This window comes from Lissotriton helveticus, chromosome 9 (genome assembly GCF_964261635.1).
Source record: "Lissotriton helveticus chromosome 9, aLisHel1.1, whole genome shotgun sequence".
Taxonomy (NCBI): Eukaryota; Metazoa; Chordata; class Amphibia; order Caudata; family Salamandridae; genus Lissotriton; species Lissotriton helveticus.
In genome coordinates, this window is record NC_136070.1 from 130,747,373 (window position 1) to 130,819,461 (window position 72,089).

The window sequence follows — 72,089 nt, forward strand, 5'->3', positions numbered from 1 at the left end:
AAAACTCATCTCTTCCGTCTAGCACTGCTGTAAACTCATGTCTTTCTCATTTGTCTACTCTCAGCGCGGGGACACGCCGGTGCGCGTAACCATGCGCTTTATAAATCTCCTAAATAAATAAATAAACTGTCGATATTAGACTTAAAGTTTAATGTTTGCCAGCTAGCTCAGAGTTCACTAGAAACTTTCTCGAATAGACAAGGAGGAGTTTAACCTCCCTGGATAGACAAGAAGGGATTTAGTTTCTGACAGCCATAGAACATGACAACTTTGCTCTCCCCTAATCAAGAGTGTATCTCTAGAGTCGTGTGAAAACAAAAGACAACTTATTTTACTCAGTCAGTTCAGTGCATTCTTAGTTTCACCAGATTGTAGAGAAAAGGAAGAGACGGGCGTGTTCAATAAAAAGATGTTATTTATTGATCAGTCTCTTTTCTCATACAAGAGAAATGAATCGCTATTATTGCAATACTTATAGTTAAGTAAAGTGCATACAGTAATAACAGAATTATAAAATAATACTGTAAAAGCATTGATATGGTTTCTTAGCCATATGATACTTAAAATGGATAAAATAGATACATACACATATACATTGACTAATCGTATTCAACTGGTGCTTCTAACTACGCCTACCCCAATGTACCTGACCTATGCCTAATACGTGGGCGGGAGTAGATAAGTAGCAGTTTAAGTTAAGTTTGTTTTGCCAAGAGTCTGCTTCAAGAATTCTCTACAAAGGGTTATTCAGTTCAGTACCTGGGATTTAGAAGGCTGGAGGGTTGGTATCTCTATCTCAGGGCTTGATATTCCAGCTGCCTGCAAGGGCGGCTTGGAAGCGCCGGAGCTGGATTTCTCGGCAGGAGAAAAGGCAGCGTCTCTCTCTCAGCGCGTCAGAAAGGAGGGGCAGCGTCTGTGGGCTTCGCTGTCAGCTGGGCTCCTCGGCAAGTCTCGCTGCTCCAATCTTGTCACCACCTCGTGTGTTTGCTTAAGGCAATGTCGGTATTATTTATACCTGAAAGGTGCCGAGATTGACGTAAGGATGGACATAAATACGTCAATAAGGATGTCATACGAACTGATCGTTCGCACATTCTTTACTGAAGTTCTCGGTTAAATCAAAACAATGGCTGTGGGGATTTCCCAGGTCGTGGTAGGTTTGATTTGTTTTAAGAACACCGTATGCCTATTAGGGGGCTGGAGAAATAGTGCTTGCCTAATGAGATGGCATGCGCTATGACCTAATCAGATAACGGGCTTCTGTGCCGTTGTTTGGCTAATCAGATAACGGGGTTTTGTGCAGTTGAATGGCTGCTAGTTAATTATTAACCAGACAAGGGTCAGAAATAGGGGGATCGATACAGTACCCATAGTAAATACATCACAAGGTAATTATCGTCTCCTCCTACCGGCTAAGGCTTTGGAAAACACATGAATTCTCACCTTTCTCTCCATCTCGAGAAAAATCGTAAACTAGATCCCTCTCAATTTGGATTTAGAACATCTCATAGTACTGAGTTAGCTCTCATTACTGCTATTGAGGATGTTAGGAAGGCGGTCGACTCAGGAGGTACTGCTGTATTGATTCTCCTTGATTTGTCGGCCGCCTTCGACACGGTGGATCATGATCTTCTTATCCATCGTCTTCAAGCAGTAGGCGTTGGAGGCACTGCTCTTGCTCTGCTGATTTCCGTCTTGACCCACAGGCGTCAGTATGTTGAAGTAGGAGGGTTTAAGTCTGAAGAGTTTAGACTTCCTTGTGGGGTTCCCCAGGGCTCTTCTCTAAGCCCTACTCTTTTTAATGTCTATGTAGCCCCCCTTGCTAATTTAATAACAAGTCATGGTTTTAATTTAGTTTCTTACGCTGACGATACACAGATCATTGTCTCAGTCTCCAGTAATATCTCTGAGTCAGCTTTTAATTTTCAAAAATGTATGAGTGATGTCAGCAGTTGGATGGATACTAATTGTTTAAAGCTTAACTCTAATAAGACCGAGGTACTAATTTTCGGAAAGGACGCTTCAATCTGGTCTGCCCACTGGTGGCCTGCCGAGCTTGGTCCCACTCCACTTCCGGTAGTAAAGGCTAAAGACCTTGGTGTCATCATTGATTCCTCTCTTGGTTTCTCTCAACCCATAAACAAATTGACATCCTCTACTTATTGCACCCTTCGTATTCTTTGAAAAGTGTTTCCTTATATTCCAGTTGATCAACAAAGAACTGTGATGGCAGTGCTGGTCATGTCCAAGTTGGATTACTGCAACGGGCTGTTGGTGGGCGCTTGCAAATCTGTGTCTGCTAAGTTACAGGTTCTCCAAAATGCAGCGGCCCGCCTTTTGTTTGGACTTTCCCGTTTTTCTTCTGCAAAACATGCCTTAAATGAATTACATTGGCTGCCTATTCTAAAGCGGATTCGCTTTAAAGCCCTGTGCATCGCCTTTAAGGCTTTACATGGTATTGGCCCAGAGTCTTTGCAGAAACTTTTTCAATGGTATCTACCCTCTAGGACGCTTCGTTCCTCATCGGCCAATGATTTTAAGATTCCCAACTATCGCCTACAGAGATGGGGAGGGAAACGCTTTCATCACTTTACGGCCAGGTGGTGGAATGCACTTCCCACTCATCTGAAATCAGCTCAAGATATTTTGCCTTTTAGAAAAGATTTAAAAACTTGGCTCTTTACCATCCAATCTTCTGTGCTCTTTCTTATGTGGCAGCTGTGATTTGTTTCCGCCAGGCTAGCGCCTAGACGCCTTCGGGTCGTAGTGCGCTATATAAATAAATAAATAAAAAATAATAAAATAAATAAAGAATAACAAAAACAGCTTTCCATTCACCCGAATAGACGTACTCGACACACGTAGAGTTGCTGGTGCACAAAATTTATTTGGCAGGAAACAACGTGTCAGCCGTGAAAACCCAAAAGGTGTCCTTTTACTCTGTTGTACAACATAGAAATAGGACTAATCACCCATATGTGTGTAAAACGATACCAGTTTGGCGGCCATGTGTAAAAGAGCACGAATGCATAATTAAATACAATTTTTGTTTCATCTCATTTCTATGTACAAAATATGTTGTTATCTCATGTTTGGACCAGCAAATCCATACACATTGCTAAAATATCTATGCGTATTTTTAAGATCACAATGCATTTAGAAAGTGAGTATCTTTGTCATAACATTTCCATTGCATTTCATAAATACATTACTGTAATATACGCATGATTGGCATTAGTCCAGTATCTGTGTAATCAAATTGCATCATATTTTGTGAACTCGATATTATTGTCGCATATCAATAAAGTTTGCGAGTTCAAAGAACAGTCAAGACTTTTTTACACAAAAGATCGTAATTGGTGCGGATTATCACGCCCCAGTGGGCAAGAGCACTTTAACATCTTCCGCGCCCCAGTAGGCATTCATGATCGTCTTTGATGACGTTTCTGAATTCATAGTTTTTCCAACGTCCTGTTACTAAAACAGACATAGCACACTTTATAAAGATTAGAAGTGAAATCTACCCAAGTGGGCCAATGCTCATCCAAAATCCAAGCCCCAGTGGGCAATTTCAAAAGTGCCAATTTCGAAACAGGAGCTCTTGAGACTGACTTGGGTCATTTGAATATTCACACAGGTCTTTCCAGACTAGCTGATTTCCATATTAGCATATCTAATGTGCAATAAAATGTCTCTTCAACATTTAAATGAGATCTGCTCCGTTAACATGGTCCCATCATTTCATCATGGTACCTGTGAAAAGGTTAAAAAATACATATATCACATCATATATACAATCAGACACCTGGAAGACAATTAACAGACCACTTCCAAAATTTCATAATTTCATAATTTCAAGATTTCAAAGTCTTCATTCTGCAAGGTGCACAGCTAATTCTTCATTTGAATTTAATCCATTTGGAGCCATACATTCAAAATCGATTATATACCTCGACTCTAAATTACGTGAAGCCAGTTTTCTGTTGCCTCCACGAATTCCCAAATGCACCATGTCTATGACCACTATCCGCAACAGATTTTCATTTTGAAAATGGCATTCATAGAAATGGCGTGCCACCGGGTATTGCGGGTTATTGCTCCTGATTGCCCTCAAATGTTGCATCACCCTCACTTTTGCTCTATGTATTGTGCTACCTACGTACCATCTGTCACAAGGACAGATTAGTACATAAACGCAGTACATGGTGTTGCATGATAGCGCTTTCAGAATGGTGAACACTCTACCTGATGTTGGAATAGTGAGAGTTTTGCAATCTACACTTTTCCGACAGGCCTTACATGATCTACAACATCTAAAGCCAGGATTTCCTTTTGCTGGAATTGTGCTAGTGACCGAGTTGTGGTTTAGGTCATCTTTTAAGTATTTACACTTTCTGAAAGTAATCTGGGGATTTGGATTCAAATAGGATTTGAGGTGATGATCAGTAAGGAGGACATGCCAATGTTTATTGAAGATCTTTTTGATTATAATTATATATATTAATTATAAATAAATAATATATAGTTAAATTACTTCCCACCCTATTCCCCTATAAACCTACAACCTGTTACGGTACTAAAACGCATAATTTACTTAAAAAAATATTACTAACTTCTAAAAAGTAATACATTCTAAAACTAGTAAAATAATATAAGCACAAACACAAAAAATACATATTAAAATACATAACACTAATAATAATATCGATATTAGTAACATCGATATTTTTGCTATCGATATTACTAACTTCGATATTAACAAAAACAATATTTCTTACCTTCAGGTCGATATTCTGGTTGTCGATATTCTTGATTTCGATATTGTGCCCCTACAATATTTCCAACTCGATATTCTTGTAGGTCGAAATTAAAAACTCGATATTTAGAATGTTTACCCAAGGCTCGACCTAACAAGAACTGAAAAAGCAAAGTGGCTCTTGCGCAGTGAAAAACTGTTCATTTTGTGAATGAAAAGAAATTGGGATCCTAAAGCAAACCAGCACAATTATTTAATAGTTTAAATATTTCAGTTCAGAGGAAAAAGATAACTGAAGTTTGTAGTGAACACGTTGGTATTTTCACGCAGCATCTAATGATAGATCAATATTTTGAAATTACTTTTCAGACACAGGGAGTTCTCTCCTGTTAAAAACTGCTGCAGGTACCTTTAGGACTAAGGCAAGGGGTTCTGTTTTTTGCCATTTCTGGATCACTAAGAGTCGCTATATTTAGAGTCCCGGGTGCTGTTTTCTCAGAAAACCCATTTCTGCACACCATTTGAACAGTCCTTTCGGGAGTTAGACAATCTTTCAACATACCTGCAGCAGAGAAGGAGAAGGACTCTTCCTCTGGAGAGGATAACACATCTAGAATTACACTAACTTCTTTGGATGCAAGGACAAGCCTCTGGCATGCTTCCATTTAACCTCTGCCAAAGAAGACACATGGAGGATTCCCTGGACAGGAACTTCAATAGTCACAACAATGTTGGGCAGTGGTGTGGTTACGGAAATGCCGACTTCACCAGCCAGAGGCCACTAAAAGAGATCCTATATCCAAAACCCTACAAAAGGAACAATTTTTACCCTTTTAACTGCATTGCCTATTAACTCAAAACTACTCTTGCTCTGAAGTTACATCCTGTGTCAGTGCTTGTGTGGTTGTCATAATGAGACAAAAAGAACAGGGTCACTAGATTCTAATCCCAAAAAGATAAATTTTCGAGCGATTTTGGAAAGGAACAGAACACAGAGGGAATACAGGACCCTTAGCAAAAATGACCGGCAACAGGGTACTCATAAATCTCCGCCAGGACCACAAGATTCTTGTTCTCTGCAGAAGAAATGCTGCATGCAAATACTAAATCTGGAAAGCATTTAGAAAGTGGCTAACAAAATGAAAAAAAATGAACGGGTGTTCATCAAAACAATGTAATTTAAGGAAACAAGTGCACTCCTACATCTTGGAAGGTTTGACTACAAATCAGAGTTCCTTCCTTCCTTCCTGAAGGGCGACAAATACAACTTCCTTTCAATACGTGTATTTTTTGAGATACATAGTATCAAAAACACCAAACCAGCATATAGTTTGAGGAAAGTTTGCCATATTTAAAAGGTATGCCTTTGTAGTACTTCCTAATGGACTCTGGAAAAGACCTTCAGTGGCTTTAGTCTCAGAGACAAAGCATGCCCGACACTATTGCTAGTTCCAAGAAAAAAGGGTCCCATCTGACGTCAGCTCCCGAACTGCACGCCCAGTTGTTCATAGGAGACATGTACTCTTGGGTATACCAATGCTTTCTTGCTGAATCATAGAGACTGCCTCTCATGAAACGGATGGCGTGGTACTCCTCGAACGTGGCAGCAAGTCCTCACCATCATATTTCACAGTTTGTTTCCATTGGGAATCCGGTGAGAATTGGGCCTGCAATCTTCCAGATGTACAACGTCTTGCTATAGTGCGCGGTCTATGCAGGCCACACTCACTTCAGTGAGGTCTGTCTCTCCTTCGTGCCTCCTGACACCGATGCACTTCACACTCATCCCAGTCACACTTGTCATAGATGAAACAGTGACAGAGATCCAGCACCACAGACATCATGTTTGACTTGATTACTGCATTTTTAAAGCACAAACTATTATTCCAAAATGACTGGCTGTTTCGAAATCATGCCTGCGGCAGAGCAGTAAGGTTTTTCCTATAGCTTCAAGCTCCCTACTCTTACTCATCAGTAACAATAGAGACTAATGCAAGATGCCCCAGACTCCACATTTCATCGATCAAGAGAAAGGAAACCTTGAACCACCACTAGTTCTAGATAGATGACGTTTTTGCAAAATGACTCATCAGGGAGGAGAGACATTGATAATAAGAGCCATTTGCAGGCACACCATGCCCGCTGTATCACAGTCACCAACTCACACTTGGAATAAAAGGATCGCAATTTGCAGAGCTGCATTTAGTTAAAAAAATGAAATGTGGATGATTCCAGGCACTATAGGTAAATATTGTGTTTTGTGTGTTTTCCATGCAGATGTTGCCCATGATGGGTTTTGAAAAACACACCCTCAGGTGGTGGCAGAACTGACAAATGGAGGCCTGCTCAGGGGAAACATTGCCTTACCGGGTTTTGGGAAAAGAAAGGCAGGTTCATGACAACAGCAGAGTAACTAAGAGTAAACACAGCCCTCAAATGAAAGCACAGCTGCAATTACCAGGTGAAAGCGCTGGGCTCAATCGAGATGAACTCACAGGTGTCTGGCCTGGGGGTACAGATTACAAAAAGACCAGCCCTGTTCCCTCAGCCAAGGCAAACAACTAGACCGCAAAACGCACAAGGCAGCCTGGGTACAGGTTCCAAACCACTCGTCGTGCTCAGCCTTCGCTTGGAATTTATTTTGTCGGGCCCTGGGGGAAGTAGGGTCCCAGACCAGTGTTCCCCCGGGGATCTTCACACAGGGCCAGGAGGACATGGGGAAAGGTCAATGGGTTGGGTAAAGGGAGGGACTAGGGTGGGATATACAGGTGCAGGAGAAGAGGTCTCAGCCTCTTCCTGATACCTGGCACCACTGGGGAAGGATTGCTCAAGTTGGTCCACCCACCGTCCAAGTTATAGGGGAATTGGTTTGGTGATGTTAAGCGTGCCAGTTTAGGACAGGTTGCGGGTGATTGGGGCAGCAGTACTTTGGAAGGGTGGTGAGTCACATACAGGTGGATCTTCCCCTTAGTGGGGGAGGGAACAGGTGACGGATGGTGAGGTGCCCGATGCAACGAGCAAAGGAGAAAATTCAAAAGAGGATGTCGGAGGGAGAGTGAAGCGGAGAATGGGGAGTTGCAGGAGGTCACAGAGTGAAAGGGGAGGAGTGAAACAGGTGTAATGGTTTGAGAATGTATGTGGATAATGAGGGGTATGATAATGGTACAGTGTTATACTTGCATTGATGTTGTTGGTTAATAATGTTAACTTTTTTTTTTTACAGAGTTTTATATAGCGCAAACTTGACGTGAATTGGGTGTCAGAGTGCTTTACATAGCACAGGTGCATTACATGAGGACACATTAATTTTTGTTAGGCACTGGGAGATTAAGTGATTTGCCCAGAATCACAGCATGATCAGCTGTCATTGCCGAGACTCGAACTCAGTTCTCCAGATTCGAGGACGATAGCCCTAGCCATTAGGCCAACTCCTCTCCCTTAACTGTTAGAACATAGCCCTAATAAAAGGGGCTTTTACGCTTCAAGTAACAACGTGGAGTGTAGTTATTGCGCAATGAATCCCCCATCGGACAAAAATGAATCTCAAAAGCTCTGCTTTGTTCTCATTGAGCACCATAGCGTTTTTGAAGCTTCTTTCTATGACATTTTAAAGCCACGGTTGCTAATAATCAGACTGTCATTTACACACAAAAATTAGCGGTGTCTCCGGGCAGATTTCACATACTTATTTAAATTAACATCAGGGGTCCTCACGCTGCCTGAGGCTGGGCAGGAAAAACAAGCACTCGGCAGCACTCCTTGGAAACATGTCAGAGCAGAGGCTGCAAATAAAATTAAAATAAAAAAAGCCTGACCTGCAATAGCCAGATGGGAGGAGGGAAGAGAGGCCATCACATGCTGTAGTGTGTGATGGCCGACCAAAATGCTCTCTGAGTGAAATCGCTGGCAAGAGAGCTGAACACACAAAGTAGGGACTTTTACAGAAATGCACCAACAAGAAGCCAGCATTTCTGAATGCTGCAGGTAACAGCCAATAGCAATGGGTGTATTTGCCAAAGCCCCATAGAGAGATACAACAGGTCATCGCTGATGCTCACCCTAACAAATCAAGTTATTTCTCCTCATTACACCACCCGGGGGAGGCGCACGGTTTTGACACATTCCCAGATTTAAACTTTGGTGTAAATCTTGGAACGGGTCAAAATACATGGGCGTTGAGTAGGAACACCCACTGCGACACCTTTTTCATGCTTCCCTGCTGCAGTGTTGCCTTACACCACAACTACGAGGGTAGAAAAAGCCATGCAAGGTGGCGTTTGTGGCCTCTTATACATGGCTAGGCAATCGGCCCCGCAGGAACGTCAATAAAAGTGATGGTCTGGCAGCGCACAGGGCTTGTAAATAAGCCCCTAAGTTTATGTGTTGAAATTGTTTATTAAGAAAATTTCAAATAAGTCACAAATGCAGACACATATGCATAGGAAGTAATGAATCACAGTATAAATGAGGAAATCATTCATAAAATATAACAAAGGAGGTATAAAACAACACATCCTCTAGTATTCATAAGGCGAAATTCAGGGTAAAAAAGAAAAGAAAAGAAAGAGAAGAGAAAGAAAGGAAAAAAGGAAAAAGAAAGAAAAAGAAAAAGAAAGAGAAAGGAAGCCCCAGAGTAACAAACTAGTTGTGAAAAGAGATGGAAACAAGAAAAACGATGGGAAGCGGAAAAGAGAGAAGGAAGAGAAAGTAAGCATGTTACAAGGAAGGTGAATTTAAGAAGGAAGAGTAGTCGTAGAAGAAGAAGAAGTAGAGACAGAGTTATCATCCACTGTGGTCTCCAGGAATGGGGACCACACTTGCAGAAAAATGGAAGCTTGGTCCTGTAGACTGTAAATTATACGTTCATAAGAGGCAGTTTGTATCATTGCCACCAACCATTCCTCCTGAGAAGGAGGTAAGGGAGATTTCCAGTGACGCAATATACAAATTTTTGCCGTGGCTAAAGCAGTATGGAGGAGACGGGTCTGTGGTTTAGTAAACTTGGAAAGGCCACGAAAGTCATGTAGAATTATGTTTGCAGAGGTAAAGGGTAAGGGCAATGACATAGAATGAGCCAAAGTGTTGCGTACAAAAAGCCAAAATGATCTGGTACGAGGGCACTCACATATAATGTGCGTTATGTCACAGCCGGAAGCAGAACACCTCCAACACAAAGAATGCGAAAGTAACTTAGCATGATGTAATTTGACCGGAGACCAGTGCCACTCATGAAGAATTTTAAAAATACAAAATTTAAGGCGAGCTTCACGAACACCCTTATGTAATCCTTCCAAAATGAGATCCCATTGAGTATCTGAGCATGTCACCGAGAGGCGTGTTTGCCATTTCAATTGAAGAGCTTTCGAAAGGGGATGCGAAAACAAAGGGTGCAAAAAAGTCTTATAGAGACCAGAAGTAACACCCTTAAAAGTTCCCCATGAATTCAAGTAAGATAAAATAGGAGAAGCGGACAATAGTTCAGGTGGGCAACTTAGATGTTTTGTGATAGCTTGCTGAAGATGAGAATATTTACAGGATTGAGTGGGCGGTAAATGAAATTCCTCATTTAGTTGGGAAAAGGATTTAAAATCGTCACCATGGAACAGTTGTTCCAGGGAATGAATACCAGCGTCCTGCCATAAAGGCCAGGATACAGTTCGACCTCGAACTCGAATAGCCGAATTAGACCATATAGGAGCATGAAAGTGAAGCCGCGAATTAGATTTAAGGAGACGGTGACTTCTTTGCCAAGACTTAAACATGGCGGATAGGATAGGATTTTTGGGGTCAAGAGAACTGGAACCCTTGCCATATAAAAGGGATAAACCAGGGCCAGAAGCCAATAAATGGCGTTCAAGTGGCACCCATTGAGGGATGTCCTTAGACTTAGGTAAAAAGAAAGAAAGATGAGAAAGATGAAGGGCAAGGGAATAGTGCTCGATAGAGGGAAGACCCAAACCTCCCTGCAATTGGTGGGATTTTAATTTTGCTAAGGTGAGACGCGGTTTAACTGTACCCCATATAAAAAATTTAATTTTGGAATCAATGGACCGAAGAGTAGCCAAAGGAATAGTCAAAGGAAGCATACCCAGAACATAAAGAAAACGCGGTAAGGTGACCATCTTAATCGCCTGGACCCGTCCCCAAAGGGATAAACCCAGGGCTTTCCATTTCTCGAAGTCCCTTTGCATTTGCGCAATCAAGGGAGTTAAATTGTCCGTGACAACGTTATCCAATCCCCTATTGAGGAGTATTCCTAAATACTTAAGCCGAGAAGGTTGCCAGTGAAATGGAAAACCAGAGATTGCATCTTTGGTAGTACCAAGGGACATAGGTAAGGCTTCGCTTTTGTCCCAGTTTATCTTATAGCCAGAAAAAGAAGAAAAATCATCAATGACACGGAGGAGAGCAGGGAGAGATCGCGGAAGATTAGTAAGTGTAAGAAGAATATCGTCCGCATATAAATACATTTTCGAATAACCAATTGGAAGAGGAACACCCACCACATCAGCCGATTGACGAATTGCAGCAGCCAGAGGTTCCATAGCCAAAAGGAAAAGAAGAGGGGAGAGTGGACAACCTTGACGGGTACCCCGCCGAATAGGAAATGGAGTAGAGAGAAAACCTCCACAGTTAACTTGGGCAGATGGGCTATCGTAAAGTAGTCGTACTTTGGCTATGAACTGATCACCTAATCCAAATTTTTGCATTATGGTAAAGAGATATTCCCACTCAATACGATCAAATGCTTTTTCAGCATCTAAAGAAAGAAGGAGGGCATCATCTGCAAAATTTTTAGCGGACCATAGGGCATGGGAGAGAGTACGTAAATGATTGCGGGAGGAACGACCGGGAACAAAACCTACTTGGGAATTATGAATTAAGGAAGGCAAAACCCTGCGGAGTCGTGATGCTAGGATGCTGGCAAGAATCTTAACATCAGAATTTAAAAGGGATATAGGGCGATAACTACTACATAATAGAGGATCCTTGCCAGGTTTTGGTAAGACTGCTATGATGGCTTTATTAGAGATAGAACCAAGAGAAGACTCCTCCACGGCTTCCTCAAAGGCAGCATGAAGGGTATTAAGCATACTCTGACCAGTCCATTTAAAAAATTCAGGAGGGAAACCATCATCTCCCGGAGCTTTATGGTACGGTAAGGAAGATATGGCTGAAGAAATTTCCTCCTTCGTGATAGTTCCCTCAAGTAGAGCCCTGCCATCATCGGAGAGCCGTGGAAGATGAACGTCATCCAGAAATTTAGACATCACTATCCTATCTACCTGAGTGCCTGGGGAGTATAGAGACCTATAAAATGAGGCGAATTCCTCAACTATCTCTTGTGGTCGAGTAAGAATATCCCCACCACTTGATCTTATTGCTGGAATCGCCATAGCGGCCTCTCTCTGGCGCAACTGCGCAGCCAATAACCGACCAGCTTTTTCTCCTTGTTCATAATGACGGCCCTTCATTTTTTGTAAGGCGTATTCCGCCTTAGAGGTAAAAAGAGTATTGAGAGACATACGCGCTTGTTCTAATAACTTTCGGTTTTGTAGAGATGGTTGCGAAATATATAATTGAGAGAGTCGGCGAATATCGTTTTCTAGTTCAGTCTGCTTGGCAGCGTTCTTTTTATTATTAAGAGCAGCGTCTCGCATAATTTGGCCTCTAATGGTTGCCTTAGCAGCTGCCCAAACCGTTCGTTTAGAGGAAACCGAGTCTGCATTATTGAGAAGGTAATCACGTAAGTGGGATTGCAAAAGAAGTTTACCCGCTGGTGTTTTATATTTGTTGATATTCAAACGCCACGATTTGCGCCCCGGATTCATAAGACCCAAATCTAGAGACAAAAGGACAGGAGAATGATCAGAAATAGCTGCTTCTAAAATCTTAGAATCAGTAACCAGTCGGACTGAATCTTGCGAAAGAAGAAAGTAATCAAGACGCGAAAACGTACCGTGGGTAGAAGAAAAAAACGTATATTCTTTATCCTGTGGATGACTTAGTCTCCAGTGGTCAACAAGACCAGTGTCAGCAAGGATGTCCCCTAAAATGGCTCTGTCAGAAGCGTTGATAGTGTCAATGCAACCTGTTCTGTCAAGAGCAGGATCCAGTGCTAAATTCCAATCACCACCAATGAGAAATTGAGAAGCATTGATTTCCGTAAGAAGACGATTTAGTCGAAGGAAAAATGGTTTTTTGGAACCAAGCGGAGCGTATACAGAACCAAGACAGAGGAAGGAATTACCAAGTTTCAACTTAACAAAAACATACCGACCTTCCGGATCCGACCATGTCTTTAAAATTGTGAAAGGAAGTGACTTCCGAAAAAGAATGGCGACTCCGCATTTACGAATAGGGTTAGGATTGGTGGGATCAGGTTTAGAGACTGAACTATGGATGACTTTACCCACCCAATCTCTGCTGAGCTTACTAGACTCAATATCATCCAAATGAGTCTCCTGCAATAGAGCCACATCCACATGCTTAGAATGTAAATAGGAAAGAACTTTCTTACGTTTTATGTAGTGGGTGAGGCCGTGAACATTCCAAGAAACCACAGACAACGGATGGATAGAAGGCATAATAATAGGATTAAGTTAACAATAAATGAGGAAAAGTAGAGAGAAAAAGGAGAAATGGTACTCTGGGAGGGAAAAAGAAGAAGAAAAGAAGGAAAAAGAAAAGGAAAATTAAGTAAGAACAGTAGGAGAGAAGAGCAACCTGGACTGTTAACTACGGGTCTGGGTACACTTAGAGCAACGCCGGGGGGAACCAGACCCCCTCCAAGGAAAGAAGAATGGGGACCTATAGGATAAATTGTAACATGAAATACATAAAGCAGAAGAGAATAAAATATCATCATAAAAGTCTGGACCAACTCCTGAACGTCTCCACAGGAGTCTGTCACGGAATGTAATAAGAAGGATAACCAACACTTCAAAACCCCCAGGGTCCTAAAAATGACATGGGAAGGACATGAAAAGAGTGAAAAGAAGCAAGAAGGACAAAGCAAAGGGGAGATAAGATACAAACAGGAATGAGGGACATACCAACATTGTCATTAAAAAAGAGGGAAAGAGATAGAAAGTAGAGGAAAAGGAGGGAAAAACCCCCCGGAAAGTCATACAACAGAGAAGAAACAAAGAAAAATGATCAAACACAATTTTAAACCAAGAAAACAGTAAAACAAAGAACATCAACCGAAATAATGAATACATGAAACAAATGATGAGAGGCGTAGGAAGAATAACAACACCATAGCTAGGGGAGTGAACAGGAGGAGAAAGATCTCTTGTGGGATGGGGAACAGTCTTATAGTATATAATAAGCAAAACCTGAAATAATTAAATCACATATTCTTAGTAAATATAGAAGAACAATAAGGTACAGAATACCATATAGGACACTAAGGAGAGTGAATCTAATATACCATGCAGAAAGATCTGTAGCGAGTAGAAAATAACAATAGAGCATGAAGCAACATATAAGAACAACAACACCATGCAGTAAAATCTCAGTGAGCTAAGCGAGCAACAAAAGCATTATGAACAATAAACACTGCTATAAACTTTTAAAAGAAGAAAAAGTAATAAAGCATTCCAACATTAAAAGAATTCAGTCAGCATCAAATGGCGTCTTAAGAGGCGATCTAGACCCATCATGCAGTGTTAGGGAGTGTCAGTGGACAAAGCATGAAGCAGAACAATATCAACAACATGGGCGGCCATCAACTCACGAAAAAAGAAAATCAGTAGAACACAAAAAGGAATTCAGTCGGCCTCAGAGGGATTTTTAAGAGTAAACCACATAGTAGTAGTAAATATAGAAGAACAATAGAGCACATAGTACTATAAAGAATACTAAAGAGAATAAATCTTATTATACCATGCGTTAAAAGCTGGTTGAGCTAAATGAACAGTGAAAGCATTATGAATAATAAACAATGCTATAGACTTATAGGGTAAGAAAAAGCAATTAAACATTAAAGCATTGAAAAGAGTTCAGTCAGCATCAGAGGGTGTCTTAAGAGGCGATCTGGACTTGTCCCTTTGCTGTGTATTGGTGTGAGAAGAGACAGAACGTAGAGCTGAATCCTTGCCATCCTGAGAGCGAGACAGACGAGTGAAATCTCTGCCACGTTGTCTAGATTCAGAAGAGGTGTGTGATTGAGACGATAAAGGATTCAGAGATGAGGAGTTGGACTGAGAGGGTTGAGCATAAGAAGAAGACTGCGTTTCCATATCTTCGGACCTGATGTCATTCAGAAACTGTTGTAGAAGTGCAGGATCATAAAAGTCTTTGGATTCTCCATTCCTAGTAATACGAAAACGCGCAGGCTCAAATAAACCATATTTGATGTCCATTTGACGCAATTGGGGTCGCATGGAAAGAAATGCCTTTCTTCGTTCATTCGTTTCTTTAGAGAAATCAGCAGCCATATGGATGGTATGACCCTGAAACAGGAAGGAACCATGAGTACGAGCCAATGATAGAATCTGTCTGGTTTGTTCATGTCTAAGGAAGCAAGCAATGATAGGTCTAGGTCTTGCAGAAGAGCCAGAACGTGGCGGACCCAATCTGTGAGCACGTTGGAGCTCAAGAGGAGGAGTAAAAGAGAGTCCAGTCAGAGTGGGAAGGGCATCACAAAGAAAGGACTTCATGTCTTGCTTCTCAACATTTTCAGGAAAACCAAAAAAACGGATATTGTCCCTACGACTGCGATCTTCCAAATCGATGATCTTGCTGTGTAGGAAAAGTAAGTCTTGTTCTGAACCCTGAACAGAATCCAGACTACCCTCTATGTCCATTATTTTAGAGTCAATGACATCAATCCTGGAATGAAAAGTAGAAAGTTCTGCCCTGATAGACTTAGTTTCTGCTGTCAATGAAGTCATGGCAATATCCAGACCCTCTAATCGCCGATTGACCCCAGAAAGTTCTTGCAAAATACGTTGCATAGTGTCAGATAAGGATTTGTCACTCTGAGGCAATGCAGCTTGCGATGAAGGAGATGACGCAGAACCATGACCTTTAACTGCCACAGGAGAGGGTTGTTTTATCACATCAGTGAAAAGTGGTTGTTTAGGTCCACGACTACCATTTCTACTGTTAGACATGACCGTTGACCTTTTCAATGGGGGTCTGCAGTAGCGAATGGAGGAGATATTGGAATATGAGGCAATGATGAAGCCGGGAATATAGCAAATAACGATGAGGTAATAAGGTGTACGTAGCAATAAAATAACCAAAACTAACAGCAGACAGGTAACTCCTGAAATCGGAAAATTATGACAACATTGCCATAGAAAGGCGAATAATATGTCACAAAATCAATGAAATATCAGAGTAACCAATTTTTGCGTACGTAAACTACCTCATAAGCAGAGCATGTAAAGACAGTAGATGGTTGCAAAGAAAAACAAAGCGCACAATAGAAAATAGTAACTGTAAATGTGAGTTCAGTCGTTAATATTTTCCTCCATCTGCTTCTCTTTGGACTAGTGTAATTGGTAAGGTACCATTTTAGGAGAATAAGGCAGAGAATAAAAGTAGTCAAACGGAGAAGGTCAAGTCAATCTGACCCAAAGGACACTTGTGGTCTAGAGAGCAGTTAAACAAAAGGTGGAAAACCAACTGGTGAGGGGACGAAATGGATCAGTACTGCTGCATGTAAATCTGACAGTAGTATTATGTCTGCCCCTTCAAATAATAGTAATTGCTGGTTTCCATATGTAATGACAAATATTAAAAGTAATTAAATAGACATGTTGTCATGAAAGAACCAGCGTGCCAGACTTTTAGGTTCTTGTCATTTCTGTCGAGGTGTCTTTTCCCCATGGAAAAAGCATTAATTGCAGCTGCTGAGGAATGGTAATATAAAAGGAACCTGAGGAGGGAGCTGTTGACTGCTCACATTGGCAATAGAGTGGTGAAGAAGCAGCTTGCAGCGTTTCTGAAGCGTCTGAGGAGGCGCGGCCCTGATATGAAGGAGGCGCGGCCCTGTGGTAGTTCAGGCGCCGCCTCGGCTGAAGAGAGGCGCGGCCACAAAAGCGCGCGAATGCCGAGGCGTACGCTGTGGGAGCCGGCCGCCTCACCGTCACTTCGCTATCATGGGAATAGGAGCCGCTCCCCAGAGAAGAAGAACACCGCTGGAATCCTCACGAGTCCCGGAACACTGCCATGAGGGAAAGGATGTCCCGCTCCAGCAGGCAAGTCATAGAAGCTCGTCGGGGGTCCGTCCCTCGGCGGAGCTCACTTAGCAGGCGGCCATCTTCCTACGTGGCCAGACCACGCCCCCAGCCCCTAAGTTTAAAAAATGAAATAACATTCAAGTCTTCACAGCCCATGGGCAGGTGTAGACATGTTCATGAAGAGAGATGGTGAAATACGGAAGTTAAAAGAAGATTTGATCATCAGTATAGGAATAAAAGTTAAGACCATGAAGTGAAATAATAGAATAACAAGGGAATATTATAAAGGGAAAAGGAAGAGGATATAGAATAGGACCTCGAGGAACACCAAAGTGAGCTCTCTGGGAAGCACCTTATATTGTTTCGGTGATGTAGAAAGAAAGAAACGTCTACACTGGAAGGTCCCTTGCCACTAATGTTTAATTGCTCAAAGGAATAAAAATAGGTGGTAATAGGTGGTAATGAAGGCACGTGAGCTTTTATATAGACCACCATTTGTTTGTATAAAAAACAAGCACTAGCACAAGGGTTTCTCTTTCCCGCAGGTCTATTCATGTTGCTGTGGGACCAGGAGTGCAGGCAGAGTATGGAGGGAGGGAATAAGTGAATCTTTGACCTGAGCTGTAATGCAGGGTTATCTGTTATACTGAAAATGGACCCTCGTTAGTTAAACAAGATATAGGTTTATTAGATTTAGTGTAGGTTACAGGTAGGCCCCACCAGGAGCAGCATCCTTGCTGCTTAGCCTACTCCAACTGATGCTCCTTCCACTCTAAACACTACTAATATTTTGATGACCTACAAACTAGCCGAGCAGCGGGGAACATAGGGACAATAGGAAGCATGCAAAACCGCAACATATTCCCCAAACCATTTACGTCCCTATGCCTATTTTTCTGACCTTCTTTTTGTTGGCTCGGGCACTTTACCACAGCTAATCAGTGTTAAAGTGCATGATGCTCTCATCTCTAAACATGGTGTGATTAGTTTACACCTGTTTGGCATTTTTAATTACTTGTAAGTCCCTTGTAAAGTGGCATACCATATACCCAGGACCTGTACATTAAATACTAGTGGGCCTGCGGCATTGCTTGTGCCACCCATAGATGCAGCCTCTCAAACCTGTCTCAGGCCTGCCACTGCAGGGCATGCATGCACAGTTTAGTGACACTTTAACTTGGCATTTAAAACTACTTACCAAGCCTTAAACCCCCTTTTTATTATACAAAGGTTACCTCTAAGGTAGTCCCTTGGTAGCCCTATGGGCAGGGTTCGGTGTAAGTAAAAAGTAGGACATGTGCCTTTATGTGTGGCATGTCTTGGTAGTGACAATCAGTCTCTTTTGTTTCTCACTGCTGTGAGGCCTACCCCTGGCTAGCATTGGAAATTGCCTTTCATATATTTTAAGTGGTAACTCCTAATCAGAAAGGACTGGGGTTGCTACTTTTGGTATGTTTAGAATGGTGGTGATAAATCTTGCATACTGGTGTAGTTGGATTCTACATTACTATTTTAGAAATGCCACTTTTGCTTTCTCGCCCTAAGTGCGCCAGGTATGCCCAGACGTGGGTCCCGGGCTCACTGTGTTACTGGATTCAAGCTAGCTTGTCTGATGAGGTTAGAAGCCCCGAAACCGGTCCCAGGATGCTTGTTTCAGGTCCAAGGAGGACCTGGCATGGCAGTTCGAGCTGGACTTTTCCCATGAGGAGCAGGGTCAAGACTGATTTGCATATGACTAGGTCTAAACTAGGGTGGCATGGTGAGCAAAAGAACTATGGATTTGGCCCGGGTCTCTTGACTGGGGGTAAATGTTTGATTTGATTTGTTCTGCATTACGTCCATCATCTGTGTGTCTAATGCTTTTAGAAAGTAAGCATTTCTCTATGCTTATGACTCTTTCTGATTTGCAGTCTGACTCCAACACACAGTGACAGATACACTTGGTGCATTCTTTCCAGACAGTCACAATACAAGAGGGGCTGGGTTTGATAGGGGTTATATCTGCATTCATCTACATATTAATGTTCCTCTAGGCTGACAGCATTCCTCAGTTTACATTTGTAAGGGTTGTGTCCTGCCCTCACACAAAGAGTTGATTTACCCCCAATGACATATGGAGCCAGGACTGGGTTGAAAGAGATTGCTGTCCACTTGAAAGAGTTCCTTTGAAGTCACTCCTTGAACAAAGACAATTTTGAGTATAAGTACAGGGGCTCTTGTAACCAGATGCTGCTGACTATACATGCTGCACATTGCCAGAGGACTGACTGCTGTGCTGCCAGGACGAATCACCATTTGGACTATTTGCTGTGTTGTGCTGTCCTGCTGCCTGTTGGGTGCTGGAGAGGCTGTCACCCTGCCTCTGGACTCTTGTGCTGACCTGCCAGCTCCTTGCTTTGTGCCCCAGTTCTCTCCCTGGGCTTGTAGCTTGCCATGTGCCCTACAAACCAGCATATGCTGAGCGCTTCTGTTCATGCTACATCTGAAGGGCGCGCTCTTTGGTTAAATCAGCACATGGTGGGAGCTTCGCTTTCTGTAAGACCACGTGGAGTGCTCTTCACCTTTAATTCACGCACGTTTAGCACTTTTGGTAGAGAAGTGTGTGTGGAACACTGTGTACTGCAGGGAGCCACAAGTGATTTCTCCCTCATTCCTTGTCCCTCAGTGCCACCTCCCCAGCCAGAGAGAGATGCTGCAGCTGCAAAGGAAGCTCAGCATTGTAGCCCCAGGGAGTTGGCTCATGGTAGTGGAGCAACTCTGCTTGCTTCATGCTGTGGAGGGGGCCCGGTGAGGAAAGTCACGCCCGCCCTTACCGTTTTTTTTGTGTCCTCATTTATAAACAATATGCTTTAAATTAAAGAAAGGGTTATATCAACCAAACCAAGTTAGCAAGGTGTTATTTATCCCCGGTCACTTCGCAAGGGAGAGAGAGATAGCTTTTATCTCCAGGACAACAAATTTAGCTTCTTGGTAGGGAAATAACACCTGATATTGTTATTTCTTTTAGACAGGTGCTTTTCCTTTTTGAAATCCTGGTGGCCCTGCCACCCAGCAGCCTCTTTAGCATATTCTTAATCATTGGACCACAAAAACAAAAAAACAAATAAAAACGAAAAAATATATAGGAGATGGAAAAAGGGAAAACCATGTATGGGTAACAAAAGTTAAAGAAAACTAAATATAATTTTTTTTATATAATACTCAGTGCAGTGCAACTTGAGCAGACATCTCAACCCATTCATCCCAGATTCCCCCAAAATCCGTTTTTCTTGGCCTGTTTACTAGCTTGATCTAATGCGGATACCCTCTGAATGGAATAAATCCATTATTCTTTCCATAGGGGAGCAGGGCAAAATCCATTTAATGCAGAGTTCTCTCCGAGCTAGCAAGATAAGTGTGAAAAAAAGAGCTTTGTGATTTTTTGTTAGAATTCACCCATTTATGTCCCCTGGTTTTAGCCCATAAATTATTGACAGTATAGTTCGTTTTATCTCTTGGCCCATAATACCTGATATGGTCTTACCCACTTTCTGCCAAAAGGAATATATTGTCGGGCAGCACCAGAACATATGCACCTCTTTCGCCTTTTATCTAAAATTTCGGACATTTCTCCCCATTCTTGATAACTTCTGTGGTTTCCAATATGCTTTATGTACTGTGAAAAGATGGTTCTTTTTTAGAGGTGCAAAATTAACGCAAGACCATGAAAGTGACAAAGATACTCATTTTTTAAGATCCTCATCCAGTACGTTCTTCTTCCATATCGTTGTAAATGAGGATTGTGTGTCTTCTTCACCTTGAACCAGCAACCAATACCACTCTGCAACTTCTTTCGGTCTTTTTTTACGTGTACAGATTTTTAACGCCAAATCCGTATTTCCTTCTACCTTTTTACCCAAATTAACAATTGATAGTACTTGATTTTGAGACTGAATGCTCGCAGATCACAGAGAAGTGTGACCATGAGATTAATTCTGCATCCACAATGAGTTGCCCCCATGTACCGATACCACACGATCGTAAGGGAACAGCAAGGGTGTCCTCCAAGCAGGCCGGAGTTCCAGCAGAGTCCCAGATCGGTGCTGCGCCATTGTAATATGGAATCTTTAAGAGTCGTCTCATCTGGGACCAACGCTTAATTGCTGCCACCAAATTCTTCAGTCTCACCTTCTTAAAGTATTTTGGGGGGCCAGATTTCAGGAGGAAATACCCTGCTTGGTGAGAAAAACTAGCCGGCGAGAAAACTGAGCTTTCCATCAAAAATTGTCAAAAATTCTTTAGATGAAAAGCGTAATAATCGAAATATAGGTCAGGGGTAGTAATACCTCCGTGGGATTTCTTTCTTCTAAATTTTTTTAGAGCTATTCTTGGACTTTTATTTCCCCAAATGAAACCCGGAAAAGATCCCTTGCACCTTACTGAAACAGGCATTTGGGAATTCTAATAGAATAGTATTAAACAAAAAAGTGTATTTTGGAAGGATTGACATCTTTATAAGGTACGATTTACCCCAAAAAGAAAGTGAGAGAGCACCCCAAGATTATTGTTGTAATTTAACCGTTTTTGTAACTTTTTCAAAATTTAACTGAGCTATCTTGTTGATGTTATGGACTATTTGAATGCAGAGATATCTGATTTCTTTCTTTGTAAGATCACTCCTAAAGTTGGTGTTCCATTTCATCAACTCTGTTTTTTGTTGATTAATCAGATATCCTGACGCCCTCCCAAAACATTCCAATTCCTCCCATATCACAGGAAGTGATTGCTCTAGGTCACCCATGAGGATTATAAGGTCGTCGGCATAGAGTCCGATTTTCTTTTCCCATCCATTACATTTGAAAGGAGTAATGTTCTGGTAGGCAAGGGGTTCAATATATATATTGGAAAGAAGAGGGGAAAGGGGACATCCCTGTCTGGCTTCCCTACCTATTTTTATTGGTCTTGTAAGATTACGATTGATGAGAATTTTGGCTTATGGATTTTTATATATAGATTTATTGCTGTTAAGAAGGTTTCTCCTCAATTGAGGCATTGAATCATTTTGAACAGGAATGACCAACTGACTCGGTCGAATGCTTTAGCAGCATCAATGGTCATTATAGCTAGTGTAGTCTTATATGTTTGCACCATATCTATTGCCCCGATTAATTTGTGCGTTAGTTCACAGAGCTGCCTTCCTTTCATAAATCCTTTCTGGTCTGGAGGTATTAGTGACCCTATTACCTTATCCAGGCGTTTAGTTATGATCTGAGTGTCTCATTTGTGATCACTATTTAAAAGTGAAATATGCCTGTAGGATTCACAGGATCTCAGATTTTTATTTGGTTTTAGTAAAATAGTTATGGTAGCTTCTTCCCATGATGCTGGGAGGTCTTGGCCCTCTATGAAAGCTGTATTAAAAAGCTGAAGAAGAAAAGGGGAAAGCTCTTCCCTTAAAAGAGCATAAATCTCATTTGGAATAGAATCAGGGCCAGCAGCTCTCCCATTTTTAAATGCGCTAATAGTTTGAACAACCTCTTTAAAAGTTATGGGGCGATTTAAATACATTTGTTCATCACTTTGAAGAATGGGAAGATCTATCTTGAAGAGAAAGCTATCTATATGGTCTTCTTTTAATACTAATTCTTCTGTGTATACATTTTCATAAAATTGAACAAATCCCAGAATCATCACTAATAATATTACCAGTGTTTAAACAACAAAGTTCCTTTATCCAATTTCTAGATTGATCAGCTTTCGTTTTCCACGCGAAAAGTTTGCCACACCCCTCCCCGTATTTGTGGTGAGATAGTCTGCTAACTTCCCATTTTCTTTTAATTATTACTTCTAGGTAATCTGTAAGCTTATGTTTCACCGCCGTTAAATTTCTTATAATATTCTGATTCCCAGGAGCTTTGCCTAATTCTTCCTGGTATATGTGTATGTCTGCTTCTAATTTTCTAATTTCCTCCCTCACTCTCTTAGATTGGGTAATGGAGAGAGTTGTTAAAATCCCTCTAAAAAATGCCTTGTACGAGTTCCATACCACATGAAGGCAAGCTGAGTTAAGACTGAATTAAAAACATTCTTTGGTTGCTATTTTTAATTTATCAATTACTGTGTTTTCTAAAAGTAATGTACGATTTAGAGTCCATCTACGAGGGGACGGGCTTTTAACCATAGCAATCTCTATGGGAACCGCAGAGCGGTCAGACATGTGTTCCGGGATGTGGCTAACCTTAATGGTCTTTTTACATGTAGCAACATCGACTAGAAAAAAATTAATTCTAGAACGATGAGCACACGTCTTGTTATGAAAGGTAAAACTACCTCCATATGTCCTTGTCTTATAACTCATCTCTCTCCAAATATCTACTAACCCTATATCTAATATTATTTATTTTATTTATTTATTTAACATATTTTATATAGAGCTAGCTGGACCCGGGGGTATCAGATCGCTTTACATGAGTGTACATTGTAATATAGCAACATTTACATTGAGGTAGTATTCAGAAATTAATACAGACGATAGAAAGCAATTTAAATATTACACAATCGAATTAAACAAAACAAGTTGGCAAGGATTACAGCAAATCATGAGGGATTAGGCTAAAGAGAGAGGGAAAGGATGTAAAATAGGGAGGCAGGGTAAGGAAGGGGAGAGGTAAAGGAGGGGGATAGTTAAGGCAATTTCAAACAGCTATAAATAGATACAATTATTTGCATATAATAGGTTTACAATGAGGTGGTATTCAAAACCCCACAAGAAGGTAACAACTCTAGTTTTATACCATCACATTACATGAGTTGCAAAGGGTTACAGCAAGTCTTGAGAGATTAGCCTAGTGTGGGGGGGAGAGGATGGAGAAGAGGGGGGAAGTGTAAGGGAAAGGGGGAGGCAGGGGGGGGAGGTTTCGGTAATACTCGGTGTGATGAGGCAGGTCATGTAGGAAAGACTGGAGCAAGTGGTTAGTGGGCGAAGGAAGATGAGAGATGGGCGGGGCGTGCCCTGGCGGCCGCTAGCCGACTCGGCTCCCGGTCCACGCATGGTCTTGGTGCTGAAAGGAGCGGCTGCGAACATCTAGAAGCGCCGCAAACTGAGCCCACCAGCGTGCAAAGATGTTAGGCACCAGCGGAGGTCATTTCTACACTTTGACCGCCGTGGGAATATCCCGTTTGGAATTGCTATTGCGGAGGGGGTAGACACTGCAGAACAAAATGGCGGCGTAAATCCTGCGGCGATGGGAACCTTCCCCGACAACGCGGATGCAGACCCCCCATGTGAAGAGAGGAACAACGTTCAAGGTAGCGCTTGGATTGGGGGCAATAGCGGCGACAAGCGTAGCTTTCTAACTCGGCTTAATGCTTCATACCCAGCCTATGCCTGACCTCAACATGGCGGCCGCTCTTCTCCAAATGGCGGCAATCTCCAACATTCCCGACTTGAGCTCCGGAGCCGCCCGCTGTTTCCGCGTCGGAGGACCCATCAAACACAGCAATTAGCGCTTCCTCACCTACAAACCCCATGACGCTGGCACATGTTTGCAAACGGCCTGATTGCTTGAGGCTCTGCCCTCCGGTGGCACTAGGGGCACCGGCCGGCGGGGGCCCGAGCTCAGAGCAGCAGCCATGGAGCCTCGGTTGGGGACCTGCCCACCTTCCGACCCCGGAGACGCCGCCTGCGTCTGGAGCAGGCGAGGGTGAGGAGACACTGCAACACGAAGCTCCATGGAAGATGCACAGCCTTCCACCCGGGGCAACTTTCTTCCCACATGAAACTCTGTTGATCGCTCTAGTGAGAGGCCCCCTCCTCCTTCCCTTTAAACTTAGTTTTTTACTTTGCTACCTCCCGTTCTGCAAACAGCTGCCTTGGCGCTTGTGGTCTTTCTTCCCTGACCCCTGGTCTCCGGTTCGAACTCCTCTGCCCCAGCTCCACATAGACGATGAGGTTGTGATTTTGCTGCGGACTGCCTTTTCCCCCCCCGGTCTTGCTGGCTATTGCAGCCCTCTTCCTGGACTTTCGGACTTGGACCTTTGTGCTCCCCGCCATTTTCTTTTTATGACTCGCTTCTTCTACCTTTCTCCTCCGCCACTTTAGCGATCTCTGACCTCCCCCTCTGTCCTAGCGACCTTTCTATTGACTCTCCTGTTGCCTCTGACACACTCCTCGCTTTTACTTTTCCTTCTGTCCTGCCCGCCATTTTGCTGCTGTTCTCAGGCGTTTTTCTCTGGTCCCCGGCCTGTCGTCTTGTCCATTCCTTCGTCTTTTACCCTTTTCACTAGTTTCCCCCTTGATGTTCCTCAAATGTTTCTTCCCTTTTCTGCTTTGCCCTCTCTCCTTACCCTTGATTCCCTCCCACCCTTCCTTGGTGTTGTGACCACGTCCCCCCTACGACCCCACTTAACGGAACTCTGAGGAATCTACAATGTGTGTATATATATGTATATTGGGATAACTCTAATCACTCGTATATGCAGTAGACCTTTGTACCATCTACCGTTCCTATGTGACTCTTAGAGTATAGCCAGTCATATCCCTTCCCTATGTATATAGAGATAACTCTAATCACTAGTAGATGCAGTAGACCGTTGTGCTCTCTTCCATTTCTATGTGATTCTTAGAGTATATCCATTCGTATCCCTTCCCTTTGTATATAGAGAACTCTAATAACTAGTATATGCAGTAGACCTTTGTACTATCTTCCATTCCTATGTGACTCTTAGAGTTTCTCCTTAAGTATCCCTTCTCTATGTATATAGAGATAACTCTAATCACTATTATATGCAGTAGACCTTTGTACTATCTACCATTCCTATGTGACTCTTAGAGTATATCCATTCGTATCCCTTCCCTATGTACATAGAGATAACTCTAATCACTAGTATATGCAGTAGACCTTTATACTATCTACCATTCCTATGTGACTCCTAGTGTATATTCACTTCTATCTCCTCCTTGTGTGACTTTACATCTTGTACATTTGCAATTTTTTCCGTGTGTATCCTTTTTGTAACGCATGTAATCTTAAGTCCTTATGTTTTTCAACTGGTGCTTATGTAAAGCGCTCTGACACCTTCGGGTAAAGTTTGCGCTATAGAAAATCGCATAAATAAATGGGGAAGAGAGCAATAGGAGGTAGGGGAGGGAAGAGAGCTCAGGGCAGGATTTAAGGACCCCAGTAAGCAGGAGAAGTTTAAGGTCTTTTTTTAAGCTGGCGTAAGAAGGGTTGCAACGAAGATCTTTGGGGAGGGAGTTCCAGAAGTATGGTGCGTTCCCAGAAAAGGATCGAGATTGTGTGGTATTCTTGTTTAATAGAGGAGGGACAAGAGCGAGGGTGTTGGAGCTTCTCAGTGGTCTAGAGCAGCCAACTAAGTGAAGTTTATCTGTGAGGTATTGCGGGGTGCATTGATGCAGGGCTTTGTGCGTACTGAAAGCTGTCTTGTAGGAAGCTCTTCCTTCAATGGGCAGCCACTTAAGGGCTTTAAGGGCAGGGGAGATATGATCAAACCGTTTGAGGTCGCTAATGAGCCTAGCTGCAAGGTTCAGAACCGATTTGGTTGGGGGGCGGTGGGCTTTAGGAGTACCAGTGAGGATGGCGTTACCATAGATGATTTTTTGACAGGACCAGCGATTGGACAACTAATTTAAAGTCGTCAGCTGGAATGAAGGGTTTTATTTTCTTTAAGTGATGGAGTGTGAAGAGAGCGCTTTTGGCCGAGCTTTTTATGTGGGGGGTAAGAGTGAGGTTCTGGTCAATGTTAAAACTGAGGGATTTAACTGAGTTAGAAATAGTGAGAGAGCAGTTGAGTGCTGTTAGGTCAGAGATCCAGGATAGAAATGGGAGAGAGTTGTTCGTAGGGGAGAAAAGAATGATTTCAGTCTTTTTTCGGTTGAGTTTGAGGTGGTTGTGGTGGAACCAGGCATGAATCTTACTCAAGGCATCATTGAGGTGAAGGACGTCTGAGCGGGATTGAATCTTATAGTAAAGTTGTGTGTCATCGTCGTATAGGTGGTAATTGATTCCTGCTTGTTTAAGGATGAGGGTGAGGGGTTCCATGATGATATTAAATAGAGAGGGGGAGAGGATAGAGCCCTGTGGGACCCCTAGGGAGACGGGCAGAGGTTTAGAAAGGCAGTCGTGGATTTTAATTTGCTGGGTTCTATGTTGGAAAAAGGAGGTTAACCATTTGAGCACTGAACCGTTGATTCCAAAACGATCTTTAAGTGTGTTAAGAAGCGTAATGTGATTAACAGTGTCGAAAGCAGCAGAGAGATCAAGGAGAATGAGTAGGGAGGATTCGCCTTTTTCGAGGGCGTGATGGATGTCATCAATTATGTTTAGCATAGCTGTTTCTGTACTACAGCCTTTTCTGAAGCCTGATTGGAGCGGGTCTAGAAGATTGAAAGAATCAATGTGTCTATCTAGTTGGAGCAGGGCGCATTTTTCAAGGGCTTTTGAGAGAAGAGGGAGGTTAGAGATAGGACGAAGGTTATTTAGGTCATTAGGGTCACCAGTGGGATTTTTGATGATGGGAGTGATTTGTCCCAGTTGGTTGAGAGGGAGAGGATCTTTAGTGTGAGATGATGGTTTCAGTCTGGAAATGACGTTAAGGACATCAAGTTCAGTGATTGGATGGAAGTTGTGCCAAGAAGCATTATTTTTTAGTTGAAGTACGATGGGGCCTGGTTCAAGAATAGGGAATATAAGTGGGAGTGATAAGGAGTCTCAAGGCTAATCTCATGTTTTGTGTTTTTACCCCTGCTCTATTTGAGGTTGAATCTCGACTGGGATCCAAACACAAATTAAAATCTCCCCCAAATATAATAGGGTCATTTATACTGATTAATTGGAGGAGTATGGTATATAGTGAAGCCAGGTCATTCAGGTTTGGTCCGTAATACCCCACGTAAGTCAGCCAGGAACTGTTGATTTTGGCCCTGGCAACTGCCCACCTACCTAAAGGGTTGACCGTGCAATCCCCAAGCATAGCTTGGACAGTTTTTTTAAACAAAAGAGCAACCCCTTTTACTGTGCATGTCTGCGTTGTACAGATACAATGTTCTATCCATTTTTTACTTTTTAAAATCAATATCCATTCCTCTTGGAGCAAATGCGTTTCTTGTATAAAAAAATCATTGCTATCTGCGAGTCTTAAGTATTCTAGAATTTTCTTTCTTCTAGAAGGAACCCTGAGGCCATTTACGTTCCATGACATTATTTTCATGCTTTTTTCTTTTCCTGTCCTATCTACGTCTATCATAGGAGACATATATATTCCGGGAATATGTTCTATATTTTCTGCTTACATTTAAAAAGTTGTAGCTTATCTGTGCCAATTTGGAAAATTCGACTGTTTATAAATGAGGATTTTTTTTCTTTTTTCTCACTTGCTCTCCCACCCTGTGTAGAAAATTTTCAAAATGTTCATTTTATTTGTGGCCCATTCCCTCCTTCCCTTTCTGACCACCCACCCTGTGGAACCCTCCCTTGATACTAGAGGTATACCTCAAATATCTCTAACTTCTGACTCTGTCTCTATCCGGGCACAATGTTAACGTTTCTCATTTGGACGTACTTTTAATCTGGGCGATCAGGGCATTAGCTTCTGCGGGATCCTTAAAGTTGGACATTTTGTTGTTCCACCTTACTTTTAGAGTAGCGGGAAATCGTAAGTTAGCTGTTGCACTCAAACTTCTTAATTCTTGCAAAGATGTCCCTAACTCCCACTGTTTGTCCTGTGTAGTGCATGAAATATCTGATCTAATGCAGAATGTCCAGTCCCCTTTGTTATACACACCGGCTTTTGGGCCCACAGCCAGGATCTTTTCCTTCAGTGCATAAGGTTTAAAGTTAACCAGTATCCTTATCTGGGTTTTTTCCCCAGGTCTTTTGGAGAATGGAACCCAATGAACTCTTTTTATGTCATCCTCTAAGGTCTGTCTATCTATATCAGAATGCAGTTCAGTGAGAAGACTGATAATAAAAGTCTTTATATCTCCTCCCTCCCCCTCTTCGGGGATATTTAGGAGCCAAATGTTATTTCATCTTGCGTTGTTTTCTAAGGTTTCTAGTTAGTCCCTCACATCTTTCTCGCTACCCTGCAGTCTCGAGATTTCCAGTCTATTTTTTTCTGCTTGCTTTGTGAAATCTCCCACGGCTGTTTCCATAGCCCCTACTATTTCTGTTCTATCATCCATTTTTGTTTCTAGCGTTTCACAAACTGTTTGAATTTTCGTTTGGTTACTTTCTGAGATTGCAAATTTTTCTCTGATTTCTGTGAGTAGGGTAACTAGTAGTCCTTCTGTAGATGACTGAGCCTCTGGGTTGTAATCTGTAATTAAAGTCCTTGACTCCTCTCTTAGCTCACTTCTCTGTTGACTAAGTTGATTCCCTTGGGTCTCGGTGCTAGAAGTTGGGCTAACGCTTACATCATTGTCTATCTCAGTCGAGGATGCCATGGGAGCAATTCTGTTTTCTAAAGATATAGAATTCACATTGTTTCCTATTCTGCTGATATTTGTTTTTTTTGGTAGTTCTACAGAAATTGGTTGTACCCAATCACGACAGTTACTTGTTGTCTCCAAAGGAGTGTATTCAGGACCTTGCTGCTTATCCTGAGGGAGTTGAGCAGATTGTGTAGATTGAGAGAATCGGGGTTGGACTTTAAAGTAAGAGCGCAATGATGGAGTCACACGAATGTTTGCAGATTTTGATTTTGTTTTAGTTTGTTTTTTATTCTACTTGGTTGCCAAGGTCTTCCTTGTCAGGACCTTCTTGTTTTGTGGGACTCTAACGGACTTTTGGGGGTTATTCTGCACCGTATGCGGAATGAATTCTTTATCATTTGCCTCAGAGGGGGACCAATCTTTGCCCCAGATATCCCTACTTCTGAGGGTATATCTGTTTAACTTTTTTGCCCTTGTGTGTGTCTCAGCAGGATCCCCCCCTTGCTTGCTGTTCCTCGCCTATGACCCCCGTTCTACTTTTAATTTAGGCCCCCTTTTCCTCCTTACTGGGGTCATTGGCAAATGCCATGAGCAAAAATCAGCGTTTTCCAAATGAATCAACTCCCCGTTTTGACACCAGCCGCACCACCACCTGGCCGTGCCACAACTTAGTCTTCAAAAAGATCCTTGGAAAAACCCCAGAAACTGCTGGTGCTTTCAAACCAGGAACCACAAAATTGGCCGCTCGATTCCTGCTGCTCTGGAAGACGATCCTGGCTGCGGTGAGCCTGACACGCCCAATCTGAGCTGCTGCTTCCGACCAGTGGCTCCTCTGTGGCGTCTCTCCCCCTCCGACCGTCGCCGTCTCCCACGGATCTCTGCAAACAGTGAGGATTTCTTTAGAAAATCCAACTGGCAGGTTGTTTAAAACCTAGGGATACCTGCCCTGGCGCCACAGCTTCTTTTTTTTCTTAATTTCACATCTAGTATTGATTCGTTTGTGCCGACGTAGAGCACAGCCTGCGACTGCTTCTATCTGCCGGCTGCCATTCCCTCCCCCCCCCCTCGCCCACCCTTCCCTTCATGAATACTGGACTTCACAAATGGGCATGCTGCTGTGCAAGCCACACTCGCTTTTCCCATGTGAGCTGAGTAGGTGGGCTCCGTCCCTGAGGCCCGCCGGTATCCCTATCGGAGTTCCCCACCCAGCGACGCTCTGGAGTGACGAGTGGCTGGGGGAGCCCCTCTTTTTTATAAGGTACTCTCAGCCTGGAGCTGCACCGCACGCCCACAGTGGCTCCCAGTTGCTTGCCACTTCACCATCGGTGCAAAACGTTTGTTGGTTTACCGCTTTATAGGTGATGGACCTTTGCCACCGTGTATCACTTCCAGGAAACTTTACATAAACATGAAAAATCTAAATGTAATTAATATTTAAGCTAGTAAAGAGAATTGTGAGTATTTTAAAGGGTTTTATTTTGTAGGTAAAAGTTAAGGTTCTCTGACCCTTTATTCAATAGTCAAATATCAATCAGGTTACAGAAATGAAAATAGGGAAAATAGAATTAATAAATAACATATCATAGGTTGCATACAAAGCACTCCATAAAGGAAGGGAATGAGGCATCAAATGTCAGTCAGAATTCTTTAAAGAGTTCAGGAAAAATATAATTCAAAAGTTAGTTTTGCAAGGCTAATCAATAATTGTTAATTGGCAACAATCACCCATAAAGAGAAATAAATGCATAAGACAAATACATCTTTTCAAAACTAGTTAATTAGTCAAAGCATAAACGTAGAGTTTTAGCATCTAAATCTAAACCTGTTCCATCAGCTGCTCTCTCTCTGCCCTGGTCTGTTCAATCTATCTCTCTCCCTCTCCATTGTCTAACAGGAAGGCTGCTCCTTGAAAATGCCTCTCCTTCACAAGTCCACAGAGGTATGTGATCTGCCTTGCAAAAATATGATGTCCAAGGCTGGCCTATGCCTCTCTGCCCCCTCCTCCGTCTGTCTCTCCTCAGACGCAATCTCCTCCCAGGCTGCACCCACGACGTTCACGTACCTAACCCATATGATGTCTGGTCATATCTGGTACTCTCCCTTCTCTCTTCTAAGCTTAAGGCTCTACGGCTGACACACCCCCTATGGGGTCATTTTGTATACTCTAAATCTTGGCTGACTATACTAATAATGTTGCAGCTTCAGTAGAAACTTGCACTGTGATTGGTTAGCATAGGTGGCATGAGGGTCTTACCATCCTCTTCTCATTTCAAATCCAACCCCATACCAGTTCTGACAAAGGAAGTGTTAAGGCTTAATACAGTCATATGTTTCACAATCAATATTTATACAAATATTGCAATATTTTGATTGAAAAATGTATCATTACATTTACTTCTCACTTTCACATCACACGCAGGAATGACACTGGTACATTGGCACAATGACAGGAGGGTACAGTTCACTGTGGGCTTGAGCCATGTGTCCTCACTTGAAGCACTTGGCACTTGGCAGTTCATGCAGCTGGCACAATCTTCTGTCTGCGCATGCGTCTCTCATTCAGCACACTGCTAACGATTCTTAGCCATGCTGGATTCTTAGGCATTCCACTTTATTTTGGGCTCAAAAACAAAGCAAACACAAAAGAATATTAATTTATAAAATAAAACCCATTATGTTTACCTCCCCCCAAACTAGTACCCTGTATTAGTTATTACCTAGAAAAAGCTATTAGTTTAAAGCAGCTGTTATATTATTTGTGAACAATATACAAAAATGTGCAATGTACAACATAGCATAAACATGCACAAGTGCAATTTTTCAAAGAGCACACAGTTAATGCATACTCATAACAACATGCTGTAATGTTTTAGATAGCTTTTTATGCAAAATGCGTTTGCCCCACATGCAGTGTTGGTGCATAGTTGACTAATTAATACATATTATAAGCAAGATGTATTATGAACTGAAGATGCATTGTCTAAATATGCAACAAAGTCAAAGTCTCTTGAGACGAAAACAGGGAGTGTAGATTACAAGGAAACGGAGCTGGGAGGAGAGAACACACATTCCATGCTTATCTTCAAAGCTAAAGAGGCCAGTGAAATCACAAGTTTTCTACACTGCAAAAACACATGTTAATTCAGCACAATTATGTGCTACTTTAAAAGTAAAAAAAAAACCTTCCCTATATTAAATGCACATTCTATAGTGAGGTTAAATCTAAACTCAATACATTAAACATCCATGATTAATTAATTAAGCACGGTTTTAAATGAAAGCATTTCAGACTGAAAGCATTTTGACCAGGCCTCATTTCATGTCATTCACTTTGCATGCACCAAAAGTGCCACTTTTAAAAAGCATTTGACTAGACCTCATTTCATATTTCACGTGCCATGTGTTTTCACCTGCACCAAAATCTGAGTGCCATTTTAAATGCAGTCTGTCTGAAACACAAAACAGAGCTAGATTTCATCAAGGTTACGCATTGCTCTACCACTGGTGGCAGCAAAAGGCTGGGAAGCTTCCCCTTTCATGGACCCAACCCATCCTGGGGAATTAGGTATGACACCTCTGTCCAGGATGGGCATTGTTTTTGGACCCAGAGAGTGGAGGCTCTCTACACAGGGGTCCAGAAACCTGTCTGGTGGTGTCAAATGGTGGGCAGCCATTCAGGAACCACATTAGGTCTGGTTGTTTTTCTAGGGGCATCTGTGTTCATTTTACATTAAATCCCACACTGACATCAGTGTGGATTTAATGTGTTGAGACGTTTGCAGCCAAACTTCGCAGGTATCAGTGAAGCCATTATGGAACTGTGGAGTTCGCAATGACCAACACCCAGACCATATGATCTTTATAGGTTCACTGCACTTACAATGTCTAAGAATAGACTTGTACATTGTAGGGGTACAGAGTTCATTCCACTGTACCCTCACCTGTAGTCTAGTGCACCCTGCTAGATGGATGACTTACCTGGGTCACAGGCAGTGGATTGTAGACCTGGTATACAGGAATGTGTACCAGGTCAACTCTTCACTTTTCTCAGTACCAAAACATGCAGCCTGAAATGGCAGTGTGTGGGTGTTGGGGTACAGGGCCTCTGAGGGTGGTACAATAGGTGTTGTAGGCTTTAGAGGCCTTCAATGGTCAGTGTGTCTTTGGTACCCATGGTACCTTTTACAAGGGGCTTACCTGTGGCCAGAGATGCCAATTGATGGTATAAAAGTACAGCTTTAGGAAAGAACACAGTCCCGGCAACGTGATTGGAAGGAACACAGCCCACACCAAGTCAAAGTGCATCATGTGTCAGGCAAAAAGTGAGGAGTAACCATACAAAAAGGGGCACTTTCCTACATGTGTTCATTGTGTTCTTGTGTGAGAGTGTTGTGAAAATGCTTTGCACATTGCTTCTAGATGATAAACTTGGCTGCTCTGAGCAAAGCTACCAGAGGGTGAGCATAGATTATCTTTTGTGTGTAACTTACTTGCCCTAAATAGAGTGATGGGTTCTGTCTGGCTTAGGCGCATACACTAGCCAATCAGAACCCCATTTCTAACAGTGAGGAAACTGAGATTACCATGAGGAAAGAAGAGGCGAGTGACAGGGTAACAAGAAGTGATAGAGAAATTGTGGGGAGGTTAAAGTAATGGCATGGAAACGAATGGGTGGGAACAGTGGGCGCTGCAATGAGCAAGACACACCTGAAAGAGGGCGTTGATAAGAATGAGTAGCAACACAAAGGTGAAAAAGGTGGTAGAATGTTCCATGTCACACAGGGGTAGGAAAATGAGGAGCACTACACACGTGTAGAGGGAAAAGGAGCAAGCAGTGTTAGCCAGCAGAGCAGACACAGGGGGAATTGAAAACTGAAGAGGCGACAGGAGACCTGTTGCAGGAAAACAACCCGGCACGAGGTTCTAGGTGAGAACTCAATTGGAAACGGAGCTATAACCATACGGTTAGTAATATGAAGTGATGGAAAAATCTTGAATCTTTGGAAAAATACTCTACTGGGCTGAGCCAAGAAATGATTGAAAAAACTCACAAGTCAATGGAGGAAAGAGGCTGCTTGAAAAAGGCTAATGAATGATGGTGGCGGATTCAAAATCTGCTAGACCTCTATTAGAGAATATAAGTCTGTTTGACAATTGTGCTGTCAAAACCCAGACATGAAAATAAAAAACCTCAACTGCCAAAGCACAAAGTAGCTGGTGATTTTAAAAGACAATTTACTGCACGATTATCCATTTCTGCTAATTCTGTCCTGTCGCCCATGCCATCTACGATTACTGAGTAAGTCCATTAAACAGTTCATGTTACCCAGCTCACAAACAGGATTCATTCATTATTCAACCTTTTCAGCAAAGGAATGCGTGCAGCCTGGATCCTTTCTATTTAAGTCTGTGCGGAGTCACCACCACCAGTGCTGAGTCTCAGGAGAGTAAAATTGGTGTTAGTGAAATCAAATTTTTAGTTTGTGAATAACAAAAGAATAGTAAATTTACACAAAAGCATATGTTTACCTTTGTGATTCAGGCCCAGAGGGTGAAGGGAGCCTGCAGTATGTGCTGACATCAGACCTGAGGAAATTAGCAAATCATGAAATCTACCACCCACAAAGTGTGTCCTTAGGGTGAACAGACAGCCCCATGAGAGCACTGGGAACCCAAAGCAACCCAGGCAGTTTTGTCGGACTGGCACCACCCACAGTGGGGGGGGGGGGGGAGGGGGGGCAGCTGGCATGAAGCGCTGCTGGGTAACAAAACTGCCTCTGCTTTTGTTACTGGAGGCTGATATTGCACCAACGCTGAAAAACCAGCCCCCAGTAACAAAACCGACCCCACCCTTTCAGCCTCCCGGGGAAATGCCCGCTGTCCTCTACAGCCAGTCTGGCTTTGGACAGCCCTAGGCTTTTCAGGCTCTGTCCTGGCGCCCAACAGTTTTCATTAAAATAAATATGTTTCTTGGGTTAGGAGAGAGGATTTGGGTGTGCGTGAGCACATTAGTGCACAATTTCATGCATACTCATGTTTCCACTCGTCTTTAATGTACATAAGAACTGGCACAGAGAGTAATTGCTTTAAAGACTCCCCTGTGCAGCACAGCAGCATTTGAAGAGGGGTGAATAAGCATTATAAAGATGTCCTCCAGCAAGGGCCTGGTGTGCTAATCTTCCACTGAGATTTATCACAGTCTGGGGAGGTATTTAATGAAAGCATTATTGTGAAGTAGACTGATTTTAACAAAAATGTGCACACTAATAATGAACTTTTAAAATGTGCCAAAAATTTCTTCTACAAATTTATAGCTTGAAGACACAGCTTTCCATCTCCATCGCTCTCTTCTGCGAGTACCGCTGTTGGTAGTGTAGTACAACTGCAGCTTTCCAGGCATCTCCACTGTACTCTTCTTTGAGGATCTCTGTTGGTAGTAGTGTGCAACACGTTTTCCACCTACATTGTACTCCTTTTTGGCCAGGGTCTTGGCTGGCAGTATAGTGCAATTGAATTCACACACCTGAAAAATAGTTCCCTAATAATATCATTTTGTAGACACTTTTTCTCCCCAGGGACTGCTAATCTCTATATACAGTAGAATGTTATTAACTACTTCCATACCAATAAAGACATTCATTGTAAATTGCAATGTTGATGTGTAACTAGCAAACAGCTTTTGATTTTTTTTTGTTCTTAAAAAAAGAGCAAGAATGTATAAAGATATTTCCAGGATGAAGTCACATCCCACTTTTTAATTGACATATAGATCTCCACGAATTGAATTTTTTAGACTCTTTTAGTCCCCAGTGACAGCTAATGTCTATGTATAGTAGGGTATTATAAACTATTTCCATAACACTCAAGACATTTATTGTAAGTTGCAGAGTTGACTTATCACTGTCAACCAGCTTTGGTAAATGCATTTATCCTTTAGAAAAATTAGCAAGTTACAGTAGCAAAAGTGTATGCAAATTTCTAGTTTGAAGCCATACCCCCTTCAGGTTTGTGACTGACATTTCAAGCAATTGTGTCTGACTTTAGAGGGGCTTCTAGTAACCACCCTTGGAAATACTGCAGCTTTGCAGCCCTTGCTCTTCTTTTCAATACATTGGTGTTGCCATTATAAACATTCCTTGGGCCGCATGACAGAAATTGCCCCAAAGCCTCAACGGGCATTTGCGCCCACTTTATGTCCCCCTGGGGCACTTTGGTATTACAAAAGGGTCCGCAGACGCTTGTGCGGCCCCTTTTGTAATACAAATAGCACTGGTACACATGTAGCGCCAGCATTATCGAGAAAGGGTGTTCCCTCATTTGCATGAGGGCATGGCACCATGCAAATATGGGAATTAGCCTCTGTGCCAATGCTGTATTGCCGACTTCAGTGGAGAGGCAAACATGCTCTTAGGAGGCACACTGAAAGTGCACTACAAACAGATAGCGCACCGTCACAGCACCCCCTAGAGGCAGCCCTCTCAAGGTATGAAAGGGGGTCTCATGGACACCTCAGACATCGTTCTGCAGGCGGGTGCAGTCACTTATGGCACCCAACTGCAAAAAGATCTCTAATCCCTTTTTAAAGTGCAGGCAGATTGCTAACTGCACAGCGAAACAGGGAGCAGCTTTTCAACAGCTACTTTGCACACTTAAATGTGCACCATGACACAAACAGGGGAAATGCGCCCTCTAAGTAATATGGGCTCTTGTGTGCAAAATTTCCCGAATGTTAGAGGAATCCCAGAAAAGTTGTACAGTTGCCATCCTTCACGGGGGTGCACGTCTCTTTCCTAAATAACTAAAATTTAAAGGTTTAGTAGTGGACATTAGTTCATGGCAAATGTGGTCCTGCATTAGTTAATATGTTTGCTTATTACACTTGCTTGAGGAAAACCTGAACCTAGGTGCAAAGCAGTGCTGTATGTATTTTCTCTCGATGTCCAAGTTGTGTGCCTTATGCACAACTCATTCTTCCAAAGTGTCCAGGAAGGGTTATGACACCATTGTACTTTTCTGTGAGGACCTCTGTTGGTAGTGTAATGAAACAAGCTTCCCCTCTCCATTGTGCTCTTCTGTGAAGGTATCTATTGGTTTTATATCTCAACTGCAGCTTTTAACCTCAGTTGCTGCCGGTCACGAAGAGCGGAAAATACAGAGAGACTGAGAGAGGACTTATCAAGGTCCGAAGTACAGAGCTAAACGTTATTGTGATTAATATCTTTCAGAGGAGATAAATATATCTGCTAAGAAGCTAACGTCACCACCAGTGTTGATTGACATTTCACCCAATACATTCACTCCGGGATATTTCAGCAGGGAGGGTAGTCAATCAACCCCATGCGTATAATTTTATGAATATGAATCCAATCTACACATCCGAGCCTTAAGAAAGCCCGGGGGGGCGAAACGTACGTCGGCTGCTACTGTTCTCTGTGCTTAAAGAAATGAAATAAAATAAACAAAAGGACTTGATTCAAGACTCTTTGTGGACTTCTACAAAAAGGATATTGATCTATGGCGAATTGATACACACAGTGTGAAAGAAATTCCATTCATATACCGATTTTCTTTGTAGTTTTGGATAATAGTTACAACTATTTGGTGTGCTTCTGTGTATTTTGGTTGAATACAGTTTTATGCTGTGTCAGCGTACCGCCTGGCAGTAACCCTCGCTCTGTTCTTGTATTGACGGGATGCGCTGCATGAGGTCAGCAGGGAAGAGGCCGGTCAGCAGTCTCATTTGCTGTCTTAAACACTTACCTTAGAGTGGGCGACCTGCCGGTGTCATGACTTAATTCTTCTCCATGGGAGAGTCAGCTGGGAGTACTCTGTCAGCGTCTTCATGTTCTTCCTCTGGGAAGGAATTCTGGGTGTTCCTGGGAGCTACTTCCTGCTCTAATAGTCTATACGGCCACTTTTTCTTGGCTGCTTGCGTCACAGCACTTTTTTGTTCCTGTGGGTGTGTTTCCTCGCTCCTATTTCTTCCTGTGTTCCTAAAAGGTAGATTTTCTCCTTTTTTCTGCATCTTCAGTTCGTCCCTGCCTGGTTGTGTTATTCCTCAGTTCCATACTACCTGGGGTTGCTGCCATAAGGAAGTTTTTTGCCTCATGGCTTTTTTACTCCTCTGGGATTCCTTCTGGAATTAAATATCGACTTAGGCACTTCCAAGTGGTAGCGGCATTGTGGCTACTGGAAGGGGTCTGCCCAACCTTGGGCAGACCAATACTGTAAAACCTGGGGCTTAACGGGTAACTCACAGTCCGAGGTTGCCTTTTGAGCATCCAACGCCTGACAGACCTGACAATATACTCTCCTAAGAGGACATCTGTCACTGTTAATGGCATCTTTCCTGGTCCTAGCTTGGTTGCTACTCATAGCGCTGTGGGTATAAAGAATATCAGCTGTTTACATTGTTAGGCTGTGTGGAGACTCATGTCTCCAAGTCAATCAATGACAACAGCAAATAATAAAAATCCTTACAGAGTGTAAAGCAAAAAACTGCTTTGTGCACAAATCCAAGAATGAGATAAAGAATAAATTGAGTGATGACAGTCTTTTTTCAGATTTACAATAATTCCTCATGCATTCTATAAAAAATAAAAAAATACATTAAAGATAATAGAAAGCTGTGAGAATTAAATGCTACTGTGGGATGATCCAAGATGTGATTAACAATGTCTCAAGCCAATTGTGGATGAAGGCCACACTAAAGCTCTCTTCCAAATGTATGGAGTATCAAAAAAGAATGATCAGCACTCAACATATATTTAGTTCATTATACAAGACATGCAGTCAGAGAGTAATTTCATATATGGCACAGACTCGGTTTTCAATTTTCATCCAATTGTCCTTTATTTGTCGCCTCTTTTTTTTCCATTAAAATCTAATGTAGCCAACGTGTTTTGTCCTGTGATAGGGACTTAATCAGGGCTTAAATTGTAGTATAATTTGATCAAAAATTCCAAATGGAAAGATACCGTGACACACTGCACTAATGAATACAGACTTGGATGCCTAAAGAGAATTGGACTTGTAGTGCCCATATTTGACACAAAGGGCAGAATAGTTCTTGCAATAAAGAATGGGAGGGACATTATGATCAGACTGGAGTAATCCTAGGATCTGGAGCAACACTCAGATGAAATCTGGGACCCTTGATGCCCTAATAAGGTGGAAGTGGGGAACTTTTGATCAAATTATACTACAATGTCTTGTATAATGAACTAAATATATGCTGAGTGCTGATCATTCTTTTTTTATTGTTTTATGAGAACTTGTTCTCATATGGGGAGTTAGGAGGTTGGCTGCTGATTCGTTGCATTACTGAACTTTTTTTATCTTACAAATCGTGATAAGTGTGATTTAATTGTCTCAGCCTTGTCTTTGTGAATCAAATGTATGGACTATGTACGGAGCACTGTGATTAAATTCTTGGTAGTCTTCTGTTCCTCCAGCAGTGCAAGGTTGGAGGCTGTAGCCGAAAATGGCTCCTCAAGTTCACACAACAGAGAATTTGCTGACACAAAAAACTCAAAGCGTGGAAAACTTGAATCTTCAGCCCAGCTGCAACACCCATTGGTCAAATTTGCTTGGCAGGTTGGTCCAGGTCCTCCAGAGGTCCTTGGATCCAAAATGTTTCTAAGGCCTAGGTATTCAAAGGTAGTAGAGGTCCAGACAGATACAGCTAAGGGTTCAACGACCTCGGGAGCTGCCCTTGGGGGCTCAGGACCATTAGCAGGACCCAGGACCGGCCCAGCTGAAAATGGTCAGCTAGGCAGCCTTATGACCTCTTCTTTGTCCTGGGCCCAAGAAGAAGCTTGTCCAGCCCTTGAAGGCTCCTTTCAGGTCTCATAGAGCACCTTCTGTCAAGCAGAGGTGCCCAAAAATAAAGAAATCACACAAGTTTGTGATTTCCCTTTTTAATTTCCATAGGAAAGTTTGCTCTTGGGTAGAGAAAAAATGTCTAGCAGAATTACGTCAAATTTGACATGGTGGAAGGACTTTACTCAAGGCCGTGCCTTTGTTTGGTTTAGTGGAAGTCCGTTCAGTGGTGGCTCAAGAATTTGTTTTTTAAAAATGCGCTCAGTTGGCATGAATGGGTTGAAGAGATAGAGATACATGGACTATTAGATCCTGCGATGATCTGTGGATCAAAAAATACAAAAAATAAAGAAATGCCATTGACCATGGGAGCTTTTCCTCCTGTTGGCCATTTCAGATTTACGGATCATGAAGAGTCTCCATGGATCCGAAACAATCTGAATGACTGACCACAACACCATAAGAAAATGTAACAGTAACTATTTCAAGACTTAGCAAAATATAATGGGCAGGGTGAGCACACCCTGACCTCAAGGCCAATGGGAGCGACCCTTGACCTTGTTAGGTAGGTCGTTCCCCCTCCGCACAGCACCGCCTGTGCGTCTGACCCTGCCGCTGCTGAGGAAGTTGAGGCCCTCCTCCACCCGCAGGCTACCACCTGCGCCTCATCCCTGGTGGCCAGTGTTAGGCCTTAAGTTTGTTTGTCGTTTGTCATTTCGTTGTATTGCACTCTCTTGATGTCTGTGACTGCTGCTGTCTGTCTCCCCCCTGTGCCTGTGTTTTCCTTCTGTCCCCTTCGTTTCCAACATGATTGTGTGCCTTTTTCTCCTTCTACCCCTTTCATTGCCCCGTGATTCCCTGCCTTTTTCTCCTTCTGTCCCCTTCATTGCCCCGTGATTCTGTGCCTTTTTCTGCTTCAGTCCCCTTCATTGCCCCTGTGATTCTGTGCCTTTTTCTGCTTCTGTCCCCTTCGTTTCCCCCAGTATTCTGTGCCTTTTTCTCCTTCTACCCCTTTCATTGCCCCGTGATTCCCTGCCTTTTTCTCCTTCTGTCCCCTTCATTGCCCCGTGATTCTGTGCCTTTTTCTGCTTCTGTCCCCTTCATTGCCCCCGTGATTCTGTGCCTTTTTCTCCTTCTGTCCCCTTCGTTGCCCCGGTATTCTGTGCCCTTGCTTCCATTCCTGCCGCTGCGTCCCCCACGGCCCGCCCCCCTGACGGCCTATTCGCTGCCACTTCCTCCTGCCTTCCGCCTCCCAGCTGCTCCTCCCTCCCACCTCCCCATAAATGGCGGCCGCTGCGCGGTGAGGAGAGCGACCCTTGACCTTGTTAGGTTGGTCGCTCCCCCTCCGCACAGCATCGCCTGTGCGTCCTGACCCTGCCGCTGCTGAGGAAGTTGAGGCCCTCCTTCACCCGTAGGCTACCACCTACGCCTCATCCCTGGTGGCCTGTGTTAGGCCTTAGGTTTGTTTATCATTTGTTAATCCGTTGTATTGCACTCTCCTTATGTCTGTGTCTGCTGCTGTCTGTCTCCCCCCTATGCCTGTGTTCTCTCCTGTGCCCTGTGTTTTCCTTCTGTCCCCTTCGTTTCCCCCGTGATTTTATGCCTTTTTCTCCTTCTACCCCCTTCATTGCCCCCGTGATTCTCTGCCTTTTTCTCCTTCTGTCCCATTCGTTGTCCCCGTGATTCTGTGCCTTTTTCTCCTTCTGTCCCCTTCGTTGCCCCCGTGATTCTGTGCCCTTGCTTCTGTTCCCGCCGTTGCGTCCCCCACGACCCTGCCCCCCTGACGGCCCATTTGCTGCCCCTGCCTCCCGCCTCCTAGCTGCTCCTCCCTCCCACCTCCTCATATATGGTGGCCGCGCGCAGCTGGCATTCTGAAGGCGTGCCCGTTCGTGCCTGGACCGTGCCCAGCACCAGAACCTTTGGCCCCCGCGCCCGCCATGATGATCGCCGCTGCTACGATGCCAGCACACTGCACACCCTCAACCCCGGATGGACCCACCCACACCTGCATAAAGGCCCCCCCATAACGCACACATGGTCCCTTCACCTGCCGAACTGCAGCTACACAAGCCTCAGAGCCACCAAACCACCTGCCAAGAAAGACCTCCACCACCTCCGATGCATCATACTGAACATCTGCTCCGCACGCAAGCACGCCATTGAGCTCTGGGACCTGCTCGACACATCATCCCTGGACGTCGTCTTCCTGACAGAGACCTGGATGAAAGACTCCTCCGCACCCGACATCGCCATAGCCATCCCAGATGGCTACCAGATCACCCACAGAGACCGCAAGAACAACATCAGGGTCTCAACCAGCACCGACGACACTCTCAGCACTGCCGAACACATGCACTTCCAGATCCACATAGACCCCAACACCACCCTCAGAGGCACCCTCATCTACAGACCCCCCTGACCCCGAGCCCAGTTCTGCGACTCCATCGTCGACTTCATCAGCATGTACGCCTTGACCTCCACCTACTACATCCTCCTCGGAGACCTAAACTTGAACCTTGAGAACAACAACGACAGCAACTCCACCTCCCTGACAACCTCGGCAACCTCGGACTGAGGCAGCTCATCACAACGCCTACCCATTCCGCCGGCCAAACACTCGACCCTGTCTTCTCCTCAAGCTCCCACGTCTCCTTCAGCCACACTGCCGAACTCCTCCTGACCGACCACCAGTGCATCCACTTCACCTTCCAGAAACCCACCATACACCTACCCACCCAACAGATCCCCCGCCACTTCTGGAGCAAAATCACGGAAGATCAACTTCACGCAAACCTCACTCTCAGCCCACCCACCGACACCTCCAACATCGATGACGATGCCCGCAACCTCAGACACTGGATCGACAACTGTGCCAACACCCTTGCCCCGCTGAAGAAACCCACCAACACAGACATCAGCAACAGAGCTAGCTGGTTCACCCCAGAACTCCTAGCCGCCAAGCGAACCTGCCGGAATCTAGAGAAGAAACGGCACAATGAAAAGACACTGGACAGCCTCGCAGCCCACAAAGACGCCATCCGCAAACACCATCACCTCATCAGGTCTGCCAAGAGGACCTCCTTCAAAGACCGCCTCTACAGCAACCACATAACAGCAAGGAGCTCTTCAACATCATAAAGGAACTCTCCAACCCCAGTTCCAACACCAACGACATCCCACCGTCACAAGCCCTGTGCGACTCCCTTACCACCTTACCCCACCGCAAGATCGCTGACATCCATGACAGCTTCCACACCCAGACAGCCTGAACAGACATCGACACTCCAGACTCTCCACACACCATCGACCACGACCCCCTGCCAGCCTGGGCCAACGTGAACATCGATGACACCATCAAGACCATGAGCACAATCCACTCCGGCTTCCCGTCAGACCCACTCCCACACCACATCTTCAACAAAGCCAGCAGCTCCATCGCATCCCACCTGCGCAACATCATCAATCTCTCCTTCGAGACCGCAACCTTCCCAGAGAACTGGAAACACGCCGAGATCAACGCCCTACTCAAAAAACCCAAGGCGGACCCGAGAGACCTCAAGAACTTCCGGACCATCTCCCTGCTTCCGTTTCCAGCCAAGGTCATCAAGAAGATCGTCAACAGTCAGCTAACCCGATACCTCGAAAAAAACAGCATCCTGGACCCATCCCAGTCAGGGTTCTGCAGCAACTACAGCACCGAGACTGCCCTCATCTTCACCACTGACAGGATCCTGCTGGACAACGGTGAGACCACAGCCCTCATCCTCCTGGACCTCCCCGCCGCCTTTGACACTGTCTGCCACCGCACACTACGCACACACCTCCACAACGCAGGGATCCAACAAAAAGGCCCTGGAATGGACCACCTCCTTCCTCTCCGGCAGAACCCAGAGCGTCCGCCTCCCCCATTCCGTTCCGAAGCCTCCAAGATCATCTGCGATGTACCCCAGGGATCATCCCTCAGCCCGACACTGTTCAACATCTACATGGCCCCGCTCGCACAAAGTCGCCTGACAGCACAACCTCAACATAATCTCCTATGCTGACGACACTCAACTGATCCTCTCCCTCACCAAGGAGCCCCTCACCGCCAAATCCAACCTTCATGAAGGAATGAAGACCGTCGCTGACTGGATGAAGATCAGCCGACTGAAGCTGAACACGGACAAGGCAGAGGTCCTCATCTTCGGCTCCAACCCTTCAGCTTGGGATGACTCCTGGTGGCCTACGGCACAGGGAGCAGCCCCGACACCCACCGACCACGCACGCAACCTGGGAGTCATACTCGACTCAACACTCTCCATGACCAAGCAAGTCAACTCAGTCTCCTCCTCCTGCTTCATTACCCTCCACATGCTCCGCAAGATCTACAGGTGGATCCCAACAGATACAAGAAGAACAGTCACCCAGGCCCTCGTCAGTAGCAGACTCGACTATAGAAATGCCCTCTACACGGGAGCCCCGGCCAAGCTCATCAAACAACTGCAACACATTCAAAACGCCTCTGCGCGCCTGATCCTTGACGTACCACGCCACAGCCACATCACCCCCCCACCTGAGAAACCTGCACTGGTTCCCCGTCAACAAGAGGATTTCTTTCAAGCTCCTCATCCAGGCACAAAAGGCACTCCACAAGACCGTCCCAGCCTACCTCAACAGATGACTCTTCTTCTACATCCCCAACTGCCAGCTCCGCTCCGCCGACTGCGCCCTCGTCATCGTCCCTCGCATCCGAAGAACAACGACCGGCGGCAGATCCTTCTCCCACCTCGCCGCCAAGACCTATAACACCCTCCCACTGAGCCTACGACAGACCCAAGACCTACTGACCTTCAGGAGGCTACTCAAGATCTGGCTGTTCGACCAGTAGCGTCCCCCCCTTTTTCCCTCAGCACCTTGAGACCCTCACAGGTAAGTAGTGCGCTCTACAAAGGCTGAATTGATTAATTGAATGTCGAAGGATCCCAAAGAGAACTTCTATGTGTATAATTTAAAAAAAAAAGAATTGTCACAGGATCTGCGATTCCAGCACCGAGATCCAGGGGGGTAGGTACCAGTGATGCAACTGATGCAACAAACCAGGGCCTAGAGGTAGGGGGGATCACCACAACTGCCCCTTGAGCCCTGAGAGAGCACCTTCTTTACCATGTTTGAGTGCTGAAGCTGAAAGAACATTTCATCTTGTAACATTTTCTGTGCATTCAAAAACAGAGGTCAAGGCGTGGCTTGGACAGCAATGTGGAGAGTTGCCTGAGTCCAGAGCTCCGCTACACCTCGGGATGTAACCAAGAGAAAAAGAGTGTCAACGATGCTTAACGGAAAATAGAGACAGCGCAACAGAAATCGGAAAGAACAGCGCATCGAACGACCCAACCAGGACAACGACTAGATCCCGTTAGATACCAGAAAACACTTACTTGCAGAAAACAAAAACGAAGGAACCCAGAAACCAAAATGGTGCCGGCGTTATAAGCCCTCATCGGTGAAACATCAAAAAAAGAACACTGAGGGACCACAGTCTCAGACACCCAACAAGGTCAGTGACCCCCAGCCCGCTACCAGGTCTACCCGCTGCCCCACCCCCAACGACAACCTGCTAAAAAGAAGGGCTAAAGGTCTCTGGTGCCCAGCCAATGAAAAAGGGGTAAAAGCTGAACTACCACCCTAGCCGGTGGCAGCCATCTTGAGTGTGTACGCGATACTATAAGGAAGCTCAAAGTACGAAACGAAATTAATAGCAAAAAAGAGACTGGCGAACGGACAGGGAAGGAGAAACCGACCGAAACACAGAAGGGGAGGAGTAAGCGGGTCCCTCAATCCAGAAGGAGCCAAGGGGTAAAAAAAGAAAAAGAAAGAGTCGCAAATACTAGCACAAACACGAGCGAAAGCGAAACTACCTGCCCAACTGGAGGCCGCCATCTTAAGGGTGTAGCAGAAAAGGGCGGAGCGTGAGAACAAAAAGAGAGACGGCGTGCGGTAGCAGATAATCAACCCCGCGCGCCAAGCCAAGGTGCGAGAAGGGAACCCTTACATCCGGAGCGCCAATGGCAAAGTACGGGCGATAGCATAGTACGGGCGAAGAAGGAGGTCGTCATCTTGCGCCATCTTGCACACAGCAGGAAGGGGCAAGCAGAGAAAACAAACCACCCCACCTAGCACTCACCCACAGGTGCAAAAGCGAAAATTAGAGCAACAGAAATGATTCGAATGCGCACAAACGAAAACAGAAGCCAACGAGCAAAGATCAGCAAGCAATAAACCAAAAAAAAAAAAAGAAGCAGCAGCGGCACAGCAAAAGCACAGGGCACAGGAAGTGACCAACACAATAACAGCTCACACCAATCGCTGTAGAAAACGGCCTAGAAAGCAGACAAGAAGCAGACAAATAGCTAGTAAGGGAGTAGGAGAGAACGTGACCAACCGCAGCCACCCAAAGGCTCCAACAACGACGACAGACAATCCAAACCTAGGCAACCGACCAGAATAAAAACAGCGAAAGACCCTGTGCCGACCAAGTACTAAGAACCAAACCGTGGCAAATAAAAAGACCCAGAATTGCCAAACAAGCAAAAAAGTCAACAAACCAATAGCTGCAGCCAGTATCGAGCAAGCAAGCACCAAACGAGGCACCAGTCCAAAACCAAACGCCAACCACAACGCCGAATCAGAAAGGACAGTGCGCCACACACCACAGAGCAGTAACAAAAGATATGAACTCTTGAAGGAGAAAAGAGGGCTAGGGACAAGCACGATGGCCAGAAGCGAAGGAAAGCTGGTGCAGCAGCAGAAGAAAACAAAGCCAAAGAGCCAACCAGACTCCCCCTTCAAGCAAAAGGCAGACATCAGCAGCACCCTGGACAGCATACTTAAAAAGCTGGCTGAAGTCCATGACCTTGCCAAATCCACCAAGAAAACTACGGATGCCATACAACTCGAACTGGCAGCAGTCCGAGCAGACATCCACACAACAAACAATAGACTATCAACGGTAGAACAAAGAGTCAGTGACATAGAAGACAAATCACAGCTCACTGGCAAGGCAATGGGCACCATTGCCAAGGCAACCACAGATTTCCAGAAGCAGGCAGCAGAGTTTGAAGATCGACAAAGAAAAGGGAACATAAGAATCCAGGGAGTGCCGGAGGGAGAGGAGGATAAAACAGGATCTTGTGTGGCAATGCTACAGGATCTCATACCCAAACTGACTAATCTCAATTTTGAAAACCCCTTCAAACTAGACAAGGTCTACAGAGTCCTGGCTTTCAGACAATCCAACAGATCAACACCAAGACCGATAATTTGCAAACCCTTACGCTCTCACCAGACCGAGGCAATCTTCGGGTTCGCCAGGAAAACACCGAACCTACAGAGGGAAGGTCATAAGATAATACTCACACAGGACTACTCGAAAAGCACAGTAGACATTAGGAAAGGTTTTCTGACCCAAAGAGACAAACTAAGGAAGCAAAACAACCTTTTCCTTCACCGGACCAGCCAGATTCAAGGTCAACAACAAGGGAGTCTCGCTAACATTCGAAGACCCAGTGGAACTGTCAAGATACCTATCCGGACCAGACGCACAGGAAATGGAGATGACAACTACCTCAGGCAAAAGAAGGGCCTCAATCTCAAGTGAATAAGAAAGATCCTCAAGGAACATATCAAAATCAATATCTCGAGACTCTAACAACAATGCCTCCTACCTCAAGTACCTATAAAAACTACAGACGGTTACAACAAACCTACCTCAAGCAAGAAGAAGAATGTGAAGATATGAATATAAGTCGACCACACAACGGACCATATCCTTTTTATTTTTCATACTTAAATGAATCATGACTGAACAATCGCGAAAGTCAGGTCCTCCCCAGGAGGGGGAGGTGCTTGGCAAAATAAAGCAGCGTGATAACCAATCCCGGGGATGTAACGGGGTGGGAGGAACCTTGCTGTCACACGTCTACAGCACGAAGTAGCAGTAGGGGGAGGAAGGGAGGGTAGGGAAGAGGAGAAGGAAGGGGGGGTTCTGTCAGTTATGTCTGTCATATTTGTCCTGTACTTTTAGTATGTCCCTTCCAGGTCTGTGTCCACGTCTTTGTCCTTGTCCAAACCAAAGTCTCAGTCAGGTTATTCAGGCCAACAAACCACCTCAAGTAACCATTCTGGCCCACGAAGGCGGTGCACAGAAGCCCAGGAATAGCAGCTACACAGCATCCCCAAGTAGATACCCAACTCAGCCCGCAACTTGTAAACACAGATCCTGAATAATAAGAACACAATACAGACCGACCTAAAAATTGTATCCCTCAACGTCAAAGGTCTAAACCACCCCATTAAGAGGAAAAAAGTATTATATTACCTAGCAAAGATTAAAAGCGTCATTATCCTGCTACAGGAAACAAGGCGCTCCACGGAAGACGCGAGAAAGCTTAGAGCGAGATGGATAGGTCAGTCAGCCTGCTCATCAGCCATAGGCAAGAAACAAGGTGTTATCACCCTGATAAATAGCAGATCAAGCATAAAAATCGAGAAAGAGCAGTGCGACAAAGAGGGCAGGTTGCTGATCACACACCTAAAATGGGGTGCAGACACCATACTAGTAGCAAACATATAGGCACCAAACACAGATGACACAAAATTCTGGGAGGAGGTGACAAGAGAAATAGAGGCGAACCATACGAACCAAATGATAGTCATGGCAGGCGACTTCAACCTAGCTCTGGACCACACCCTAGACAGACAAACAAGATCTCAGACCCAATCCCCCACCTCTCATAACACTCTAACGAACATATGCACCAGATTTGACCTAAAGGATCCATGGTGCCTACAACACCCAGAAACCAGAGACTACACATTCTACTCCAACCCACACAACTCCTACAGTAGAATAGACTATATCCTCATCTTAGGGTTCCACACTCACCTGATAAAACACACAGATATCGCGACCAGAACAATCTCAGACCACTCCTGCATTAGCCTACAGCTGACAGGCCAACACAACGAGCACATTACCCGCCGATGGCGCCTGAACAACATTACCATGGCAAAACAGGAAGACAGAAATACAAGAAAAAGCCTACATCAAGGAAAATGACACTCCAGACATAGACCCAAAATACCTGTGGGATGCCCTTAAGGCGACCATCAGGGGCACACTAATAGAAATCAAAGCCAGAAGGGACAGAGAAGCAAAAAGACAGTTAGACCAACTAGAAAGCGACATCAAACAACTAGAATCCAAACACACTAGAGACACATCGGACACAGCCAATCTGGCAGAACTCACAGCAAAAAAATACGAATTCAACCGGATACTAAGCGAACAAGCCGGTCTATGGATTAGGAAATACAAACAAATCAACCTCTGTGAAGCAAATAATGCGGGGAAAGTCCTAGCGTCATACCTTAAATACAAACAGAGGCAACGCTGTATCTCCACAATCACAGATGCAAACAACAAAACACACACTAGGCACAAAGACATCCTACAAACTTTCAAGGAATTTTATAAAGAACTTTATAAAAGGGACAAAAGCCTAGACCAAGAGGGGTGCACAGCCTATCTAAATAGCACAAACCTACCCAAGATAACGATAGAGGAATCCAAGAAACTAGGGCGAGACATAGAAATAAGCAAGATTAGCAAGGCCATTAGGGCACTAAAAGACAACAAAGCCCCAGGACCAGACAGATACACGACGCCCTTCTACAAAACGTTCCAAGACCAGCTACTACCGATCCTGATGAAAGTTTTCAATCACTGCGCCACAGAAGGGGAAGTAACCGAATCGATGTCACTAGCCAACATAGTCGTAATACCTAAGGAAGGCAAGGAACCACAATGGCCCAGAAACTGTCGACCCATATCACTAATAAACCTAGACTGCAAGCTTTACGCCAAGGTCCTAGCCACAAGACTAAACATAGTGCTCCCTCAGCTGATCGGCAGCACTCAGGTAGGCTACCTCAAAACAAGCATGTCTCACGACAACACCAGACTCCTCTGCCAGATAATAGAGCACTCCTCCAAATCATACGAATCAGCAGTAGCAATCACGCCAGACGCAGAAAAAGCTTTCGACAGAGTATCCTGGCGATTCCTAGAGAAGAGCATGCATGCATACAACCTAGGAGACAGCTTTACGAAGAAAGTCATGGCACCGTACAAAGTTTAAACTCGAAAGAGGAACAAGACAAGGATGCCCGCATTCCCCGCTGCTGTTCCTGCTGACTATAGAACCCCTGATTAGAAACATTTTAGCCAACAGAAACATAGCGGGCATAACTATTAACAATACTACGGCCAAGCTGGCAGCCTACGTAGATGACCTGCTCATAATAACGGAAAACCCTACTCAATCCATACCCGCACTCATGGACACAATCAAAACATATGCCAAACACTCAGGATACAAGCTCAATAAGGATAAATCTGAATGCATGCCTCTCAACATGCACACAACCAAAGAGATAATAGGAAACTCAGGGCTGGCCTGGCAACCCAGGTCTGTCAAATATCTAGGCCTCAATTCCGGAAAAACCCTGAGACTCACCCTAGAACAGAATGAGAAAGCCACACTGGATAAGATCAAGGAACTACTAGAATCCTGGTCACCCAAATTCATCACCTGGTGGGGTAGGATAGACACAGTGAAGATGATGATCACGCCCATTGTAAACTATCTGGCAGGATGCTACCCATGGTACTCACAGACGAATTCCACAGGAAATTAGACCAAATGCTAAACAAATGTATATGGAGAGATAAGAAACCCAGAATAGGCCTCAAAAACTCAGACTGGGAAAGAAACTAGGGGGACTCAACCTGGCGGACCTAAGAACCTTCCAGACAGCCTTTATAGCCAGACAAGGAATGCACTGGGTACTCCCTAACCAACCATACAAACCAACATGGCTCTCTATTGAGAAGGCAATACTAAATAATACTGATCCCCTAACTCTCCTCACCGCCAACAAGCAGGCACTTTTGAACAACCCGATTTTTAAGATCACAAGACAAGCGTTCCTCAAAGTAGACCAGAAGCTCGAGCACAGTATCAGACACTCACACTGGGAAGTACTCTGGGAAAACCCGAAGATCAAATATAGGGGGAAGCACCTGGGCATAAAGTCATGGAGACAGCTAGGCTTCTCTTACCCAGCACAGCTAGAGGCAGAAGGATCTCCCCACACTTTCAATCACCTGAAAGCCTAACACGCACTCCCAGATAGGGAACTATACAATTTCCTGGCTATCAAAACTGCCCTAACAAAATCAAAGCTTAGTAAGCACAAACCCTCTATCTTCCAATACATGGAAACAATAAACGCGACTGGCCACCAGGTCTCACACTTGTACAAGTTCCTCCGCCCCACATCCACAAAACTCAACAACAAAATCACAAACTATTGGGAAACACAACTAGGCAGCAAACTCACGGAACAGGATCTACAAACATTTTGGGCAGCCCCATTGAAAAACATGGTATCACCGGTACTAGCGCAAACAAAATTCTGTCTACCACACCAGGCATACTGGACGCCAGCGCGCATAGCATCGATGGGACTGAGAGAGAATGATAGATGCTGGTACTGCGAAACAGAGAAGGGCGACCTTCCACATCTCTTATATCACTGCAGCAAGGTCAGCAAATTTTGGGGGAAGGTAGTCAGCTTCATCAACAAAACCATAGGCTGCACTCTTGACCGAACATTCGCCACAACCACAACTGCTCATATACCAGCAGACGTACCCACTCAACAGGACAGACTCCTCCTAGACTACCTCTTAACGACAGCAGTCAAATCAGTGCTAGCCAAATGGAAAGATACTTCCAAAGTCACTTTCAAAGGGTGGCTGAACTGGGTAACTTTTCTCAGAGGGGTGGATAACACCGCACTCAGACACACACCATGGAGGAACCCCAACAGAGGTCTGTGGGCAAAACTAGACATATTCCTAAACCTCTACAAACCACCATGAAAAACAAAAAAGCCAGATCCAAACCAGCCAAACACGATTCAAAGCGGCCTGTCAACCTGACACCAAACAACCGCACGTCTAATTTATGTTCTATGTTACGTTTTCTGTAATTTATCTAAACCGCACCAATCCGCACCAACCTACATGTTCAATGTTACATGGGCGCGAGAATGATGGGCAGACACGAGAACAATGTACAACCAATCTCCGAACTAGCTGCAAACACAACCGGTATTGAAACCCAGAGGGCCCTATGTAAATGCCCGACTAATCGGCTAAATGTTGTATGTCACTCTGTTTTCTGTAACATGTAAATACCAATACAAATACAAATATTAAAAAAAAAAACAGAAGTCGAATGTCAGTCTAGTCTTCTGAAAAATTGCTATTTATTCTTTCAAGATGGAGACTTGTTTACTTTTCTTTCGCTTACTGCATGGTGTGTGGATTTTATAAAGTGAACTATGTGAAAATCGTGCTGTGTGAAATGAAAGGCTGTAGGATGTATTTTCTTCCTAAACACAACAAAACTTAAATACTGATAAATGAATTGCACAAATATTTTAAAATTTATAAACCAGAAAGCACAAATGAAGTGCCTTTTTTCTAGTTCTAAAGTGGGATGGAAAAAAGATTTAATAGGATCAAAACAAATCAAGACACATGGTGATGCAAAATGGCAAATATTCCCTGACACATCGTTTGTGCCCTATAAAGTTTTACAGGCAAAATGATATGGCTGTGCAAATTTAGTGATCATGTCAATGAAAAATGGGCTGTCTGTAAATGACAGTGGCTACCACACCATGCCCTAGTGATATATTTGTGACACTGTGCTCCTAAATGCAACTCCAGCTACATATTACCCCTTACCACTCTCCTGCTGAATAGTCATGGTTCATTTGCCACACTTGTTCTTTGTGTGAATCTTGTTTTTTTCTGAATCCCTATGAGTTCAGTGACGTGCTACCCCACTATTTTGAAAATTGTTACAGTAACAATGTCTACTAGGGTCACAGGAGCACTTAAAGCACTGTAAGCTTGCTGTTAGCTCTGTCCGATTCCACCAGCTGCAGCACTCCAAGCAGCAGAATCTACTGAAGCACATGTGGGGGCACTAAAAGGGACTTATTGTGTGCACACTGAATAGCTAAGCAGTACGCATGCTCACTTTTGTAAATGCAAAGTGTGCTATTGGGCCCTGGCTGAAGACGTTCTGGCAATGTTGCTGGGTGGCTTCTGAAGACAAGACAATCGCAGTAATCACTGTATTCATACTGATGGGTGGACGGCAGATGATGGCACTTAGCAAAAGGAACAAGACTTACTTAGGGCAGAGTGCTAGAACTCCAAAAACTATATTCACGTTCTTTGTTTCATTTTATGCTGAAAAAATAAACAGGTAACTTTAAACAACTTCATGGAGTCGCTAATGCACAATTCTTCCTTACTGAAACCAGACGTAGGAATAGTTATCTCCTGAAACCTGTTGAAACTGACCATAATCTTGGGACACAGGATGTTGCACTCCAGAACGAGATACTGTGAGAAGTGGAACTCGAGGAACTGTTACACACAGTACTGTAGTAGAGGTGAATGAGCCAAGAAATTAACAGGGAGATCCGAGTTAAGGGTCTGCCTTGGTCCTAAGAGCCCGTCATGGAACAAGCTGAGCCATGGGAACATTGTGCATGGAATGCATGTAACAAATGTTTTGCAGTAATATTATAAAGTGTGTAAAATTCAATGAAGTAAATTTCTTTGACAAGATTTTCACCTTAGTATCTTATAGTCTATCACTACATTCAGAAGTATTTATCAAAAGTGATCCATTTTAAACATTAATGTTCCCACCCCCTACTCCAATGACATCAGTGAGCTCAGAGGCAAGTCAGTTGTTATGCACATCCTCTACATCTGCTACATTCTTATCTTACAGTGCAGCATTTTAGTCCATTAAGTCAAACACATGTCTGCATGACACCGCTGGCCAACATCAACCGATACCAAACACCCATCTCATTCTCTCCCTAACAGTTAAAGCAACCACCACCAGAACCAATTTCACCAACTGCATGACCTTGGTAGGAGAATAGATGAGAACCAACTGTCCAAAACTCAGTTCCGACAAGAAGGAAGTACTTGTGGGGCGTGGTTAAGCAAGATGGCTACCTCGGAGCTCCTGCCAAATATGAATAAATCCTGCATCATCCTTTTATTACCCACCAGAAAAAACGCGTTGCTCGGCTGTAACAGTTTGGCGAACCATCGTTGGTCATGGGGTCGGACCTTCGGCTGTTGAAGGATGCAGAGCTGGGGGCATTGATCGCGGGGCCTGTGGTGTAGGTGAAGCCCTGGGCTGCGGTGGCGGGCTGGTCCCGGTGAATGACGGGATCTGGCTCAGTGGAGCAGGTGACCCGGACTGGCGGAATATCACGGACTACTCTTGAGCCGAGATGCTGCGAGAGGTAGGTTAGCGGTCCACCCTCCTTCTGAGTGGCGACTCGAGGCAGTCTGAGGGGGCCAGGATATCTAGTGGCTGCCGAATGTTTGCCTGCCATCCATCACAGATCGGGGGGGAGGGGGCAAATCTATGCAATCACTTTTTCTAGTTTTGCCAGGAGAGTGTTGACCTGGGTAGCACCGAGGGTTCCATTTGTGGCAAAGGAAGTCAAGATTGATCTGGAAGATCAGTATGTGATTGTGGCTGGCACACTGGATGCCAGAGAAATTTGCCTGGTGAACGTGTATGCCTGAAAAATGATGATCTCACCTTCTATAGTGGAATCTTGGGGGCAATCATGGAGCACTCACGGCCTGCAGTAATTCTGGTGGGAAACCTGATTTGCGTGCTTGAAGGAACCATGGATCGCTACTCCCCTAAAATGACCAATAAGCCAGCAATGAAAGCTGCATTGCTGTATTTAATTAAAGTTCTAGGACTACATGATGTCTGGAGGGTTCGCCACCCTCAAGATAGGGAGTACTTATGCTATGTACGCACTGTTAATAGATATAGTCGAATAGACTACTGTCTAATATCGGATGTGATGCTGCAGTGGGTTATGGCATCCGCATATTTGGCCCACTGACTTTCAGATCACTTGCCTTACTGGTTTCCTTCCATATGCAGGTTAAAATACCAGCAATTCAGCTGTGGAGTATGAGTGTGGAAGCATTATCTGAGCAGGTGTTTATGCACGCATTAACAAGGGCGCTAAATGGCTATTTTAACAATACCTTGGGCAGTGCCTTAACTAGGGCTATGGACTGGGATGCTGTGAATGTGGTATTGAGGGGAAAGTGCCTGAAGATAATGTATGGTGTAAAGAGACACCTCCTTGCAGACCTTGATAGGCTCAAGAAGAGGCTAGACACATTAGAGAAAGATCTGATTGAACAACCTCTCAGTCTGCGGGCTTGGCAGGAGTGTAGGGCAGAAGTCCTGGACACTTGGGACAGACCTGATAAATTCTCCCGCTCAACATATAGGAAAAGGCTACATAGGGAGGGCGACAAATCGAGCTTTATGCTCGCAATGATCATCCGTGGTGAGAATCGACATCCACCAATGTCCGGGCTCCGAGACAAACAGTGTCGACTAAGATCACGGAACGCCTGCAGGGCATATATGGAGCCCATGAGACAACTAGCCCCCTGGAGATTAGGTCCTATCTAGAGCAAATGAAATTGCCTCAACTATCTGAGGAAGGCAGTCAGTCTGCTCCTAAATGCTCCTAACATGAAGGGGGAGATACTTACAGCTATCAAAGCCTTAAAGTCGGCCAAGGCCTCAGGCTAGTCAGAAAACAGCATTACATCAAGAAAAAAAGTGGGGGTGACCATAGAAGGAGATTCTACTTTCCTGCAATTCAGACAAATATAAAGAAAAATTCCATAAAACATCACATAAGTACAGTGGTGCTCCGCTTTATGGAACATTCAATGTATAGAGCAACAAGAATACAGATCTTAATGGTGGGCAAAGTTTGCAAATAAGTAAAAGCCGCTCTGGAGTAGTGAATATTTGCCTCCCAAGGATGGGCAATAAAAGACAAATTTACAAAAAAACCATGAAATATAAAGTAGGTTGTGTGATTGATCATCACAGGGATTCAAAGGTGGTTGGGATAAATAGGAACCTTGTAACGGAAAACAGCCAAAAGGTGCACAGTGCATAACCTGAATCTGACTAGTAAAAATGTATGATGCTTATTGCCTGACCATATTAAGTATGGTGCAGGACTAAAGCTAAAACAAATCCCCATAAAAGCCTGGACCATTGGTTTATCGACAGCCCCCTGCATTCTGCCCTCCAGACACCCCTCTAGAAAAGCATTCTTCAAGGTAACAATAGAGCTGGCTGATGCACTACTGGGAGAGGTAAACAAATCGTCCCACCCCAAGTTGCGACAGATGCTCTGAATACACTTCATCCAAGGAATTCTCAGCCAATGGTCGAGTTTCAGGCAGTCTACAAGCACAGCCCTATTGAAAGAGGTCTGGCTTAAGTCCAAATTCCAAGCCACCGAAGGAGAGGTGTAATTGGAATAAACTAGTTATTGTATCCAATCCCCGCTACTGTATGGCATATAAAGGAGCTAGTGCTTTGGGGGACAGCTAAGAGCCTCTTAATAAAGGTAGTCTCAATTGTTTCAAGGCCGCCCTGATCGTCAATGCCCCGAACCACTGCCCCATAAGAAGCAATAGCACAGCACTTGGCTTTGTAAACAATAGAAAGTTCCTTTAAGGACTTCTGGCCAAGTCTGCGGGCAAAATTGAGGACAGCCTCCACTGATTTAGAAAAGGCAATGGCTCTTCTGGTCTTCTGAGATCTCCATGAGAGGTTTGTATCAAAGCGAATGTCTAAATAAAAAAAAGTGGGAACAGTACCAACTTTGTTGCTGTTAACTAAGATGGATACACTATCGTTCTTCCTGCCCCCAAAGATCATTATGCGAGTCTTGTTTTGGTTGACCATAAGATCTAGACTGGCCATGAACTCACAAAAGCAGCCCAGCAGGCGTTGCAGGTCATTTGCAGTCCTAGCTATTAGGACAGTGTTGTTTGCATTAATTAGTATAGGGATGCTACGGTCAGCTACACTATGACAGTCCGCCCTATGTTTGACTAACTTGTCATCTAAATTGTTTATATAAATAGAAAAAAGAAAGGGGGCCAAGACACAGCCCCTGCATATGCCCCTAGCAAAGCTAAAGGCTGGCGTAGTCACCGCCACCCCCACACACTCCCCAGCCATACCTTATGCTTGCAGTGAAGTAATTGTGTAGGTCTCTGAGAAAATTAACAACATACAAGTCAACTCCCATATTGGTCATAATACCCCACAGTTGGACCTGTTGACAGAGTCAAAAGCTGTACTCGAATCCATAAATGCCAGGTACAACTTGCCATGCTTAGCCACCGTATATTTGGCAATTGGCAAATATAGATTTAAGGAATGCTCAAATGTGCAGAAACCAAATTGGAGTTCTGAATGTATGTTTTTGCTCTTCGGCCCATAACTGCAACCTTTCCAACACGGATTCGTCCCATGATCTTTGTAGTAGAATGAATCAGTGAAATAGGACGATAACAGTGGGGATAGTTTTTTAAGCCCATTTTGAAAATAGGATCAATAATCACATGAGACCAATTTTTGGAAGGGCCAGTAGCTAGGGCGGCATTAAAGACGTTTGTCAGGAGTGGTGCCCGCAATGAAATATAAGCTTTGAACATATCAGATGGAAGACCATCTGGACCAGGAGTTCGCCCAACCGGACAACTTGCCCCTGCCTGCTAAACCTCACCAAATTTAATAGTTGGACCAACAGGGAACCTAACGGGAAGCTGAGAGGCATTAGCAGGGCTGGTCAGTGACTGAAGTAAAACTGAACAAGCATGATCAAAGGTAGTAGAGTGCCCTAAGCAAACAACAGCATAGAGCTTGGTGAAATGGGCAACCCAGATATCAGGTGAAATAACAGTATCAATACCAGAGTATTTTCTATCCTCAAAATACCTGCGATTCACTGTCGCCCGAAAAAACTTGCAGTCCCTTAACTCACTAGCCTGCACCTTTGAGGAAATGACTGGTGTAATCCTAGTCTACCCTCGGCCCACTCCACCTTTCACTATTCACAGCTTCAATATGGCATATTGGGTCATATAACTTAAAGGGGCATATGTGCAAGAAAATGTGGGAGGGCGGTGTTATGCCAAATTTGGCAGCGCTGCACATCTCCTTCAGGAATGCACTGTGTTTCCCCTACTGCTAGTCCAAAAAAAGCTTCCTAGCGCCAGGGCAGGCACTCTGCCACCATGTTGCAATGGTGCCTGCACTGCAGGGGCGATTGTTTATGTGCAGGAAAGGACACCTTCCAACATATAAGCAATCAATTATGGCAATTTGATCTTTGTATGTGTGCTGCATTCTGCAAAATGAGGAGAAATTAATAATTTTTGCTCATATCGCTAATCTAATGCCAGGTATTACCTGGCCTTAGTTTCTGGTGCTGCCCCAACCTTGTAAATGTGGGGAAGCGTCAAAAAGCAATGGGTGTTGCGGTGGAACACCCACAGCAACACCCATTGCTCGCCCCTTTGGTGTAGCAGACTGCAGCAGAAAAGTGCATATTTACAAGGTGGGGTTAAGCCACGTTAAGTAGCTTAGCACCACCTTGTAAATATGGGAAATGGCGCAACGCCACTGAAATGTCAAACAAAGTGATGCTCTGGTGGCAAAAGTGAGCAATGGAAGTGCTAAACTAAGCCACAGTCTATGCCACAGTTTTGGGCTGATTAGTGTCTTATGTAGCTGAGGTTTTTACTACCTCAGACTGTGGTAAATGGTTGCTTGTCATGGTTGTAAGCTGCTTTTGGCTGGAAATGTAGTGGAAATGCAGTGGAAACATAGCAAGTCATATCACAACAACATAACAGAATGCAGCACAAAAACTAAATAGGAGCACACAAAATCACCTTGTAATAATGCATCACAAAATACACAATAGGACAAAACCCTACAGAACACATCACCACCACAACAAAATGCCATACAACAAATATGCAATAGGCACACAACAAACCAAAGGTCTTATCACACATTACCACCTGCATAATCATGTTTCCATAATACAGAGGCGAAATGTGCTTGGGGAAGGCACTGCCTTAATTTACAACCAAGGGTATGAAATAGAGCATCAAACATGTTTTGTGATCCAGCCCAATGCTTCCTTGTTGGGCATATACAACCACTTTTTGCAGAAGACAAATAGATATTCTTCTTCTTTCAATCCCTAGGAAATAAGGCCATGTGTCCTTTCTCCTGTTTCTCTTCGTCCTGTACATAACTATCAACAACAAACTAATACTAGAAAAGACAAGGATATTTCTATTTCTCCACTTATACTGCACCTGAAAACATTCTATCTCTTACCTTATTCCCAAAAATATTCCATTCTTTTTTTTTATTATTATTTTTTTATTGAGAGTTCATAGACAATGGATAAACATTACATGGCATTTCTTTTTTTTTCTTTTCTTTTCTCTTTTTCAGCAGTAAAATTGATAAAGTGCAAAGTAAAATATATATAAAAACTAGTGAACAAACTAACAGTGATTTTGCTACCAATGATGCTATAAACAAGGACTCGTCGTAGGGAGTGGGGTTCAAGGAGCAACCAAGGACTGAAGTTAATTCATCAAATGTGATATTGACTTTGATCATATTACTGAGATATATTCCTATCTCCTTCCAGAACTCCTGTATTTAGGAACACTCACAGACTATGTGTTTCCAAGTGCCCTTTTCTTCACAACGGAAACACTTATCCTCAACTTGGGGATATATACTATGGAGAAACGAGGGCGTTCTATAAATTATCCATTTGCTATAGAATTGCATTTGCTTAAAGTTGGCGCCTCGAAAAATGCATTTGTTAAATTTATTAACTTTATCCCACGTTAATTTATTAATTTCAATGTCTTCCCTCTTTTTCCAACTATCTCTAACCTTATTATACAATACAATTGAGTTAAAAACCTGGAAATTTGTTATCCAGATGCTAATTTTCCTTTGCGTTGCGCTATTCAGTGCTTCCGTTATGATGCTTTTGTGAAATAAATTACATATGTCTAGCTTTCTAAACTCAGCATGAAGAGCGATAAAGGACCATTTTAAGATTGTGTTCGAGTGGTGGATCTCCCCAGTGATTTCCTCCCAAGATTTCCATCTATTCCCTAAAAGAAAGTCCTCCATTTTCTCGAAGCCGTTTTCCTTCCAAAGTCTCACAGTATTTTTATCCAGACAACCCCTCTCCCCTATATTTAAATTAAGTAAGCTAGTCGAACTACTTATTCTAAAAATATCATAATATTTCAGGAGCTGGGTTTTCTGTTTAAATAGCCACTGTAAAGACTTATAACGTACCTTCTTTGGGTATTTCGTGATTCTTACTGGATCATAAATTTTAGATTCCAACAACATCTTCCTCATAAAAAAATTGTCTGCTTCATGATCATCTAAAAAAAAAAAAACTAAAACTGTGATGTGCAAAAGTAGCATAATAATATTCTCTAATATTTGGTAGGGACAACCCTCCTTGTGCGGACGGGAGGTACAAAGTGCTAAGTGCTAATCTCTGAATTTTATTTGCCCAAAGAAAAGAGGAGAACATGGCATCCACTTTTTTCAAAATATTCCATTCTTTGTTATATTTATGCACACATCCTTACAGCAATTTGAACAGAAATGTATTTCTCTTCACCACTACTGCCACTTCGTCTCGCTTAAACTACCTTAGCATCAGCTGGTTTGAAAATCAACAGAATGGAGTCTGTTCATAGGACTAAGTGCAGTTCATCTTTTAAATAGTAGATGCTATAACAATGTGGCAGATGGGAGCTGAGTAGGTATGAAGACAGATATTTACTCTTGATGAATGTTTACCTGCAGAGGGACTCCTCTCCTGCCATGATCATGTGGATTTCAGTTTCCCTAGTTAGGGTCCTGTATCCCAATTTTCAGAAAAATGTAAGAACGCCTTTTTCTTTGGATGTCTTGTGTATGAATATGTATTTGAGCATTGACATAGGGAACCTTTATAGCCCTGATGAAAGCCGTTGACTCCTTCTGCATTCATACAGACTGAAACATGTTGGCACTCAGAAAGTTATGTTGAAAGATACCACTCAGGATACATCACTGGTTGTTTATTTTAATCTCACGCATGGTAACTTTAATAAACAGGAAAACTGTTGGGTTTACCTTTAAGTAATATTGACATCCGTACACTAATTCATGTTCTGTAACATCCCACAAGAAGAGGTTCAGTCTACCCTGCTTGTAGTATCTGAGCAGGATGTGGTAAGGTTACTGTTGTAAAGTGGGTTAATAGTAGTGGTAAATATATGTCTATCACTGAAAATAAGGCCACGACATAGGGCTCTGTACAGGTCTTAGAAACTTATTCCCATGATTAGTGTCTTATGTAGCTGAAGTTTTTACTACCTCAGACTGTGGTAAATGGGTCCTTGTCACGGCCTTGCAATGAGCTCCCGATCAAACTTATCGAAGTCAGTCCGATAGAGCTTGCAAGCAGGACGAACCAGGGATCCTGGCCGACCCGTGTTTGAAGGTGGGTGACTTGACTCTCGGTTGGTCCCATTCACCTGTCCTACGTCCTACGTTCGGCTTCTCTTCACCAGGCCGGATTCAGTGAGTGTTCGCTGGCTTGGGTTTCAGCTTACTCCTGGTCAGACTCTGGAAGTCGGTGCTTGGGAGCTTTTCAGCAGGACGAACCAGGACAGCAGGCCTGCTCGCAGTTGAGGGTCGCCGGCTTGGCTGGCGAGGTTGAGTCAGTCCACTTATGGACCTTTTTTCACAGTTGCTCCAAACTTCTTCTTGAAGTTCCTTTGAGGTTTCCAAAGTGTCCAAACTTACTTTGAGACCTCAATGCCCACAATCCACTTGGACAAAACACTTAAAAATCCACTGGTAGTACTCCAGACTGGGGATTCTTGGCTTTCCGGGAGTCCATTCTTCAGTCCTTTTGATACAGGTTTGATCCACAGGACTGTAATTCCAGATTGTACAGCAGATGCAGAGGGTCAAAGTGCAGGGCATGGCTAGTGCAAATCAAACTTCCTGCATGGATCCTTCTTCTTCCTTATGTTTCGTGCAACAAATCTGAGAGGCTCTGCCTCTCTCAGATGTTTCTTCCAAGTTCTCTGGGTCAAGCAGGAGGGCATTATTGTCCAATGTAGAACTAAATCTGGTTCCCCAGCTGACCCGTGCCCCCCTAGTGTATTCCGCGTGGCACGTCCCATTTTGGAGGAGCGTATTATCTCCCTCCTTAATGGATCTTTAGAAACGGGGTATCTACCTGTTGAATTTAAGGAAGCGCGTGTTAGGCCTCTATTGAAGAAACGCGGCGCCGATCCTGCGGTCTTGAAGAACTATAGAACAATCTCCCAGCTGCCTTTTCTTTCCAAGATTTTAGAACAGCACGTCCTGAAGTTTCTATCCATTCAGGTGGAGTCTCATGATCTACTCCACGAGCGACAGGCAGGGTTTCGAGCACATCACAGCACCGAACTGGTGATGCTTTCGGTGCTGGATGAACTAAGAGGCATGGCTGACATCAAGAAATCGAGCGCCCTGATTCTTTTAGATCTGTCAGCGGCGTTCGATACTGTCAGCCATGCCATGCTCCTGGAAAGACTTGACAACTTCGGGTTAGAGGTGTGGCTTTTAAGTGGCTGAAATCCTTTCTTTCGAGAAGGACACAGAAGATACAACTGGGGGATTTGACATCAGATGTGCGGACTTTAGAGTGTGGGGTGCCCTGGACTCCGCATTGTCCCCACTGCTGTTTAACTTATATCTTCAGCCTTTGATTGTGTCTCTGGCCAGCATGGGCTGCAGAGTTTTTAATTATGCTGACGATACTCAGCTTGCCCTGAGTATCGATAACACTGAGGCCGTGCAGTCCCAAGTACAGATTATCCTGAGGTACACGGTCGGGTGGATGACGGGAAATCTGCTGAAGATCAACCCAGATAAGACTGAGGTATTGGTAATTCCATCGACCACCTCACCTTGGAACGATCTTTACTGGCCACAGGAGTTAGGTCCAACTCCAAAGCCGAGTGCAATTGTAAAGAGTTTGGGGATTAAGCTGGACTGTGATTTGTCAATGGGCAGCCAAATCTCCTCTGTTGTTGGGAGTTGCACGAATATCATCAGGCAGCTACGTAAGCTAGCCCCCGTTCTTTCTCAGGCCATGTTGCGAACAATCGTAGCGGCAACCATTATCTCAAGACTAGATTATGGGAATGCCCTTTATTTAGGCCTCCCAAAAACTTTGACAAATAGACTGCAGGTCGTGATGAACGACGCGGCGCGACTGATTTTTAGACTCCCTAGAAGGACTAAAGCTTCTCCCCTATTGCAGAGCCTACATTGGCTCCCCATAAAAGAGAGGGTAGAGTTCAAGAGTCTATGCACGGCCCATAAGGCAATTTATGGCCATGCACCTGCCTATATCAAAGACCGTTTGGATGTGTACAGCTCAAAAAGAACACTTAGATCCTCTGATTCTCAGCTGCTGATCTGTCCTCGGTACAGATTGGTGACTAAGGGAGGGAGAGCCTTCTCTGTGTTGGTCCCTCAGCTATGGAATAAGCTGCCGGTGGGACTACGCAGAGAGGTGAATCTCCTGCGGTTTAGAAAATCTTTAAAGACATGGCTGTTTGGGAGGGCTCTGGGTGCATTGTAGGCTGTTGCACTACCCCTCTGTGTTGTATGTAGTCATTGTATGAATTCCATCGATTTCCGAGCGCCTAGAGACCTGTAGGTGATTGGCGCGATATAAATCCAACATACAAATACAAATACAAATACAATGAGGTGGAGGGCAACACCCCAGGGTATGACCACATCCTCCAAAGTGTGGCACTATTTTCTCCCAGAGAACACCATTTCTCCAAAATTCATCATGGTTGATTTTCCAGCAGCAAGTGAATAGCTAACTAAACCAGCTTACAGGGTGGCCCATCTACATATGCTTCCTCCCTCTTGCATCTGGAAATTCCTGCTTTAAGCCTGCCATCTGGCAGGGTTCAGAGGGTAGGGCTGTAACTGGATCTGACTTACACTGTCTGTCCTCTCCTCTCTTTGAAGATGTTTTACGACCCCTCCCACTGCCATAGCATTCCTATGTAGCAGAACCCAGTATGGCTCCCTGACCCCCTGGGCTATTTATCACCTTATCAAAGGAGCCTGGCTAATCCACTTAAATCTGACCAATCAGGACACACCACAAGAAAGTCTTATAACTTTTTGTCTGTACATTTTAGGATAAATTCAACAATAGCTTATTATTGGACTTATCAATACCATTCTAGGCAGTCCTTAAATTATATTTTTATGACCTCCTGTATGTTAGTTATTATTTAATAACTTTGTGCCATGTTAACTTGTGTGGCTGGGGATTTGCAATGGGAAAAATGACCAGTGCAATTTTTCCAACCCAAGGGTTTATAAAACATCTTTTATAATGATTCTGCCTATTTCTACAGGACCTCACACACCTGGGACACCTAGGGGAGACTTTAGGGGTTCTGAATGTGTAAAAATATTGCAGATCCTCACTGCACAGTACTCCTTGCACAAACGTCGATTTTGAGAAGCACTTCACAACAATGTTGGGAGTGAAATGGGCAATTTCACTTAACCCAGGGCATATCAAACTCCTTTTATAAGAATTCTCCCTATCAATACCTGACCCCCAACTCCTGGGACTCCTAGGGGAGACCCTGGGGGTACCTAATATGCCCAAACATTGTAGTTTGTCAATTTGTAAGTGCTCCAGACATCAAAGTCGAGTTTGGGCACAATTTGCAATTTTTGGAACACAGGGCTGTTTTTAAAAAGACCTCAGGCTTCAGCAGTGCACACATGCAAGTGTAAAAAAGGCTGATGGCTTCCAAACTGCCATGCCCTATTATATACTAGGGACTTTAAGGTAGTTGCAATCCCCCTGCTCTATTATTTACTAGGCCTTATAGGGGAGGTTATGCCAATTATAGAAGTACCCTAACCGATAGTGTAACCTAGTGTATGTTGGTGTTTCCTCTGTATTCATAGTGTCTTTTCAGCATAGCGCTGTTTCTGGGCCTGGTAAGACAGAGCTCAGGGACAGTAAGTTACCACTAGTACCAGTCATCAAAATAGTTGGGGGTGTCCAGGGCACTGGATGACTTTGCAACAGTTACGAATGATGAAGCACACCTCAAAATGTGGGTTAGGTTTCCTTATTCAGAAAACATTGGTTTCATTAGGAGACTTGGTATGTGGTAATCATTCATTCATTAAATCAATGCAACTTTGGTGATCTAGTGTCATCTTTTGAATAGCCCTTTATTTTATTCCTTTGTCTTGTCTTGGTTCAGATTGTGGACCATGCAGGTATGTATCATATTCATCATCTTTAACAACTTCATTATGTCCAGTCTATGTCCAGTCTTTTGAGTCTTGTTAGACCTGTCACCCTTAGGGTGGTTTTCCCTTAAACATTTATAGGCCCATTAGGATGTCGGACGGTGGTACCACTGCGGTGCTGGTGGTACTCACGTCCGCCACATTAGTATAGTATAGTAAAACATAGGTCATTTCCCGTCCGCCGCGGAGCGAGGCGCACCGCCATCAAAGTGCGCCCGCCACCGCGGCGGTGGGAGCCAATGGAGACTCACCGCCGTGCGGCATGACGTCCGACCGCTCAACAAATTAGGATGACCCAAACAGGCAGACGCACCGCAACGGAGATGCCGCCCAACCTGACACGGCGGAAACTCGACAGCGGAGTGCGATAGCAGAGACCCGGTCACTCCACCCGGTCATGAACACCATGGACCCAGCCCTACATATGCATCCGGTGATGTACCTGCTACAGCACTATCATCAAATGGGCCGCCGCGGATGTCACTGCAGGTACGCAACTACCCAAAAACAACACACAACACACAGGCTGACACAGGGTCCAATGCCACTACAGACACCCTGCTGGGGCTTACAACACATCCACAAGGGCACCCACACATGACCCACCTGCCACCAAGTCACCCCTCTGCAACCGGGACACACATCGACCGCAAACTAGCAGCAACGTTCCGTTCCAGCTCACATCACCGCCGCGGTCAACACATGCGCACAATGCAGAAGGCAGGGCCACTCCAAGGCATGGGCAGGGCACAAAGACCACAGGGACACACCACCCCCAACCACACAGCAACACACCCTATCAAGTCACAGGCCAAGTGCCCATCCTGTGCACCCCCATGCACAGCAACAAGCACAGAAACAAGCAGGCACAATACACACTTTGCATCACACAACTAACAACCAGGGAGACAGCCACTGCAGGAGTGGCTGACAAGGAACACACAACACCAGTGGCAATCACACAGAAGGCTGCCAATACTTCCCAGCACAAATACACACAAACAAACACACACCCTGGGTGTAGGTACAAACAGAACACACACATAGGGAATCCTGAACAGATCCCTGCCCAAAAACAACACACAAACACCACAGGAACACACACAGAACCACATTAGAAACAGAAATACCCTGTCAGCCAAACTGTGGAAGGGCAATGGGAGCACAAACACAACATGAGTCCACAACATCATCACTCAAGAACAAAACACACACAACACACCACAAATCACACTAGAAGTGCACATTCACAGAACCACACTGCCACATCAAACCAACCACACATGCACATGAAAGCAAAATCAACAAACACCACAGGACATCAGGAGATGCACATCAGTCAATGCCAAGGCCACATACACACAGCACTGTATGCACAACAAGCAGTCTGTGCAAACCAAGCACACCCGCTACACACAGACATGACTGATACAACCTCAACACACACACCACAAACCAGCACAGCACAAATACAACAGCACACACATGAAGTGAAGCAATACCACATCAACACACATACATCCAACACAACAACAACAGGATGCACCACTCTGGGATACAAGAGCACAACCATCTTCACCAGATCACTGGGCAGCACACACAGCTGAAGTGTACATGAACAATCCTCAATGAAAAATAGCACAAGAACATCACACATAAACCATTGGGGCAATGTCCAGAGTGGAACAACACTTTAGGCCCAAGAACCGCACCACAAGGCACAGTCTCACAAATTAAGTGATGGGGAGGCACATACACATGTAAACCAAGGGGATAGCTGACATCCAAATCAACTGTCTAGCATGTCAGTAGTAGACATGTAAGTGGTGTACCATACACAAATAGAAAGAGTGCAGACCTATAATGGCTAGGCACAAGTGGCACACATAGGTGATGGCATTGCACCACACACACCATGCCATGCAGGAGGATAAAAGGCACCATGTGCCTGCAATGCATGACAAACACAAACACAATGCCAGTGAGGAGCAGCAGGGCCACACAGTCTACACAAACACACTCAAGACACGTTGATCATCAAACAAACACAAAACTGATGTGCAAGTCACACACATTGCACACTCATAAGTGACAAAAACAACAAGGAAGAGTCTCACAGAACTGCATGGACACACCAGCACACTGCACAACAGACAACTCACACAAGTGCATACAATCATTTACACAGGGCAGGACAATCCAAACAACAGGCACACAACTCCTGGGTGACACATGTGTGGCTATCACAATCTAGGGGCACACACACATCCACAATCACCACAAAGTCACAACCTTCAAATTGCACACCTCTTCACCATCCAAGAGCACACATCTCATGTAGGCCAGGGGACCAGGACTAAGGGCCAACACAAAATTACCATACACATACACAGCTGGGCACAGATATAGGAATAACATACATATATCATGACATTGCCCAGCCTGCATGCAAACATGTGCACACCATCACACCCTGTGCTGGCAGTGTACCCCAAGCTGACATGGCAACAACGTAGCCAACAATAGCAAACCACTAAAAAGAGAACTGCATGACAGGCAAAAGAGGCAACACAGATAACACAAGTATCAGTGTCTGAATGGACTGAAGACCCTGTCACCCCTGTCTAAAAACGTGATGCGGGCAAACAGCTTGGCAATGTTGAAGTCACACATAGAGCATGGGGCACAGGCAACAAAAAGCACACCAAAATAACTTTAATCAGCAAGGAACTGACAAAACAGACAACAGGAGTAACTGTCTTTATTGACATATTGCACAGATGTGACAGTAGAACAACAGTAGACAAGAGCAAGGCACAAAATGCTATTCATATGCAATACAATCTGCATAGGCAAACTCCAAACAGGAAGGCCAGTGTCCATGGCACAGGGGAGAGCACAACACAGCAGAGCAACAGGGCCAGTGTCCATGGCACAGGTGAGAGTACAACACTGCAGATCAACAGGGCCAGTGTCCATGTCAGGTGGCACAGCAAGTACATGAGAGGCTGCACAGGTGAGAGCACAACACAGCAGAGCAGCAGGGCCAGTGTTCATGGCACAGGGGAGAGTCCAGGTCCTGGCCAGGAAGAAGTGCAAAGTAGGTACATGAGAAGCTGCACAGGCAAGGGCAGAATAGCAGTGAATGACAAGGCCAGTGACCAGGGAGAAGTGCAGAGTCAGGACATGAGAAGCTGCACAGGCAAGGAGAGAGCTGCAGTGAATGACAAGGCCAGTGGCCAGGGAGAAGTGCAGAGTCAGGACATGAGAAGTTGCACAGGCAAGGGGAGAGCTGCAGTAAATGACAAGGTCAGTGGCCAGGGAGAAGTGCAGAGTGGGTACATGAGAAGCTGCACAGACAAGGGCAGAACAGCAGTGAATGACAAGGCCAGTGGCCAGGGAGAAGTGTAGAGTTAGGACATGAGAAGCTGTACAGGCAAGGGGAGAGGTGCAGTGAATGGCAAGGCCAGTGGCCAGGGAGAAGTGCAGAGTCAGGACATGAGAAGCTGTACAGGCAAGGGCAGAGCTGCAGTGAATGACAAGGCCAGTGGGCATGGCAAAGTGCAGAGTGAGTACATGATAAGCTGCACAGGCAAGAGCAGAACAGCAGTGAATGACAAGGCCAGTGGGCATGGCAAAGTGCAGAGTGAGTACATGAGAAGCTGCAGAGGCAAGGGCAGAGCTGCAGTGAACGACAAGGTCAGTGGCCAGGGAGAAGTGAAGAGTGGGTACATGAGAAGCTGCACAGTGAGTGAGTTTGACTGTAGCCTTCCATGGCCAGCAACACACCCAGGTGGCAAACCTGTATGAGAGATAGGTATATGAGGGGGACTGCCATTCACATCTGGCTGTCAGGCGGACTTGGAGCTGGCTGTGTGTCGGGGACAGCAGGACCACTTGACTGGGGAGACAGAGCCCCATGTGATGTAGGTCTATCAGTGGTTTGGCAATCTGGAGGGCTGTTTGGACGAGGTGGTATAGTGGCACGTGGAGGTGGAGTCATGCAGGCCTGTGACAGTGTGGGTGGGAGAGGTTTGAGGGGTGCCCTTCCACTGTTTGGGAATATGAAAATGGCTTCCTTGTCTTGGGGTTAATGGGAACTGTTGATGACACAACAGGCACACACACCAACTGTCCCGGATCAGGTGCAGACACTGGCACTCCCTCTGGTGATGTGCTGGATCCAGCGGAACGCTTTGTCTGGCTACGCCTCTGGACCACCTTTGCCTGTTTGCCAGGTGTCCCACCTATAATGCCCTCCTTTGTCGGTTTGCCAGGTGTCCCACCTACAGTGCCCTCCTATGCCTGTTTGCCAGGTGTCCCAAACTACAGTGCCCTCCTTTGCCTGTTTGCCAGGGGTCCCACCTACAGTGCCTGCCTCCACCTGCTTCACTGGGCTTGGAATTGGAGTTGATGTGGTGGGGGGATGTGGTCCTGTGCCCTTCCTAGGTGTACCCTTGCCAAGCAACACCTCCTCAGTGGGCACAGACACTGCACGCCTAGCTCTGCATGAAGTTTTAGGGACAGTAGAGTCCTTTACTGGTGATGCCTCTGAGGCATGGGAGCCTGATGTCAGCCTCATTGCTTTTTCGACCTTGCTCTTCCCTGACAGGCTCTTGTCTTTGCATTCTGGGGTGGCTCTGCTCTTCAGAGGGGATGGTGTCTGTGGGCGGAACCGCTTAGGTTGTGTTTACTGTGTGCTCCTTGTGCTGTATCGTATTTGTGACTCATGCAAACCGTGATCACTGTCATCTGATGTGGCCACTGACTGGGGGGTGGACAAAGGCACCTGAGCAGGAATGGGAGCATGTGCCTGTTAAAGGGCAGATGTAACTGCGGATGACAAGACCTGGACTGTACGGTGTAGCCCACCCACATCAGAGTGTATACCCTCCATGTATGCAACCACCTGGCCTAATTTGTTGTCATGGTCACTGAAGGCATTGTGCTGGGCGGTCTGGCCCACACAAAGCTGGTGCAGGAGCTCTACTGACTCTGCACTGAAGGCAGCAGGGGGGACAGGTGCAGGCTCAGCGGTGCCAGGTGTGAATGTAACTCTTCCCCTCTTACGGACACGGACAGCACCAGAGGAAGTGGATGGGAGGCTGGCCACTGGCCGCTGTATGGTAGATGATGACGCTGACTCACCATCCCCTGTGCCTAACAACATGGATGCATAACCGCTGGCATCAGATGATGTAGTACTCTGCATCTCAGGCACAGATTCCTCCTGTATACTACGATCCCCCTCAGATGCACTGGTGAGTTCTGTGTCACTGGCCTCCGGTGCAGCTGTGGTGCCACTTTCGTCACCACTGGTTTCCGGGTCACTTTCCTCCGTGTGCACAGGTGATTCTGCATGAGAGACAGAGACAGGGCTGTGTTAATGTCATTATCAGAACAAAGCTATCCAATCAATGCAGTACAGGAGATCTCCAAATCGACATGGTGACCACCACAATCACATAGCAGCACCACACTACATAGACCACAACAGTGCCTGTAACACTGAATCTTGGCCATGACTGAGCCATGTTGAGGCCACACAGTACAACACCCTGCCTGTGGATTAAGTGTACCAGACACACAACTTGCCCTGCCCACACCTAGGGGCATGATGTGTGGACATCACTCATTACTACTGACATACCTTCACGGAACAGGAGGGACAACACACACACCTATTAGGACATGACAGGACACAAAGCCAAGTAGGCCATACCAAGCACCATGTGGTACTCTGGGGCACCTTGTTGTCAGATGTGTGGGCCTCAGCGATCATGGTGCATGCAAAGTAGGCATACAGGAAGTCACACTCAGATAGTGGACCCTGCTGTTCACCCCCTAATAGATTCCCCACACTATACCAATGCTGAATTACCATGTGGATCCTAACATATCTGGCAATGAGAAAGCACAGCAAGGAGGGTCACCTTTGTCAGGCCAGTTTGGCACAATGCCTGACATTGGCACACGTCCCAGCAGGCACTCACGTGACACAGCACAGCACCACCACACGAACATCACATGGGCCCCCGCTGCCACAGTTCCTCTACACATGCATCCGCTCCCAGCCACAGTCACCCTCCCAAAATACTCACCCCTGCCTTGTTGCCGATGCTCCTTCAGACGTGCATCCAGCTCAGGATAAGTCACTGCCAATATGCGGAACATCAGTGGAGTCATGTTGCACCGTTTCAAACGCCCAGTGCGCGGTAGCAGGCCCAATGTCATCTCAGCCACGGTTTTTGCCAGCCGACTGATGTCGTCTCACCTCTTGTGGCAGTGGGTGCGTCGTCGGTTGGATACCCCCAGGGCTCGCACCTTTGCTAAAATGGCCCTCCACACGGCCTTACGATGATGTACCTTGAGTTGCAGGTATGGGAGAGAAGAAG